Consider the following 72,089-nt stretch of genomic DNA (forward strand, 5'->3'; position numbering starts at 1 on the left):
GTATAGTTATGCTCTAATTGTTTTTTTAAGAGAAAAGTTTTATTTAAACAGGAATGGTGATATGTAGGAGGAGCTAAGTTGGGAGGAGTAAGGAGAGGAAGAGAAGGAGTAATGAGAGGAGGAGGAGAAGGAGAGGAGGAGCTAGATGACAGGAGAGAGAGGGGGAGCATGGAGGCAGATGTTCATGTGTCTCCGCCAGTCAAAGATAGTTGGTATATCTAGGATGGGTATTGGGTTACACTTCTGATTGTATGGGCATCTTGTTATTGAGCATTACCAAACTTATAAAGCCTTTGATTTACATTAAAAAATAGTATAAAAGCAAAATAGGAGAAGCAGGGTTGGGATATGGGTTTTCTAGGGAGGCGAAATGTGGAAAGGGGATGGCATCTGGAATGTAAATAAAATATCCAATAAAGGAGGTACAGAAACTGGAACCTGTAAAAAAAAAAAGAATGAGAACATCATGAGTTTTGCAGGCAAAAGAATGAAACTAGAAAATAATATCCTGAGATAGATAAGTCAGACTGCAAAGGACATGCATGGTGTGTAATCACTAATAAGTGGATATTAGCCTCAAAAGAACAGAATACCCAGGATATAATCCACAGAACTCAAGAAGGTTAACAAGTCGAAGGACTCAAGTGAGGATACCTCAATCCCACTTGGGAGAGAGAAGAAAGTAATCATGGGGAGCAAAGGGAGGGAGGGACCTGGGTGGGATAGTGGAGGTTGAAGGGAAAGGGAAAGGGGAAACATAATAAGGTATTGAGGTAGAGGAAGAGGAGTAAGTTCTGAGGACCAGCAAAATGAATGAAAACAGGTAGGAGGTGGGGAGACCTAGAAAGTATCAGAGATCTGGGAGGAGAGAGACTCTCAAGACTCAAAGGGAGGAACCTTAGATGAAATGCCCAGCTGTGGGGAACTTGTAGAGTCCACCTCCAGTAGAAAGATAGGGCATCAAGTGGAGGGATGGGGTTGTCATTCTACAGTCAAAAACTGACCCAGAATTATTCTCATCTAAAAGAACTCCAGGAACAAAAATGGAGAAGAGACTGAAGGAAAGAAGTTTCAGTGACCAAGCCAAATTAGGATCCACCTCAAGGGGAGGCTCCAAGGCCTGACACTATTACTGATGCTATGGTGTGCTTATAGACAGGAGCCTAGCATGGCTGCCCTCTGAAAGGTCCAACAAGTACATGACTGAGACAGACACAGATACTTACACCCAAGCAATGGACAGAAGCCAGGGACCCCTGTGGTTGAGTTAAGGAAATGCTGGAAGAAGTTGTGGGGGAGGGTGATCCCATAGGAAGACCAGCAGTTTCAACTCACCTGGACCTCTGAGGTCTCTCAGACACTGAGCCACTAACCAGGCAGCATACATTAGCTGGTAGTGACCCCCCCCCCACGCCCCACCTCTCACATATGCAGCAGAGGACTGCCTGTTCTCACCTCAGAGAGACTTGAGGCCCTAGGGAGTGGGAAGCCTGGCAGGGTGGGTGTGGGTGGAGACATTCTCTTGGAGACAGGGAGGAAGAATGGAATGAGAAACTGTTGGATGGTAGACCAGGAGGGGGATAACAACTAGACTATAAAAAATTAAAGATAATTAAAAATAAATATTTACCTTTCTTAATTCTTAGTTATTCTGTGGCCAGAAACCACTGGCTTCTGGGAAGTAACACCTGCTGTTAGGAATTAAGTAAGGGATTAAATAAAGAAGTGATTACTCTGGCTCTTTGTTCTTTTCTTATAGGTTATTCTCTGATTTAGCTAGAGACTCTGAGTTCATTAACCCCTTAGGAGCCAGAGAAAGCCACTCTCAGAGAGAAAAACTCACTCTGAAAAGAGGCTTAAATCTTTATTGCTGAGAGAAAAAAGAGGGGACTCTTTCCTATTGTACTTTTAAAAATACTTTCTCAAAATAAATATATGTCATTCCAAACATCTTTACATTCCAAAAGTTCATCATAAATCAAATAAGGAGGTACAGCAAAAATGTTTATATGTATTTCCAGTAAGATCCATTTCTAACTAAACATTCAATATCTATCTTCTAGCTTTATAAGATCATTAAAAAATTAAAGCAATAATTTTTAATTTTTTTATTTATTAGATATTTTATTTACACTTCAGATGCCATCCCCTTTCCCCATTCCTCCCCTTAGAAAACTTCTATCCCATGCCCCCTTTTCCTTTTTGCATTTATACATTTTTTTAAAAAAATGTTAATCATAGGCTTTATAAGTTTGGAATTGTTCAATCAGAGGTGTAACCCACTAACCAACCTAGATATAACAACTATCTTTGACTGGTGGAGATACATGAATATCAAAGCAATAATTTTTATGTCAGCACAGTTTTGTCAAAAGAAAAATTATCTGCCTTGTGACTCATTAGTTTTGAAGTTTTATATAGATACCTCAATGTTGCATAAAGTCCTACAGGACACTAACTGCAGGAGAAATAGTCTTCTTTAGGTAAGAATACAACAGTTGATTATACAATACTAAATGGCCAATACTGAAAACATGCATATAATAGAATTGTATAGACAGAGAAGGTTATATTTAGGAATGTATATATTTTTACACACACACACACACGCACAAACACACACACCATGTAACAACAATTATTAAAAAATGTATATGCATTTGAAAGAGAGCAAGGAGGAGTCTATGGGAGGATTTGAAGAACAGAAAGGGATGGGAGAAATGATGTAATAATATAATCTCAAAAAAAGAAGAAACTATTTTGCGATTCTGTCACACAGTCAACATAGTGACCATCCAGAAAACAAATGACAAAAAACGCTGAATAAAATGTGGGGGAAAGAAGCCATTGTATTCTGTTGGTATAAGGAATGTAACTTGGTACAGACTTAATAGAACTCAATATTTAGGTTTCAGAAAAAGATAAAAATAAAGCTATAATATAACCCAGCCCAACCACTGGGCATGTACCCAAAAGATTCACTCTTACTTCAAAGACATGCCTACTCTCATCATTGCAATATTTCAAATAGCTTGAAAATAAAATTGGCCAGATACACATCAACTGATGAATAGATAATAAAAATGTGGTGCATATAAGAAATATTTGTAGGGAAATATTTGTAGATGAAACTGGGAAATAGACTAGTTAACCTAGGCCCATAAAGATGAATGCCATCTTTTTTTAAATCATATATAGGTTTTAGCTTTGGATTTTTAGACTTGTACATTTAACTTGGAATATCTATAGAGGCCAGTAATCAAGAAATCAGCTTCTGGGATTGGGGACAGGCCTTAAAAAAAGGTAGAACTCATATGATAGAACATATATGTTGTGAAACTAAAGAAAGAAATTCTGCAAGTGGAAAGGTTTAAACTAGGATAAAATAGGGGCATGAATTAGAGAAAAGAATGTGTGTGTGTGTGTGTGTGTGTGTGCATGTGCGTGTGTGTGTGTGTGTGTGTATAAGGATCACTAAACAAAATTTAGGTTGTATGAAAAACTATGTGGAACTATATAACTCTGTAACCTAATACACATGGTTTTTCATAATAGTTTTATTAATTATTTAAGAGTTTTATAACACAAACCCCTAGCACACTCACTTCCTAGTCCTCCCAGGTCTGTCTCCCTACCCTTGTGACCTTCCCTCTGCAACAGAAGAAGAAGAGGAAGAGGATGAGGAAGAGGAAGAAAAGGAGGAGGGAGAGAAGGAGGAAGAGGAGGAAAATGAGGAGGAAGAGGAGGAAATGTGTCCAATTTGTGTTGCCTATACATTTACAGAGCATGGTCAAACTCCTGATGGCCAACACTAAAAGAAAACTTAATCCTTCCCCACCTGGACCCCCACCAGAATCCATCAGTTGTAGAGAGCTACACTTCAGTATTCTTAGCAGTGTTTCAGAGTTCTCTTAGATGGTTCCCACAAAAGTGTTTTCTCCCTATCCTCCCTCCCCTTTGCCTCTGAGATGATGCTCCTTACCCCCCCTCCCCGCCTACTTAAAGTTCACCCTGTCCCCTATATTCCCCTTCCCTGGGGCATCAAGTATCTACTGGATTAGGCACATTCTCTTTCACTGAGATGAGACAAGGTAGTCCTCTACTACCTATGTGCCAGGGGCTATGGACCAGCCCATGTATGCTCTTTGGTTGATGGCTTAGTCTCTGTGAATTCTGAGGGGTCTGAATTAGTTGATACTGTTTTTCTTCCTATGGAGTTGCAATCCCCTTCAGCTCCTTCAATCTTTCCCCTAAGTGTTTTCTATAGACACTTTTATGTTTTTTTCTAAACAAATAATTTTAAATAAAGGAATTTTAATGGAAATACCACATGTTTGCAGATGATGTTACCAGAAGCCATTGGATAAATGAACAAAAATCTCAGTTCTAACCATGGGATATTTCCTATGGTTGTTAATCATGAAGGCCATGATAGTCCCTGAACAATTCAGGCTATTGCCATTGTTCTTGGTCACCCACTAGAATGAGACAGTTAGACTTTCTTGCTGAAGAAACTACATCCTTGGCTGTAGGACACAGTGAAATCAAGTTGGAACTAAGTTGGAAGTTTCCACCTTTCATATTGTGCTGTTACAAGGCAGTAGAAGATGTGTGTTACAATACTGATCTGTTAGGCAAGATGGTTTTATTGGTACCTGTGTGAAGTGACTGTTATGAGGATAATCAGTAACTTAGTGGTTGGATTTGAGACCTGTTCTACAGGAGGAAATTTATATTTGGAACTTTAAAACTAATCAAGAGTTTGGAGAACCTATCTCTGTTGTTTTGCAAAATGGAAATGGTGTCAAACTGCTTTCTCAATGTTTGTGTTTATAGCTATAAATTAGTGCAATTGTCAGGAATAATGAATAAAATATTTTGTCTAATTTCCCATTCATAAAGTCTTAAACCAAATTACCTTAGAATTTTAACTTGAAGTCACTCTTAAGAACAGGAATCGGCAGAATGTTTAAGAACATCCCCTAAAGAAGAAAAGTTCTTTAGGCGCAGACTGTACATTTTGCATATGGAAGTTCCACAAAAGAAAAAGGTTTTAAAGCAGCTAATAATTTCCAAGGGTTTTTGGTATTTACTTTTCAATAAGAACATTCGTTTATGCCAGGCGTGAAATGTCCACAAAATGAAAGAACTTCAGTATATGAACAGGTGTTTGTCCACAGTGGGAACTGCCAAAAAAGCTATTAAGATTCAAGATTGTTTCTATTGGTTTACATGACCCTTCTAAGGAGACACAGTGTTATGTTGTCCATACAGGGCAGGAAAGGTGATGGCAGAGGTGAGAGTGCTGAGCAGCCGAATCTGCAGGGGAGGTCTATGAATTCAGTGATTAGTCACGTCTTGCTTAAACTGACCATTTAGAAATCCTTGTGATAAGCAGGCACTCACATGGTATAAAAAGCCATCTGAGGTTCTGCTGGAGCAGTACTGAAGGAACCATGGCCAAGCTCCTTCTTGTTACAGGTGAGTCTGTAGTCAGAGCCAGAGCTTTGGCCTTGCTGTGTGTACTTCCATCTTGGGATCTCATAACCAGGAAACAGTCAGTGCATGCCACCTCTGACATTTTTGTTTCTTTCTTCTCATTGAAAATGTTCTTTCTTCATATAACAAGTCTTTCTCTTGCTCTCTAAGCTCATGTCACTGGCATGTTATGGTGCTAAAAGTAAGTCTCCTTGTCTTTCAGTACCTGTCTTACTCTTTTCTGTCATTTCCAGCCATTCATTTTCCCTACTCATCTTCCTGCACCACCTGGCTTGAAATGATATTATGTTTATTTACTTCTCTGTAAATACAAAATAGTTCTTTTGGAGATAAAACAAGCAGGCAAGCAAGCAGGCAGGCAGGCAGGCAGGCAGGCAGGCAGGCAGGCAGGCAGGCAGGCAGGCAGGCAGGCAGGCAAGCAAGCAAACAAACAAAAAACCAGTAGCAATCTTCACAGAGATATGCAAGTTTTCTTTGTTCTTCTTTCTGCTGGATTATTTATTTTCCTTTATAATCCTGCTGAGATGATGGTGACATAATTGTCACTCTAGACATTCAATGAATGGTTGATTTAGTAGTTGTTTAGAGACAATTCATATCTAAAACATATAAGCTGCTCTAAATTTGCACTTTAGAAACTTTGTTATGCTTCAAAGTCTTTTTCAAAGGGATTCCAAAGCCTGGTATACAAAGATGCTGAGATAAGTGGCCTAATACTCTTGACAGTGATTCAAACTCATACTTGTACTCAAGTAGCACAAACAGGAGGTTCTCTAGGTCAATGGCAGCCTGAACTATAGAGGGAGATAATGTCTAAAGAAAGTTCTTGGTCGAAGCCAAGAAGGAGCATCTGGAGGCATATCTTCTGTAGCAAAATTTCTCTGAAGATGTTACCATTGTGTTCCTCTAGCTTTACTTTCTGCTTTAGAGGGTGCTTTCTCAGTTGAAGTACTGAGCTCATATCAGCTCTGGGAAATGAGGCACATTTGATCCTGTGGCCACTGAGTGCTGTGAATTTGGAGCAACTTCATTCAGCCCTGATTTACACATAGTAGACTTCACATTTACAAAAATTATGGTGCAGAATGTAAAAAAGGATAGCGACAATTTTTGGCCAAGTGGTAAAGTGTAGATCGAAGAATGTGTACTGAAAAGATCACCTCTTTACACAACTGCAAAGTTTCACTTGAGCTGTCCCAACACATGATATGCAGGGTGGACCCTGAAGCTCTAGAGTTATATTCTAGAAGATTCAGGCAACTGCTTCAGGATTAATATCTGTTTTCTCTTTCTAGGTCTGGCTCTTCTGCTGAATGCTCAGCTGGGTGAGTTACTGATTCCAGGTTCTACTTTTGACAAAACAATGAATTACCATAAAACTTAAATATCATAATTCAGTTAATACAACTATCTGATTAATATAATTAAGTAAAATACATTCCAGTATTATTATATTTGGAAAAAACATACTAGGAGATAAAACATATTAGAGAAAGAGATATGGGCTTGTCTTGTGCGGGAGTAGACTTTTTAGCTCAGCTGTTATTGCTAGTCTCTATAGCTTGACCACTTAAGAGTTTTAAATTCTCACCCACTACTTTTTATGAGACCTTTGAGCTTCATAAGCTATGGGCATTTTTGTTTCAAGATCCTCAAATGTATTTTTGCCATCTCTTGATTTATGTGAAACTCACAGTAGTCACCTACACTTGGAGATCAGGGCTCTGAGGCAGGGAGAGAAACAGGAGCAGAACCCAAACTATTTTCACAGTTCAGTACCAAATACACCAGGCCATCATAATTATTTTTGATCACTACAGGGTCTGCCTACAATCTGGTATGCTACTTCACTAACTGGGCCCAGTATCGGCCAGGCCTGGGGAGTTTCAAGCCTGATGACATTGACCCCTGCCTGTGTACTCACCTGATCTATGCCTTTGCTGGGATGAAGAACAATGAGATCACCACCATAGAATGGAATGATGTTACTCTCTATAAAGCTTTCAATGACTTGAAAAACAGGTAAAAGAAAGGGGTAAATAGATATCTAAGTTATATGTTTTGGACCAATAGTTACCACCACCATTGCTTCTGAAGATGTTATTCATAACCAACAGATTTGTGATATGTAACAAATCAGTGCTTTTCTTTCTTTTGTTCTTTCTTTCTTTTTTCTTTCTTTCTCTCTCTCTTTCCTTCTCTCTCTGTTTCCTTCATCTATCTATCTATCTATCTATCTATCTATCTATCTATCTATCATCTATCTATCTATCTATCTATCTATCTATCATCTATTTATCATCTACCTATCTATCAATCATAATTTTTACTTATTGTAAAATTAATTGTAAGAATATGTATAATGTGTTAAAATCATACTATTCTCTTTTCAAACCCTCTCATATGCTCCCTCTTTCTCTACCTATGCAACTTTCTGTTTTTGTTTTAAAGTTATTGAATATAATTTGTGTTGTTCATATATTTTTGGGTACATGGGTACCCACTGCGGTAAGGTTTAGTATGGTTTAACTACTAGGAGTCATACCCTTCAAGAAAATAGACTCTCCCAGTGGCTATTAATCGGCACTAATGGCTTCAGATAGGAATGGGACCTTTTGCCAACCTTCCCTCTCCATGATAATATTCTGTCTGCCCTGAGGTTGTGGATATGTTGGTGCATGCTCTTATAACTGCTGTGAATTCATATGCTCAACTTCTCTGTTGTGTCTAGCAAACACATTTCTTGTAGTCTACTGTCTCTGTTTCCTACAGTCTTCCTACCCTCTCTTCTGTGATTATTCTGTTTCATTTTTGGCCTGCTCCACATGATAAAACTTATATGTGGCATTATCACCAGGGCCAAGAACCTCTGCATAGACACTTCCTTGTTATTTTTTTTGTTGACACAACCACATGAAAGCATTGATGTTCTGAAATAAGTACAAAGTGGCATGGTTCATGTGAAAATTAGCAAATATTCTTCATACATTTTTATGATAAAACATTTTAGGTAAACTTCTAATGCTTTTCAAAATACTACACAGTGCTATGAATGATAGAGACAGTGTTTAAAGATGAGCTCTCTTGCCTTTTCTTCCTATTTCACTTATGTTTGTATTTGTGGAGCAACATCTCCTTAATCCTCCCTTCTACTTCTTAAACCTTGTAACTTCTATATGTTAGTTTATCTTCATTTTATTAAATTTTATTTTGTTATGTTTAGTTGTTATATCTTAGAAATGTGTTCTTTCCTAGTGAAAGATAGAAATAGAATATATACAAAGGGGTGGGGTGGGAAAAACTGGAAGGAGTAGAGGGAGGAGAAACTATAATTGGGATATTTGTATGAGAAAAGAATTTATTTTCAATGAAAGGAAAAAAAATCCTTCCATCTATTTTTGTGAGGTCAAATATTTTAGAATAATTTGCTTATAAATGATATGTTGTCATTCTATGCCTTGTTTACTTCAGATAGCACATTATCTTTCAGATTTAAACATGCTATATTTCATTCCATTTATGATTAAATAACATAATTCATTGCATATCATAGCCCATACATTTTTAATGGTTCATTCTTTGATGAACACTTGCAGTGAGTATGTATCTTGGTTAACCAAGAATAACACTACAGCAAATAAGGAAGTGCTTGTATCTGTCTGAATCATTGGTTTGCATCATTTGGACCTAACCTTATTAAGAATGTTGCTAGGCCTTACCATAGTTCTACTTTAAATTTGTTCAGAGATCTCCTCACTTGTGTATGATGTCTATAAACATTTACATTTACACCAACTGTTTTCTGCATTCTCTACATAATTGACAATACCCGTTTTTCACCCGTTTTGGAGAAGAAACACTATCAGTGCTGTTTAAGTTTGTATTTCTCTTATGTATAATTAATTATCTCCTTTTTATATACTTTTGAGGCATTAATATACTTTTGGAAAATGTATACTCAGGGCTGTGTTCATCTTAGAATTATGTTATTTTTTCCTTGTTATTGAACTGAGTTCTTGATATATTTGTGCCAACCCCTGTCTGCCTCTCATTTAAAGTATCCAGGCCCATTGTACACTGAGATGGGTTGGAGGGAGAGATGCTTATTCAGGCACAGGTCATGCTGTGCAGCATCTGAGTATTGACAGTAAACACATCTGGAAACAGCTTCAGAGAACTGGTTCATTTATTAGGGGGTGTGGTAAAGGGATATTCACGCCCCTGAGGAGGTGGCCAGGGTCTCTGGGGCAAGGGTTATGTGGCTCTGTATCATTGGCCAGGATGTTAGAAGAGGATTTATCTGCATACCCAGAGGTTGTAGGGTCTATGTGTGTGTAGGGGAACTTTATGAGGTCAGACAAAGAGTGAAACTCTCATTGCTCTAGCAACCTCCTACACTGTAGCATCAAGGGTCAAGGGCCTCCCCTCCCATTGGTGTCAGATAAGGCCATCCTCTGCTACATATGTATCTGGAGCCATGGTTCCCCCCATGTATACTCGTTGGATGGTGGTACAGTCCCTGGGAACTCAGGGTGGTCCAGTTAGCTGATATGGTTCTTCCTATCATGGGTTGCAATCCCATTCAGCTCTTTAAGTCCTTCCCCTAGTTCTTCTATTGGAGTCCCTTGGCTCAGTCCGGTGGTTGGCTGTGAGTATCTGCATCTGTATTGGTCAGGTGCTGGTAGAACCTCTCAGGGAACGGCCATATTAGGTTCCTGTCTGGAAGTGCTTCTTGGCATCAGCAATAGTGTGGGGGTTTAGTGTCTGAAGATGGGATGGATCTCTAAGCAGTCTCTGATTGGCCTTACCTTCAGTCTCTGTTCCATTTTTTTGTCCCTTTCTTTCCTTGAGATAGGAACATTTCTGGGTTAAAAATTTTGAGACTGAATGGGCGACCCCATATCTTAACTGAGGGCTGTACCTAACTACTAGAGGTGGTCTCTAAAGGTATATCCCCATTTGTTGGATATTTTGGCTAAAATCATCACTGTTGGGTCTTGGAAGCCTCTTGCTTCCTTGGAGTCTGGGACTTTTTAGTGGCCACCCCCAGTTTTCCATCCCCCACTGCTACATGTTTCTATTCAATTTTCTGACCCTCTGTACTTCTTTCCTGTCCTTTTCAATACCTGTTCTGGCCCATTTCTTTTTCTCTCCCCATGTAGCAGCATATTTTCCTGCAAGGTGGGAGTAGTAAGGAAAGGAAGAGGAGGAGCTGGGGGAGAGAGGACAAGAGAGAAAGGAACATGGCAGTGGTCATGCACGTGTCTCTAACAGTCAAAGGTAGCTGATATATCTAGGTTGGGTATTGTGTTATACCTCTAATTGTGTGGGCATCTTGTTATTGAGCATTAACAAATATATAAAGCTGTTGAATAATCTTTAAACATTAGAGTCTCATTTCTACTAGGTAGTGCGTGGATTGTGGGATGGTCTGGGCTTAGCCCAGCCTTGTGGAGACAGTGTGGAAGAGTGGCACAGCCATCTCCCATGCTGGCGTCTTGTGGGTAGCAAGGTCAGTGTCTCTGGCATGCCACCACTGCTCGTGGTCTCAGGCCTAGGCTAGTCGGGAACATGGCAGCTCTGTAACACAAGACAATTGGGTGCCGCCATTTTAAAATATCTCCTGCAACATCCTCCTTCTCTCCTTCCCAGGTCCTGACCTCCCTCAACCTCCTGTGATTATCCAGTTCACCCTTTATGTAGGATTGAAACATCTATACTTTGGATTTCCGTCTTAAACTCCATATGGTTTGTGGATTGAATTGTGGGTATTCTGAACTTTGGGGCTAATATAAAATTATCAGTGAGTACATACCGTGTGTGTTCTTTTGTGTCTGTGTTACCTAACTCAGCATGATATTTTCTAGTTCCATCCATTTGCCTAAGAATTTCATGAAGTCATTGTTTTTAATAGCTGAGTAGTACTCCATTGTGCAAATGTACCACATTTTCTGTATTCATTCCTCTGTTGAGGAACATCTGGATTGTTTCCAGCTTCTGACTATATAAATAAGGCTGCTATAAACAGTTTTCATTTGTATGAGTTCTCCGGTGAATTCTATGGTCACTTATGGTCACTTACTATCATATCACGTGCAAATAAAATATTTTGTGATTTATTTCTTTCCGATTTGTACATCTGTGATTTCCTTATATTGTCTCATTGGTCTATCTAAAATATCAAGTTTTATGTTTAATCTATATTGAGAAAATGGACAGCATTGTCTTGTTTCTGTTTTCAGTGGAATTGCTTTGAGTTTCTCTTCATTTAATTTTATGCTGGCTACACACTTAATGTACATTGCCTGATATGTCCCTTGTTTTCTTGTATCCATCCTTGACTTTTATCATGAAGGGGTCTGGGATATTGATCAAAGGCCTTTTCTGTATCAAATGAGATGTTCAAGTTTTTTTTTTAAACTTTCAGTTTGTTTATATGGTAGATTACATTTATTGATTTTTGAATATTGAACCATCCCTGCATCTTTAGGATGAATCTTACTTAATCATTGTGGATGATCTTTTTGCTATTCTTGAATTCAGTTTACAATTATTTTATTGAGTATTATTGAATGTATATTTTAAGGAAAACTGCCTTTAATTCTCTTTCTCTGTTGAGTGGTTTGTGTATCAGTGTGACTGTGGACCCATAAAAAGAATTTGGCAAAATTCTTTCTGTTTATACTTTGTGGAATAATTTGAGGAGTATTGATATTATCTCTTTTTTGAAATTCTCATAGAATTTGATGCTAAAACCATCTGGCCCTGGGCCTTTTTATAATTGGGAGATTTTTAATGAATGGCTCCTTTTTACTAGGAGTTATAGGTTTTAAAAAATTGTTTTCTCACTTTTATTTAACTTTAGTAAGTGGTACCTATTGAGGAAATTAGTCATTTCTTTTATATTTTCCATTGTGGTAGAGTATATGCTTTTAAACTCTGTCCTTATGATTCTCCGGATTTTTTCAGTGTTTGTTGTTATGTTTTTCTTTTCCTTGATGATTTTGTTAATTTTGTGTTTTAGTCCATTTGGATTAATTTGTTCATCGTATGATTTTCTCAAACAGCTAATTTTTTCTTTCACTGATTCTTTGCATTAATAACTTTCTATCTAATGGATTTCAGACCTAAGTTTATTGCTTTGGGCATTGCTCCTACTAGGTTTGATTACTTCTTTTTTGTTGTTTTTGTTTTAGAATTTTCTGGTGTGCTGTTAACCTGCTGGTATGAGATCTCTTCAACTTCCTCTTAACACTGCTTTCATTGTGTCCCATAAGTTTGTTTATGTAATATATTCATTTTCATTGAATTCTAGAAAATCTTTAATTTCCTTCATTATTTCTGTCTTGACCCAGTTTTCATTCAGTTTGAATTTGTAGGATTTTTGTTGTTTCTGTTGTTGAAATCAAGAGTTAGCTCCTGATAGTCTGATAGGATTCAGGAAGTTATTTAAATTTTCTTCTATCTGCTGAGACTTGTTTTGTGTTCCACTATGTTTTCAATTTTAAAGAAAACTATAAAAGTTACAGAATAGAAGATATATTATTTTGGATTTGAATGAAATGTTCTGTAAATATTTGTTAGGTTTAGTTGGTTTAACATTTGTTAGCTGCAATATTTTTCTGTTTAGTTTTGTCTTGATGACTTTTATTGGTGAGCATGTGATATTAAAGTCTCCCATTTTCTGTGAGAGGGTAATATGTGATTAGTACTGTGATAGTCTTTCCTTTGTAAATGTGAGTCCCTTTGCTTTTGGAACATAGATATTAAGAATTGAAAGATCATTTTGGTGGATCTTTCCTTTGATGAGTATAACGTGTCCTTCCCTATCTTCTTTGATTAAGTTTGAAGTTTATGTTAGATATTAGAATGACTATATCAGCTTGTTTCTTAGGGCCATTTGCTTGAAAAATATTTTTCCACTTCTTTACTCTGAGATAATAATGTCTATCTTTGATATTGAGGTACATTTTGCAGCAGAAGGATAGACCCTGTTTTTTCACACATTATGTTACTCTGTGTCTTTTTATTTGGGCATTGAATTCATTAATATTTGAGAGTTATAAATGACCAATGATTGCTAACTCTGGTTATTGTGTTGTTGTTATTGTTGTTGGAGGGTGTGTGTGTGTGCATGTGTGTGCATATGTATGTGTGTGTTTCCTTTCTTTTGGTTTTTCTGCTGTGAGATCTATTCCTTTTGTATTCATAGGTGTAGTTAACTTCCTAGGGTTGGGACTTTTCATCTAGCACATTTTGTAGGGCTGGATTTGTGGATAGATATTGTTTATTCTTTTTCTCTTTAATTAATTAATTGATATCTCTTTAATCAATCAATCAATCAATCAATCAATTAACTTTACATCCCAAACACAGCTTCCCCCTCCTCTCTTCCCAGTCTCTCCCTCCCTCTCACCTCCCTTCCTTCCACTCTCCTTTTCTCCATAGTGAAGGGGAAGCCTCCCATGGATAGCAACCCAATTTGGCATATTAAACTGCAGTAGGACTAGGTGCATTTCACCTATTGAGGCTGGACAAGGCAGCCTAGTTAAGTTAAAAAGATTTAAAGGCAGACAACAGAGTCAGAGACAGTTGCTGTTCCAATATACACTGTTTAAATTTGACATTATGGTAGAATATCTTATTTTCTCCATCTATGGCAATTGAGCATTTTTCTGGATATAGTAGTCTGGGCTGGCATATGTGGTTTCTCCCAGTCTGCAAGATGTGTGTTCAAGCTCTTCTGTCTTCTAGAATCTCCATTGAGAAATCAGATGTAATTCTAATAGTTCTGCTTTTATGTTATTTGGTCTTTTCTCCTTGCAGCTTTTAATATTTTTTTGTTTTGAATGTTTAGTGTTTTTTATTATTATGTGGTGGTGGTTGTGGCAATTATGACTTTCTTTTCTTATCCAATATATTTGGTGTTCAGCAGGCTTGTACCTTTATAGACATGTCTTTTTTTTTTTTTTTTTTTTTTTTTTTTTTTTTTTTTTTTTTTTTTTTTTTAGTTTAGGAGATTGTTCTTCTATGATTTTGTTAAAAATACTTTCTTGGTCTTTGAGCTGGAATTCTGTCTCTTCTTCTCCTTCCCCTTCCCCTTCCCCTTCCCCTTCCCCTTCCCCTTCCCCTTCCCCTTCTTCCCCTTCTTCTTCCCCTTCTTCTTCCCCTTCTTCTTCCCCTTCTTCTTCCCCTTCTTCTTCCCCTTCTTCTTCCCCTTCTTCTTCCCCTTCTTCTTCCCCTTCTTCTTCCCCTTCTTCTTCCCCTTCTTCTTCCCCTTCTTCTTCCCCTTCTTCTTCCCCTTCTTCTTCCCCTTCTTCTTCCCCTTCTTCTTCCCCTTCTTCTTCCCCTTCTTCTTCCCCTTCTTCTTCCCCTTCTTCTTCCCCTTCTTCTTCCCCTTCTTCTTCCCCTTCTTCTTCCCCTTCTTCTTCCCCTTCTTCTTCCCCTTCTTCTTCCCCTTCTTCTTCCCCTTCTTCTTCCCCTTCTTCTTCCCCTTCTTCTTCCCCTTCTTCTTCCCCTTCTTCTTCCCCTTCTTCTTCCCCTTCTTCTTCCCCTTCTCCTTCCCCTTCCCCTTCCCCTTCCCCTTCCCCTTCCCCTTCCCCTTCCCCTTCCTCTTCCCCTTCTTCTTCCCCTTCTTCTTCCCCTTCTTCTTCCCCTTCTTCTTCCCCTTCTTCTTCCCCTTCTTCTTCCCCTTCTTCTTCCCCTCCTTCCCCTTCCCCTTCTTCTTTTTTTCCATTTTTATTAGATATTTTATTTACACTTCAGATGCCATCACCTTTCTGCTTCCCCCCGTTAGAAAACCCCTGTCCCATGCCCCCTTTTCCTTTTTGCATTTATACATTTTTTAAAAAAATGTTAATCATAGGCTTTATAAGTTTGGTATTGTTCAATCAGAGGTGTAACCCACTACCCAACCTAGATATAACCACTATCTTTGACTGGTGGAGATACATGAACATCTGCCTCCCTGTCTCCCCCCTCTTTCTCTCTTTCATCACCTAGCTTCTCCTCTCCTTCTTCTCCTCCTCTTCTTACTCCTTCTCTTCCTCTCAGTACTCCTCCCACCTTAGCTCCTCCTACATATCACGCTTCCTGTTAAAATGAAACTTTTCTCTCAAAATACAATTAGAGCATAATTATGCCAATTTGTACCAGTGAGGTACAAGATAGTCCTAATACCCAGTCCATCATTTTATTGACTAACCAGCTCCTCTGTCGTCTATCCTGACTGAAACATTTAGTTCTGAACCTGGCTTTAGAATGAATGTCAGCTGACGACCATCCACTCAAATCTTTTCTCTCAAGGTAAATAGCCAGGATTGGCTATGAGGCTACAAGTTTTCAACCCCATCAGAAATCCAGAATGACTGAGTTATCTATAATTGTGGGAAGCACAAAGCATAGCTTCTAAAACTTAGCCAATTTATAGAGACCTCTGAACACCTGGATAGTCCCTCTACTTCAAAACGTTGGAGCATCTGTTCTTCTGCCTTCTGGCCCAGGATCATCTGACAGACCTAGTGATGCAGAATTATTAAGGGCTGATTACTCTGTCTAGGTAGATATAATCAGTCGACTATTCTGCAAGTGTGTCCTTTTCTGGACAGTAATTTGTCTGTAGAAGGAAAGAGGCAATTCTTGTCTAGTGGCTGTCTCACCACAACTGGAGTAACTCCAAAGATGCTCAATTTCTTCTTAGAATTCAATATAGGAAGCTGTCAGGATCTCTCTAATCAAAATGAATATTAATACAGAAATGTTTGTAGTGTCTCTACACAAAATGAATATTAATACAGAAATGTATTAATCTCTAATCTCTAATCAAAATGAATATTAATACAGAAATGTTTGTAGTGTCAATTCTGTGGATTTCTGATGTTTTGAAAACCAACTATCCATGTAAGGTAATCTGGACTGTTGCCTGTTAACTCCACTCAGCTATTTCTAAATAAAACATAGAAAACACCCTAACAATAAACTCCAAGCCATGAATTTGCTATAGTCCCTTAACTCACAGGCTGACCATCTCATATCCATTAAAAAAGTTAAAGAAGGACTGGGTCTAAGCCTTGTATTCGTAAATGTGTTATACTGATACAATGCCTATGAGAGCCACAATATTCATCTCACTCTTATATAAATAAGAAGCTCATACCAATGAAAACCTTAAAATTTGTAATCAAAGTAAATTGGTGCTGTTTAAGAATTTATATCTTCATCTTGATACTAGTTATACAGATTTCTACTAATAGGTTATGGCTATGCAATAAATCCTAGCTAATCCTCTCTATTTCCACAAAACCACTACTTTTCCCTAGAAAGACAGCCCAATATTAACCACCTCAGTCCCCAAGCCCAGGGAATAGGGGCACTGACTCTTCATTAGCTTCTTCAAGCTGATTATGGGTGTTGAGATATTAGAAGAGGAGTGGGGGAAGAGCAAATTGACAATCCTCTGATGCTGTGTCTTCACTGCCTCCAGATGGAATTCCCGGACCTCAGAGGTTTGAGCAGGTCTGCCCAGCTTGCTTGTTGAGTAGATACACCAAGGCTAATCATTCTGCAATATACAATTCTTAAAACAAGTTTTAGTATCAAGATAGTTTTTTTTTTTAAAAGAGGGCTGACATTTTATTAAGGATGTTGGTTCTAACCGCTTTTTTTTATTCCCCTCTTTTATTGGATACAATATTTACATTTCAAATTTTATCTTCTTACCGAATTCTCCCCACCACCCAGGAACCCATTGTCCCATCCCCCCTCCTCCTGCTTCTATGAGGGTGTTTACCCACCTACCCCCCAATCCCCCTCCCCACCCTCAGATTCCCCCCCACCACTCAGTGCTCAGCCTTCAAGGTACCAATGACCTCGTCTCCCACCTATGCCCAACAAGGCCATCCTCCCCTACATATACAGCTGGAGTCATGTGTCTCTCCATATGTGCACCTAGGCTGGTGGTTTAGACCCTGGGTAGCTCTGGCTGATTGGTATTGTTGCTTTCCTCATGGGGCCACCAGCCCTTAAGGCTCCTTCACTTTACTCTCTAACTCCTCCATTGGGAACCTTTGATCAGATTAATGGATAGCTGCAAGTATCTGTCTCTGGGTATGTCAGACTCTGGGGGACCTCTAAGGAGACAGCCTTATCAGGCTGCTGTCAGCTTTCCCTTCCTGACATCCATATCAGCATCTATTTTTGGTGACTGCACATGGAATGAACACCCAGGTGTAATGGTCTCCATACAACCTCTCCTTCAGATTCTGTCCCACACTTTGTCTCCATATTTGCTCCCTTGGGTATTTAGTTACTCCTTCTAAGAAAGACCTAGGCATCCTCACTTGTTCTTTCTTCTTCATGAGCTTCATGTCCTCTGGTAGTTGAATCTTTGTTGTTTCAAACTTTTGGGCTAATCTCTGCTTATCAGTGAGTAAATACCATGTGTGTTCTTTTGTGATTGGGTTACCTCACTCAGGATGATATTTTCTAGTTCCATTCATTTACCTAAGAATTTCTCGAATTCATTATTTTTAATAGCTGAGTAATATTCCATTGTGTAAATGTACCACATTTTTTGTATCCATTACTCTGTTGAAGGGCATCTGGGTTCTTTCCAGCTTCTGGCTATTATAAATAAGGCTGCTATGAACATATGCTATGAACATAGTGGAACATATGTCTTTGTTATATGTTGAGGCATTTTCTGGGTATATGGCCAGGAGTGGTATAGCTGGGTCCTCAGGTAGTGCTATGTCCAATTTTCTGAGGAACTGCCAGACTGACTTCCAGAGTGGTTGTACCAGCTTGCAACCCCACCAACAATGAAGGAATGTTCCTGTTTCTTCACATCCTCGCCAGCATCTACTATCACATGAGTTTTTGGTCTTAGCCATTCTGACTGGTGTGAGGTGGTATCTCAGTGTTGTTTTGATTTGCATTTCCCTGATGACTAAGGATGTTGAGCATTTCTTAAGGTGCTTCTCGGCCATTCGAGTTTCCTCAGGTGAGAATTCTTTGTTTAGCTCTGTACCCCATTTTTAATGGGGTTATTTTGTTGTTTGGCGTCTAATTTCTTGAGTTCTTTGTATATATTCGATATTAGCCCTCTATCAGATGTAGGGTTGGTAATGATCTTTTCCCAATCTATTGGTTGCGGTTTTGTCTTGTTGACAGTGTCCTTTGCCTTAAAGAAGCTTTGCAATTTGATGAGGTCCCATTTGTCGATTCTTGATCTTAGAGCATAAGCCATTGGTGTTCTTTTCAGGAACTTTTTCCCTGTGCCTGGGTATTCGAGGGTCTTCCCCAACTTCTCTTCTATTAGTTTCAGTGTATCTGGCTTTATGTGAAGGTCCTTTATTCACTTGGAGTTGATCTTTGTACAAGGGGATAAGAATGGATCAATTTGCATTCTTCTACATGTTGACCTCCAGTTGAGCCAGCACCACTTGTTGAAAATGCTGTCCATTTTCCACTGGATGGTTTTAGCTCCTTTGTCAAAGATCAAGTGACCATAGGTGTGCGGGTTCATTTCTGGGTCTTCAATTCTATTCCATTGATCATCCTGTCTGTCTCTGTACCAATCCCATGCAGTTTTTATCACTACTGCTCTGTAGTACAGTTTGAGGTCCAGAATGGTGATTCCCCCAGAAGTTCTTTTATTGTTGAGAATAGTTCTTGATATCCTAGGTTTTTTGTTATTCCAAATGAATTTGTAAATTGCTCTTTCTATCTCTATGAAGAATTGATTTGGAATTTTGATGGGGATTGCATTGAACCTGTAGATCGCTTTTGGTAGGATGGCCATTTTTACTAAGTTAATCCTGCCCATCCAGGAGCATGGGAGATCTTTCCATCTTCTGAGATCTTCTTATATTTCTTTCTTCAGAGACTTGAAGTTCTTGTCATACAGATCTTTCATTCTTTTGCTTAGATTCACTCCAAGATAATTTATTTTATTTGTGGCTATTGTGAACGGTGTCATTTCCCTAATTTCTTTCTCAGCCTGTTTATCCTTTGAATAGAGGAAGGCTACTGATTTGTTTGAGTTGATTTTATATCCAGCCATGTTGCTAAAGTTGTTTATCAGGTTTAGGAGTTCTCTGGTGGAAGTTTTAGGTTCACTTAAGTATACTATCATATCATCTGCAAATAGTGAAATTTTGACTTCTTCCTTTCCTATCTGTATCCCTTTTACTTCCTTTTGTTGTCTAATTGCTCTGGCTAGGACTTCCAGTACTCTATTGAATAGGTAAGGTGAGAGTGGGCAGCCTTGTCTAGTCCCTGATCATAGTGGGATTGCTTCAAGTTTCTCTCCATTTAGTTTGATGTTGGCTACTGGCTTGCTGTATATTGCTTTTACTATGTTTAAGTATGGGCCTTGAATTCTTAATTTTTCCAAGACTTTTAACATGAAGGGATGTTGAATTTTGTCCAAATGCTTTCTCAGTGTCTAATGAGATGACCATGTGGTTTTTTTCTTTGAGTTTATTTATGTAGTGGATTACATTGATGGATTTCCGAATATTGAACCATCCCTGCATTCCTGGGATAAAGCCTACTTGATCTTGATGAATAATTGTTTTGTTTTGTTGTGGGATTTGGTTTGTAAGAATTTTATTGAGTATTTTTGCATCAATATTCATAAGAGAGATTGCTCTGTAGTTCTCTTTCTTTGTTGGGTCTTTCTGTGATTTAGGTATGAGCGTAATGGTAGCTTCATAGAACGAATGGGTAGTGTTCTTTCTGTTTCTATTGGATGGAATAGCTTGAAGAGGATTGGTATTAGGTCTTCCTTGAAGGTCTGAAAGTATTCTGCACTGAAACCATCTGGCCCCAGACATTTTTTGGTGGGAAGATTTTTAATGACTGTGTCTATTTCTTTAGGAGTTATGTGACTGTTTAGATGGTTTATCTTCTCCTTGTTTAACTTTGGTACCTGGTATCTGTCTAGAAAATTGTTCATTTCATCCAGATTTTCCAATTTTGTTGAGAATAGGCCTTTGTAGTAGGATCTGATGATTTTTTAAAAATTTCCTCTGTTTCTGTTGTTATGTCTCCCTTTTCAGTTCTGGTTTTATTAATTTGAATACTGTCTCTGAGTCCTTTGGTTAGTCTGGCTAATGGTTTGTCTATCTTGTTGATTTTCTCAAAGAAGCAGCTCATGGTTTTGTTGATATTTTGTATAGTTCTTTTTGTTTCAATTTGGTTGATTTCAGCCCTGAGCTTGATTATTTCCTGCTGTCTACTCCTCTTGGGTATATTAGCTTCTTTTTGTTCTAATGCTTTCAGGTTTGCTGTCAAGTTGTTAATGTATGCTCTTTCCAATTTCTTTTTGTGAGTACTTAGAGCTATGATTTCTCCTCTTAGTATTGCTTTCAGTGAGTCCCACAAGTTTTGATATGATGTGTCCTCATTTTCATTTAAATCTAAAAAGTCTTTAATTTCTTTCTTTATTTCTTCCTTGACCAAGTTATCATTGAGTAGAGCATTGTTCTGTTTCCAAGTTTATGTGGGCTTTCTGTTGTTTTTGTCCATGTTAAAGACGAGTCTTAGTCCATGGTGGTCTGATAAGGTACTAGGGATTATTTCAATATTTTTGTATCTGTTGAGGCCTGTCTTGTGACCAATTACATGGTCTATTTTGGAGAAGGTACCATGAGGTGCTAAGAAGAAGGTATATTCTTTTGTTTTAGGATGAAATGTTCTATAGATGTCAGTTAAGTCCAATTGGTTCATCACGTCTGTTAGTTTCATTGTGTCTTGGTTTAGTTTCTGTTTCCATGATCTGTCCATAGCTGAGAGTGGGGTGTTGAAATCTCCCACTATTATTGTGTAGGGTGCAATGTATGCTTTAAGCTTTAGTAAAGTTTCTTTTATGTATGTGGGTGCCCTTGCATTTGGGGCATAGATGTTGAGAATTGCAAGTTCCTCTTGGTACATTTTTCCTTTGATGAATGTGAAGTGTCCTTCTTTATCTTTTTTGATTACTTTTGGTTGAAAAACTATTTTATTTGATATTAGAATCGCTACTCCCGATTGTTTCTTGGGACCATTTGTTGGAAGATTGTTTTCCAACCTTTTACTCTGAGGTCGTGTCTGTCTTTTCCACAATGGTGCGTTTCCTGAATGTAGCAAATGTTGGGTCCTGTTTACGTATCCAATCTGATAGTCTATGTCTTTTTATTGGAGAATTGAGTCCATTGATATTAAGAGATATTAAGAAAATAGCTTTTTGTATTTTGCATTTTCTTTGACAGTTGTGTCAATGTTTTCCATGGTATCTTCTGCACATGAGATTCTCTCTTTCATCTCTTGTATTCTGTTGGTGATACTTTTGTCTATGACTCCTGATCGTTTTTTTAGGTTTTCTATCTCCAGGGTATTCTCCCTTTGTTATTTCTTTATTGTTTCTACTTCCATTGTTAGATCTTGCATGGTTTTGTTTAATTCCTTTTCCCATTTGGTTGCATTTTCTTGCAATTCCTTAAGGGATTTTTGTGTTTCCTCTTTAAGGGTTTCTATCTGTCTACCATTGTTCTCTTTAAGTTCTTTGAGAGTGTTATTTATGTCTTTCTTAAAGTACTCTATCATCGTCATGAGAAGTGATTTTAATTCTGAATCCTGCCTTTCCGGTGTGATGGGTTGTTCAGGGCTTGCTCTGATGGGGGAACTGGGTTCTGATGATGCCACGTAAGTTTGGTTTCTGTTGCTTATGTTCTTGCTCTTGCCTTTTGCCATCTGGTTAACTCTAGTGCTGCCTGTACTTGCTGTCTCTGATTGAAGCCTCCCTTTCCAGTTATCTCGCTTGTGTCTGATCTCCTAGGGGTCCAGATGTCTCTGTGATCTTTTCCAGCTGCACTGATTACAGTGGTACCTCTAGGGTGCCTCAGGATATGGTGCCTCCAAGGTAGCAGTCCAGCTAGGTGTCTGCTGTTCTGGGTGCAGTGTCTCCTCTAGGATATCTCAGGATATGTTGTCTGATGCTCTGAGTTCAGTTGTTCCTCTGTGGCTCTGGGTTGAGTGGACCTTCCAGTATGTCTCAGGCGGAATCCAGGGTCCACACAACAGCAGACCTGGCAGAGGTCTGGTCCAGGCCTCAGATCCGGGAAAGGGCGGAAGGGGAGTGCTAGTCCGCAGGGCGGGTAGGGTGGGTATCTGCTGGAATCTGAGAGCTCACAGCACCCAGCTATGGGCTCAGGGCAGTATGTGGGTCTTCCTACCTAACACTGGCTGTGGGATCCGCGGAGCCTCCAGAATGTCTTGGGTGGGATCTGGGGTCCACACACCAGCAGATTGGGCAGAGGTCTCTCTCCTTCTGCTTCTTCTCCTTCTTCTTTTCCTTTTATTTTTAGATTTGCCCTTCTATTCTATCCTCAATTTCTTACATGTTTTGTGTCAGAAACATTTTAGATTTAACATTTTTTTCACCTATGTATTTACCTTTTCTAGTATATCTTCCATTCCTGAGATTTTCTCTTTGATGTCTTGTATTCTCTTCATGATGCTTGTTTCTGTTTGTTTTTTCTATTTTCAGAATTTCCTCAGTTTTTGTTTTCTTTATTGCTTCTATTTCCATTTTCTGATCTTGAACTGTTTTATTTGAGTTCTTCAACCGTTTGCTTGATTTTTTGAGTTTTCTTTAAGGGATATATTCATTTCCTCCATTTTTTTTTTGTTTGTCATTTCCTCAATTTCTTTAAGGGATTCATCCATTTCCTTTTAGGGATCTTTATCATTGTCATAAAGTTGGTTTTATGGTTGTTTTCTTGTGCTTTAGCTGTGCTAAAATATTCTGGGCTTGGCATAGCAGGCTAGCTTTGCTCTGGTGCGGACACATCATCCTGGCTGTTGCTGTTTGTGTTCTTACAATGCCTTGTAGGAATATGTTTTGGAGGTAATTCTAGCTCTAGGTGCTAATTTCTGAGTTTATCTTTGTTTGATGGGTGTTTTTTCCCCCTTAATTCATGCTTCCTCTCTGGTCTTCTGGTTGGAGTGGCCTGTGGTTGAATAGATGGCCTTTACTCAAGTTGGGGCCTGGAGTTCTTGTGGCAGGCATGGCCTCTGGTCCAGCCAGTGATCCTCAACAGATTTTAGAGGCAATATACGGTGATGTTGAGTGTGGTGGCATAACTAGGACTAGACTACAGGGCACTGAGTAAGGCTGTGGTGGGCAGACTATCTGTTGTTTGGGGGTTACTATTTCCTCTGGTACTTCAGGGTGTCTTCTTTGGAGTTGAGCGCTGACATATGATAACAAGGAGGACTGGTTGTTATGGGCCTGGTAAGCACTGAGAAAGTGGTGCAGTCCACACACAACCAGCCTACCTGAGATTCTGATGAGTGGCATAGCCTCTGGTGTGGCAGGAGGCTTACATCAGAGTTGTGGTCTAAGAATATGATGACATGTAGAGGAAAGGCAGTTGGGAGAAGGCTGGGCAGGCACTGAGGGAATGTAAGTGGTCTGTAGGTGGGCCATCTTCCCCAAGGTTCTAGATGCTGTTGTAGCTTCTGGTCCCAACTCAAAATCTTATGCCACCAAATAAAATTTCTAACTACAAGAGTGGGTTACACCGTATTTAATCACTGGCCAGAAGGGTCCCTAAACAACACCCTAAATCACAGGATATTGCTAATACTGTTGGTTATTTTCCACAATGTAATGGTAAGGGTCTATTTCTGAGTACATCATGATTTATGTCATCAAATATGGAGAACTCAAACTGGGGCCTAGCTAGAAGCTTCACCACTAGCACATAGTATTCATGATGCTGGAAAGTACTTTGAGGTATTCTGCATGCTACAAGAAGAGAAAGTTAACCATTAATATCACCCAGCTACAAACCATGTAATCTACATATTGTCTTTTCTCTATTGTCTTTATTCCTTTGCTGTGTAGAAGCTTTAATTTTATATAATTTCATTGTCCTTTTTGCACTTGCTATCTATGTTTTTTAGTGATACTCCAATTAACTTATATTAATTATTATATAGGATAAAATGTGATTATGTTTAAGCAACATGTAACATTTTATCTGAGGAAAGGACAATGAACTAATTATGTCTTTTAAGTTATATGTAGTACAAATATTGCTAGCAATAAACCCAACCAATTATACAATTCTGATTTCTATGCATATCCCTGACCTTATTTATGGTAATAATAAAGAGCTTTTGTAAAGAATGTTTCAGCAGTGGAAAAATAATAGCTCAAATAGCTTTTAAGTAAATAGTATCATATTAATCCTACTGTGAATAATTTGATAAAGGTCAATATCATAAACAGAAATGTTGTTTTAAATGGCAGGACCCATGGATTTGAAAATTTCTTTGTTTATCTTTTGCTTTATAGGAACAGCAAACTGAAAACACTCTTGGCAATTGGAGGCTGGAACTTTGGAACTGCTCCGTAAGTTCTCTCTAGAAAGCCACTCATTCATTTACTATCAAAAACAGTATACCCCAGCATAATTCATGTTCTTTTATATTTCAAAATTACAGCTGGATATTAAAGAGATCCATTAAATGAATATCTTTACTTAATAAGTTACCATGTCAGATCATCAATAATTATCAGAAAATTTTAGATTGACTACTCTGGCTTTCATATGGATAAATTTGGATGAATGTTTTGGGGCACCATCCTCTGAGCTTTAGCTGCCCACTTCAAAAAAGAATCTTAAAGTATATGAAGGCTATAAGATGAAGTGATGAAGACCCTGTATATCTTTGGTCTGTCTTCCCGAGAAAGGAAAATGAGACCAGTGTACAAAACAAGACTTATTTGAGTAAATATGAACTGGTGGCATATTTGAAGGCAGGATGCTCTGAACTAAGTTAGTTGGATATTCAAAACAACAAAAGCATTTTAGGAAAATGTTTGAATTAGGAGTTGGGAAGAATAGCAAAATAAAGTGAATGCTGAGATACTATGGTTGGTAAGAGTAATTAATGATTGCAAGGAGTGACCAGGACAGCCCTGGAACACACTTTAGTCCTCAGTCAGGTCCTGGTCAAGGACTGTGAGGCAGAAATTGAAGTTTAAACTATTTTTATTCCAGTATATTCAGAACACCAAGGCCTTACTCTGACCTTTTTGGTTTCCCTCAGTTTCACTGCTATGGTTTCCACTTCTCAGAACCGCAAGACCTTCATTACCTCAGTCATCAAATTCCTGCGTCAGTATGGGTTTGATGGACTGGACCTGGACTGGGAATACCCAGGCTCACGTGGGAGCCCTCCTGAGGACAAGTGTCTCTTCACTCTCCTGGTGAAGGTGAGGAAACCAGGAAAAGATGTTAACCCTATAGTACTGAAAGATCACTTTCTTTTTTTCAATAAGGACCAGGTACTTGCACAATAAAACCAAACATGACTTTAGAATTATGGAATCTTAGTATAAGAAAGTTTTTTAGATATCATGCAGTCCTTGAACAACCTATATGCTGCACACCACTCTACATGCTGGTTTTAGAACCACAGTTCACTTTACCTTGACATTTACTAAATGATATAGGTTCCTTAAGCATCACGACCTTCATTATATAGATAAATAATTAAGGCATAAGGGCATAAGTAATTTGGAAATCGCACGGGTAGTATCATAAATACCTCCCATGTCTGTCCAAGAAACAAAAACTGTCTACTGTTATTGAATAATCAATGCTCTGTGCCAGTTATTAGAGAAAAGTTAAAACCAAAAGTAAGACAGAGTTTTGATGTTAAAGATATACATCTGAGGTGGAGAACTGAAGCATAAGCAACTGTAGCACATTTTGATAAATTCTGTGATAAACTACACAGGATCCAAGGTCTACAGAATCCAGAAGCAAGTGCAGAGTCATAATTCTTCTCTTGGGCAAGGTCACAAGAAGCTTTCTAGGTAAAGTGAGGCTGGATCTTAGTATTGAGAGAACTTGGTGTTATCTAATTCAGTGCAGATGGAAATGACACAAAAGAAGACAGTTTCATGTAAGCAAGTATGGAGTGAGTTTTAAGCCTGTGAGAACATGCAGACAGCAAGAATCAGGTTACATGCACATTTTTACATTAAGTTAAAAATTAAACTTGCCTAAGGAAAATGTAAATCTTTGAAAGATTTGCACATTGATAAATATGACCAGACTTGTATACTTTGGAATATTTATTTTGGAATCAATTATGAATCATGAATTAGGAGTGCAAAGGCAGGATAGAGTAGGAAGTCAATGAAGTAAGTTATGCTGGAGGTGACCAAGGTTCCAATGGATCTAGCACTGATGGAAGTAGATAATATACATAGAGACATAAAGAGAACAAATAGCAGGAATTGGGTTTGACATAGAAAAAAATTCATCTTTTTCTAATTTTGAGAACTAATTTTATTATAGTGCTGCTGGTATAGACAGAAAGAATAATATAATCCTGGTTAATTTAGCTTTGGATATGAGTATCTACAATTACCACAATGAATTGAATGAATACCAACCTAGAAGGCATGGCAAAGAACACAACTGAACTTAACAGCAAGGGTATATGATTTCCAAGGACAAATAAATGAAGTAATAAACACGACATCTATGAGGTTTATCAAATTGGGCAAGAAATTGCCAGTAAATAAATTGACCCTTAACACCAGAGCAATAGGAAAATGTTTCTTGAGTACACTGGAAGGGACAGCAGATTGGACAGTAGTTAGAGCTGAATCCAGACAAGACAGTCCTCTGGTACATACGTGCCAGGGGCCTCGGACTGGCCAATGTAGACTCCTGATTGGTAGCTTAATCTCTGGAAGCTCCCTGGGGTCTAGGTTGGTCAAGACTGCTGCTCTTCCTATGGGGTTATTCTCCCTTTCAGCTTCTTCAAACTTTCCCCTAATTTAACAGTAGGGGTGCGTGACTTCAATCCAGCGATTGAGTGTAAGTATCTGCAGCTGTCTCAGTCAGCTGCTGGCACGGCCTCTCTGAGGACAGCAATGTGAGGTTCCTGTTTGTAAGCACATCATAGCATCAGTAGTAGTGCCAGGCCTTGGTGCCCTCCCCATGAGATGGATCACAAGTTGAGCCAGTCATTGGACCAAATTTCCTTCAGTCTCTTCTCATTTTTGTCCCTGTAGTTCATTCAGACAGGACTACTTCTGGGTCAGAAATTTTGACTGAGGGTTAGTAATCCCATCCCTCCACTTGAGGCCCTGTCTATCTGCAGAAGGTGGACTTTTTGAGTCCATCCCCCCAATGTTGGGCATTTTGGCTGAGGTCGCCCTCAATGAGTCCTGAGAGTCTCTCATCTCCTGGGTCTCTGGTACTTTCTAGAGGGTCCTGCCACCTCTCCCACCCCAAAGCTGCTTATTTCTACTCACTCTCTTGGCCCTCTGGGCTTTTCTCCTGTCCCCCATATCTGATCTTGTTTCCCTATTCCAACTCTCATTCAGGACCCTCCCTACCTCTGCCTCCCATGATTATTTCTTTCCACCTTCTAAGTGGGATTGAAGCCTCCTCACTTGGGCCTTTCTCCTTGTTACACTTCTTACAGTCTGTAGGTTATATCCTAGGCATTTTGAACTTTTTGGCTAGCGAGTACACACCATACATGGACTTTTGGGTCAGAGTCACCTCACTCATGACATTTTCTAGTTCCATGCATTTGCCTGCAAAATTCATGATGTCCTTGTTTTTAATAGCTGAATAGCATTCTATTGTGTAAATGAACCACATTCTCTGTATCCATTCTTCAGTTGAGGGACATCTGGATTTTTTCCAGCTTCTGGCTACTACAAATAAGGTTGCTATAAACATGGTGGAGGATATGTCCTTGTGGTATGGTGCAGCGTCTTTTGGGTATATGCCCAAGAGTGGTATAGCTGGGTCTTCAGGTAGAACTATTTCCAATTTTCTCAGGAACCTCCAGATTGGTTTCTAGAGTGGTTGTATCAGTTTGCAATCCCACCAGCAATGGAGGAGTGTTCCTCTTTTCCCACATTCTCACTAACATGTGCTGTCATCTGATTTTTTTGATCTTAGCCATTCTGATTGGTGTAAGGTGCAATCTCAGGGTCATTTTGATTTGCATTTCCCTGATGACTAAGGACTTTGAACATTTCTTTAAGTGCTTCTCAGCCATTTGAGATTTCTCTATCAGATGTGGGGTTAGTGAAGATTTTTTTCCTAATCTGTAGGTTGCCAATTTGTCTTATTGACTATATCCTTTGTCTCACAGAAGCTTTTCAGTTTCTTGAAGTCCCATTTATCAATGACTCTTGATCTTAGAGTGTGAGCCACTGAGTTCTGTTTATGAAATTTCCCCCTGTGCCAATGAGTTCAAGGCTCTTTCCAACTTAAATTCAGTGTATCTGATTTTATGTTGAGGTCCTTGATCCACTTGAACTTGAAGTATGAGCAAGGTGACAAATATGGATCTATTTTCATTTTTCTACATACTAACTGCCAGTTAGACCAGTACCATTTTCTTAAGATGCTTTCTTTTGTTCATTGTATATTTTTTGGCTTTTTTGGGTCAAAGATTAAGTGTCCATAAATGTGTGGTTTTATTTTGGAGTCTTCAGTTCTATTCCATCGATCAACCTGTCTGTCTCTGTACCAATCCCATGCAGTTTTTGTTATTACTATTGCTCTGTAGTATAGCTTGAGGTCAGGGATAGTGAATCACCCAGAAGTTCTTTTATTGTGAAGAATTTTTTTTTTGCTATCCCAGGATTTTTGTTTTTCCATAAGAAATTGACAATTACTCTTTCCATGTATTTGAAGAATTGTGTTGGAATTTTGATGGAGATTGCATTGAATTCATAGATCAATTTTGGTAAGACAGGCATTTTTACTATGTTAATCCTACCAATCTATGAACATGGGAGATCTCTTCATTTTCTGAGGTCTTCAATTTCTTTCTTATGAAACTTGAAGTTCTTGTCATACAGATTTTACACTTGTTTAGTTAGAGTTACCCAAAAATATTTTATATTATTTGTGACTATTGTGATGAGTGTTGTTCCCTAATTCTTTCTCAGCCCATTTATTATTTGTATAAAGGAAGGAAACTGAACTGATTTGTTTGAGGTAATTTTATATCTAGCCACTTTGCTGAAGTTGTTTTTCAGCTGTAGATGTTCTGTGGTCTTTCAACAAGCTGTCCATTGGTGAGAGTAGGGTGTTGAAGTCTTCTACTATCAATGTGTGTTGTGTGATGTTTTATTTAAGCTTTTTTTTTTTTTAATTTTGCCAGGAACTTTTTATTTTCTGGTGTTATTCTGTGTTTTTCCATTTGTTGTTCTGCGCCCCTTTTTGAGTCCCCTTCGCCCGCGAAAGAGACACGTGAGGCAGTGTTCGGGTAGTTACTACAATGAGGCTTTATTCTTGTATCAGCTGAAGTGGAAGACACCAAGCCCGGAAAAGGCACTGCTTATATGCACCCTAGAGTGGCGTGTTCACTTCTGATTGGCTGTTCACTCATCATCCCATATTACGCCCCGGGATGGGCAGTGGCTTGGCACGCTTTCGCCTCTTGCACCTGCACAGTTTAATTGTTTACTTGTGGGAGCACAGGATGCCCTCGCCATCTTGTAATGGAGAATGTTATCACTGCTCGCCGCGGCTCCTAACAATCTGTGTTTCTTTATTTAGTTGTTGCAGCAACATCACAAGATGAAGGTTAAGATTATCCCCATTGCACAGATGAGGAAACAGAGGTAGAAGCAGTTGAAGTGATCCACAGGGACTAGTCAGGAGTCACCTAGCAGAATTTCCTACACACTCAACCACTCTGGCTGTAGAAAATATAGTCTGGTCTAAAAAATCTATATTCTGAGCTATGCAGCACATTTATATACATAAAGATACTTAGCAAGTGCTAAGCAGGTTGTAGATTTTAGAATATGTTAAGTTCACTAAGTAGCTATAGTTTAATATAGACATTAGAATATGTAAAGTTCATTAAATAGCTAATACTTAGAGTTTGCTGGTGCAGCCTTATTGTAACCTTATCCTGTTTCCTCTTCAAGCTAAGGTATCACTTTCCTAATTTTTCAGGTCTAATTTTCTTTCTTTTTTTTTTTTTTTAAATTTAAGCTTCAATAATGTTTCTTTCATGAATGTAGATGCCCTTGCATTGGGAGAATAGATGTTCAGAATAGAGGCTTCATCTTGGTGGATTTTTGCTTTAATATTATGAAGTATCCTCCCCTATATTTTTTTGATTACTTTTTCTTGCAAGTCTGTTTTATTAGATATTAGAAGGGCTACTCCAGCTTATTTATTGCGTCAGTTTGCTTGAAAACTTTTTTTCAGCCCTTTACTCTGAGGTAATATCTACATTTGTTCCTGTGGTGTGTTTCTTGCATGCAGTAAAATGATGGGCTCTGTTTAGGCATACCCTCTTTTAGCTGGTATCTTCTTTATTGGGGAATTGAATCAATGGATATTGAGAGACATTAATGACCAATGATTGCTACTTTCTGTTAGTTTGATGGTGTGCAGCATGTGTATGTGTGTGTGTGTCCTTTTGGTTTTGCTCATGTGAAATTATTTATTTCTTGTGTTTTCATGGATGTAGTTACCCTCCTTTTGTTTGACTTTTCCTTGTAATATCCTTTGTAGTTCTGGATAAGTGAAAAGGTACTGCTTAAATTTGGTTTTGCTGTGGAATTTTTGATTTCTCCATTTAAGGTGATTGAAAATTTTGCTGGGTATTGTAGTCTGGTCTGGCATCCATGGTCTCTTAGGCTCTGCAAGACATCTGCCCAGGATCTTCTGGCTTAAAAGACTGGCTCTAAAGAGTCTCTGTTGAGAAGTCATATGTAATTCTGATAGGTCTGATTTATATGTTACTTGTTCTTTTTTCTTGCATCTTTTAATATTCTTTCTTTGTTCTGTTTGTTTAGCATTTTGATTATTATGTGGTGGGAAGATTTTCTATTTCAGTTCACTATACTTGTTGTTGTTCTGTAAGCTTCTTGTACATTTATAGGGATTTCTTTCTTTAGTTTAGGGAAATTTTCTCCTATCAGTTTGTTGAAGATATTTCCTGTAACTGTGAGCTGGTAATCTCCTCCTACTTCTGTTTTTATTATTCTTAGGTTTTGTCTTTCTATAGTGTCCCAAGTTTTCTAGATGTTTTTCATTATGAACTTCTTAGATTTTGCATTTTTAAAACCAGTGCATCAATTTTTTGTATTATTTGTGCCTGAGATTTTCTCCTTCATCTCTTATATTATATTGGTAATTACATTGTAGTTTTTGTTCCAAGATTCTCTCAGTTTGTGTTTTCTCTATTGCTTCTATTTATATTTTAAGGTCTTGAACAGTTTTATTCATTTCCTTTACCTGTTTGATTTCATTCTCCTGTATTTCTCTAAGGGATTTATTAATTCCCTCTTTAAAGAGCTCTATCCACTTTATAAAATTGGGTTTAAGGTCACTTTCTTTTGCTTTGGTGGTGCTAGGATATCTGGGGCTTGCTGTAGTATAATAGCTGATCTATGATGGTGCCATATTGTCCTTTCTATTATAGTTGATCATGTTCTTACACTGGAATTTAACCACCTTTTACTATCTCTTGGCTCAATGCTCTTGATTAAAGCAAGACTCCTTGGGGGAATGGAGGAAGGCAGAGGCTTGGACCTGACAGTGGACCTCAGGGAATATGCTGCATATCTCTGCTGACTATGCTCCAGGTAGACTTGGCAGGCAGGGCATTGGTGTGGTACAGTGTGACCTGGATGTTTCTGGGGCATCCTTGAGAAGGCAGGCAATGGATCTCAGGGAGAAGTGTGTGTCTCACCTCTGCTGTCTCTGGCCCTGGGTCAACCATGGCAACTCTTATAAAGAAAATGGTTAATTGGGGCTGTTTTACACTTTCGGATATTTAGTCCATTATTGTCCTGACAGGAAACATAGCAGCATGTGGGCAGACATGGGTGTTGGAGAAAACACTGAAATTTCTATGTCTTGATTCCTAGGCAGCAGAGAGAGCCTGGGTGCTATACTGAGCATAGCTTGAGCATAGGATATCTTAAAGCTCCCTTCTTTACAGTGACACACTTTATCCAACAAAGCTCCACCAACTCCACATAGGCCATATCTCCTAGTAGTGCCACTTTCTATGTGCAAAGCATTCAAACATCCAAGTCTATGGGGGTCATACCTATTAGAACCACCACATGCAGAATGTAGGTGAATTAACATCTGGCACTGAATTGGACTTGTCACCCAGCTATTCCCACCTTCTCATTGGATAATTCAGAAATTCATTGAGTGAAATGTCTGTGTTGCAAGGAGTATGGAAGCAACTTTCCAAATCTCTGAAAGCTATATAAGTGAAAGCTATATACTACAGAGAATGTATCTTCAAAATGATGTGATACAAGTGAGCTCTGACCTGTCTTCTGAGATCTTGGATTCCAAGACTCTGGTGTCAATTTCCTAACTCCTACACATACTACATAATTGTAATTTTTAATTACATCTATGCTATTAACTTTATTAAAATATGATAGATTGAAGTCAGACAAAATAGTTGAAAGTACTTTGGAGAAGAAAGACACTGTGAAAACATGAATTTATTATTATTTAAATAGGTGAAATTAACTTCAAGCATGCTTGCCTTATTTTGCAGGAAATGCGTGAAGCTTTTGAGAAGGAGGCTATTGAGAGCAACAAGCCCAGATTGATGGTTACTGCTGCTGTAGCTGCTGGCATTTCCAACATCCAGGCTGGCTATGAAATTCCTGAACTTTCTCTGTGAGTGGTGCCCTTATCCTAAACGTCTGTGAGAAGCTTTCAAGCATTGTACTTATTCTTGAGATGTCTTGTGCTCAGAGACTTTGTCTGCACACTTGTGAAAAAGGTATCTTTGCCTGCATAAATGTGAGAAACAGTTAACAGAAATGATTCTAAATCTTACTACCTCTCAGGTACCTGGATTACATCCATGTCATGACATATGACCTCCATGGCTCCTGGGACGGGTACACTGGGGAGAACAGTCCTCTTTACCAACTCCCTACTGAGACTGGCAGCAATGCCTACCTCAATGTGGTAAGACCCTACAAAACTGCACACTGGGGAAGAAGGTGTAAATCACATAGAAAATAAGGCTCCAGACTAACACAAGTTCAGAGGCTAATTTATTTAGGTAAATATCTTAAGCTTTTGGCCATTACTATAAGTTCATCAAAATTTTTTGAAAAATAAAGTACCAATAAATAAATTCACTCATTATGAACATCACATAATTTGTCTGGATCCTAACACAGGCTACTGGCTATTCAGGTCCTGTGTCTAACCTGCTGCTATTACAGGATTATGTAATGAATTACTGGAAGAAAAATGGAGCCCCAGCTGAGAAGCTCATTGTTGGATTCCCAGAGTATGGACACACCTTCACCCTGAGGAACCCCTCTGATACTGGAATTGGTGCTCCTACCTCTGGTGATGGCCCTGCTGGGCCCTATACCAGGCAGGCTGGGTTCTTGGCCTACTATGAGGTTAGTAGATTGGATGTATGGTGTTCTCTGAATTATGCAACCTAAGTTGTACATAAGTTGTTCAGCTTAGAAAAGAGTTTGGATGCTTCTATACATCTATACTGAATCCAAACAATATTCCTTCAAACAACAGACCATACCACTAAGGATATTTATATTAATAGAGAATGAAATAAAATAAGTAAATTTCTTACACTATTATAGATCCCAAAATTTTAGTACTAAAATATGGATAAAATGTAGAATTTGAGAAGTAACTCAATTTGAGGAATATAGCTCAGAGGTTTAGCATTGACATAGAATTGCCATAGCTCTGGACTCAAGTTCTAGCTCAGAAGGACAAAAAATTAGTATCATTCTGTACAATGTTTTTTCATGACAGATTTTTGCAGTTTTGGTTTGCTCATATGCACAATTTCTGCATTCAGGAAGTTGAAGGAGGATGATCCTACATTCACACACATGCACACACATTTTGCTTTTTAAGGTAGAGTATACACACACACACACACACACACACACACACACACACACACACACGAGACTAGAGCAAAGACTAAGGATGTGATATAGTGAGGGTGATAGAGCATGTACTTACCTAGTTCTGGGTCTCATCTCCATCACTGCAAACATGAAAATAACACAATTTTACCTTCTACAGACAAAACTGAAATATAAAATTCAGGTAATCCCAACTGAGGATATGAAAGGAAAGAAAATAATGTGTTTTCTCTTTCATGGGGTTAATTTTGAAGGGTTTGACTCTCTTAACATTTATAGATTTGCACATTTCTGAGAAATGGAGCCACTGAGGTCTGGAATGCCCCCCAAGAAGTGCCCTATGCCTATAAGGCTAATGAGTGGGTTGGCTATGACAATATCAAGAGTTTCAGTGTCAAGGTAAGGTCACCTCCTTGGATTTGCTGGCATAACAGACCCGAGGATCAGGAAATGAAATGAACCTTCTACCCTCTACTCTTAAACAGGCTCAGTGGCTTAAGCAGAATAATTTTGGAGGTGCTATGATCTGGGCCATTGACCTTGATGACTTCACTGGTTCTTTCTGTGACCAGGGAAAATTCCCTCTGACTTCTACTTTGAACAAAGCTCTTGGTATACCCACTGCAGGTAAATGACAGCATAAGTATGCAGTGTCTCTCTGTGTGTTCCTTATTCAATGTTTTGCTCAGGTTCCTGGAGAAAAATTAACAGAGAGCTTTGCCAGTACACTTATACATCCAGTCCATCACTTGGAATATCTCAACTTCATAACTGTTCCAATTTTTTTCCAAAGGTACTTATAGCCAGATACTAAAAATATCTGTTATTGCATATTAGGTCTTTCTTGAATGACTTAGATGGCAAAAGAGCAAACAAGATAATGCCAACATGTATTCACATTACACATTTTCTTAGTTTCTGCTATGTCTTACAGTCTCTTTAGTTGTGAGACTGCAGCTAATTTCATTCAGATTCTGCAATAATGCACATAGTTTTCTTTACTTCCACATGTTCACTGCTGTAGCAGGCCTACCTCTTGACTCTATCTACTTGTATGTTTCAGGTTGTACATCCCCTGACCTGCCTTCTGAGCCAGTGACAACTCCTCCAGGAAGTGGGAGTGGAGGTGGAAGTTCCGGAGGAAGCTCTGAAGGCAGTGGATTCTGTGCTGGCAAAGCAGATGGCCTCTACCCTGTGGCAGATGACAGAAATGCTTTCTGGAACTGCATCAATGGAATCACATACAAGCAGCACTGTCAGACAGGGCTTGTTTTTGATACCAGCTGTAAGTGTTGTAACTGGCCATGAACCTAGTGTTATTCTTCCCCAAATTTCTGCACTCCCCTTTACTCCTCACTAGCTAGCTTCCATTTAAAGTTATGCAATAAAATTGGTAACAAAAACATGGGTGTCCTTGATTTTTCATAGTTTGGTTAAAAACTTTTCTCCACTTAGAAATACCAGGTATGCATGGGTTGGAGAGAGAGAGAGAGAGAGAGAGAGAGAGAGAGAGAGAGAGAGAGAGAGAGAGAGAGAGAGAGAGAAATGGTGGAGCCAACCACCATACATTTTCTACCTGTGGAAGATATTAGATATTGGTGATGAATCAGTAACCTAGGGACCATCCTCAAGGACTCTGTAGTATTTGCAATGCTGCTGGGGTTGCTGAGGAATAAAATTCATGACTTTCTGTCAATTTTGCTGGTGATCTGAAACTGTTCTAGTAATACCAGAATTAGAAGCAGTTGCTAGATTTGTGCTATGGACTCTGCAGCATGAAGTACCTGCTTAGCAAAGAGGCTTACAAAAGTCTTTATTAGCAGTGTCAAACTGACTCCAAATGGATTAGCACCATTACAAAACTTCATCAGAGAAGCTTCTTTCTGTGGTAGATAATTGACATAAAGACCTGCAACTGGTCAAGGCACAAAGAATAAGAAACCTTGGAACACTTAGCCCTAAATGAGACATTTATATCACATGCTTTCTCCTTCTAAGGCTCAGGGATCATCTCAGAAGGGATTTTCAGAAGGCTATAAGACCCAGAGGCAGAGGATAAATACAAGGAAAGTGTTTTCTGGAGACTACACAGCAGTTGCAGATATGTATGAATTTACAACAGTTGTGACAGTATATATAAGAACTTCACAAAGTCAAGCCGGACAAATACCACCATTGAGAGGGAAGTTGGCATGAAGTCTCACCCCTAGCTGAGATACTCTTGATAATTGATACCTTTTGGGAGACAGAGGGTCAGTTTTCTTTAAACATGTCACACAACTCAAGAGTATATAAGCAGCACAAATGAGTCTCAGTGGGTTTGAAAACATGAGTACACAAAGTTTAGTGGTAAGGAAATGGGTGGATCTAGAAGGAGCTTGGGGAGGGAGTGAATATGATCAAAATAGAGTATAAAAATTCTCAAATAGATAATTAAAAAAGAGAGGAGAGTGTAGAAGAGAGCCCTCTCACTGACTGACAGTTGCAGTCCCTACTCCTGAACTGACATTCACTTGTCACAGTACCTTGCCCTCATTTGTATGTTGTGTTTTAATAAAATCACTATGAGATTTGTCATATTGAATATTCTTAATTATGTAGTTCAGTTTATTGATACTGTTCAAACATCACTACCATTCTTTTTCACCTTAAAGAACTTAAACTTCATATAAAAACCAAACCAAAACCAAATCAATAACCCCTGCCCCAGTAATTCTGCTGCATTCCTTTCATAACACAACCTCAGTAACCACCAGTTCGTTCTCTTATGTAATTTTGACTGCCCTAAAAAGTCTAATATTGACTAAACCTTACAGTGTTTGCCATTTTGTGATCTACTTTGATCATTTAGCATAATGTTTCATCCATGTTTGAGACATTTAAAGTATTCTTTTCTAAACCTAAAGAACATTTCAGTCTAAGCACACAATACAGAATATTTATGGGTTCACGCATGATAGACACTTATTGCTTCCATGTTTTAGTTATTGTAGGCAATACTGCTATGAACACAAGAGATCAAATATTTCTTTAACAAACTTTATTAATTTCTTCAATTTTAATATTTTCTAGTTACCATCTGATTTTTTATAGCCACCCTACTGGGGATGAAGGAATAACCTATTGTAGTTCTGGTAGGCAATTTCTTATTTATTAGTGATGAGCATCTTTTAATTTGTTTATGGTCATTCCTATGTCTTTTTTGGGTAAATATCTATTCAAGCCCTTTGCTTGGTTTGGAGCTGAGTTGTTTTCTTTTATTAGTATTTATTTATGTAACAAAGTATTTTATTTATCATTTCACAATTTCATACATGTATATAATATATTATGATCTTACTGATCCAAATCACTTTCTTACTTCCCTTCCATATCCTCTGAATCCCACCTATTCTCTAGTAGTTGAGATTTGTTTCTTTGTTTTAAATATATTCTATATATTCTGGACATTAATTCTTTCCCAGATAAGCTGATTTAAACAAATTTCTCATATTATCTGGATTGCATTTCTGCTTTGCTGACCATTATTTTTGATACAAAACCTTTTAACATTGTTATAAAATTCAACTTGTATATTTTTCCTTTTTCCATGCCTTTTTATAATATCTAAGAAAAAGGGCCAACCTTGTCTCTAATTTTAGTAAGATTGCTTCAAGTTTCTCTAAATTTAATTTGATGTTGACTACTAGTTTGTTGTATATTGCTTTTATTATGTTTCGGTATAGACATTGAATTCCTGAACTCTCCAATACTTTTAACATGAAGGGGTGTTGTATTTTGTTAAATGCTTTTTCAGCATCTAATGAGATGATTATGTGGTTTTTTCTTTGAGTTTGTTTATATAGTGGACTACATTAATGATTTCCCACATTTTTAACCATCCCTGTATCTATGGGATCAATCCTACTTGATCATGGTGAATGACCATTTTGGTGTGTTCTTTGATTCAGTTTGTGAGGATTTTATTGGGTATTTTTGCATCGATATTCATAAAGGGACATTTGTCTGAAGTTCTCTTTCTAAGTTGGGTCTTTGTGTGGTTTAGGTATGAGTGTAATTGTGGCATCATAGAACAAATTGAGTAGTGTTCCTTCTGTTTCTATTTTGTGGAATAGTTTGAAGAGAATTCATATTAGGTCTTCTTGGATGGTCTGACAGAATTCTGCACTAAAAACATCTGGTCCTGGGCTTTTTTTGGTGGGTAGACTTTTGACTGTGGCTATTTCTTTAGGGGTTATGGGATTGTTTAGATGGTTTATCTGCTCCTGACTTAACTTTGGTACTTCGTATCTGTCTAGAAAATTGTCCATTTCATCCAGATTTTCCAGTTTTGTTGGGTATAGGCTTTTGTAGTAGGATCTGATGATTGTTTTAATTTCCTTAGTTTCTGTTGTTATGTCTCCCTTTTCAGTTCTGATTTTATTAATTTGGATAGTGTCTTTGTGCCTTCTGGTTACTCCGGCTCAGGGTTTATGTATCTTGTTGATTTTCTCAAAGAACCAGCTCCTGGTTTTTTTTGATACTTTGTATAGTTCTTTTTGTTTCTATTTGGTTGATTTCAGCCCTGAGTTTGACTATTTCCTGCTGTCTACTCCTGTTAGGTGTATTTGCTTTTTTTTGTTTTAGAGCTTTCAGGTGTGCTGTGAAGTTGCTACTGTATGCTCTTTCCAGTTTCTTTTTCTAGGCACTCACAGATATCAGTTTTCTTCTTAGCACTGCTTTCACTGTGTCTCATAAATTTTGGTATGATGTACTCTCATTTTCATTAAATTCTAAAAAGTCTTTAATTTCCTTCTTCTTTTCTTACTTCCCTAAATTATCATTGAATAGAGCATTGTTCAGTTTCCACATGAATGTGGGATTTCCATTGTTTTTGTCATTATTTAAGATCAGTCTTATTCCATGGTGATCTGATAGGATTCATGGGATTCTTTCAATCTTTTTGTATCTGATGAGGCCCCCAATTATATGGTCTCTTTTGAACAATGTGCCATGAAGTGCCAAGAAGAAGGTATATCCTTTTGTTTTAGGATGAAATGATCTATAGATATCTGTTAAATCTATTTGGATCATAACTTCTGTTAGTTTCTGTGTGTGTCTGTTTAGTTTCTGTTTCTATGATCTGTCTAATGCTGAGAGTGGGTTGTTGAAGTCTCCTACTATTATTGTGTGAGGTGCAATGTGTGCTTTGAGCTTTAGCAAAGTTTATTTTATGAATGTGGGTGCCCTTGCATTTGAAGCATAGATATTCAGAATTGAGAGTTCATCTTGGTAGATTTTTCCTTTGATAAGTATGAAGTGTCCTTCTTTAACTTTTTTTGATAACATTTTGTTAAAAGTCGATTCTATTCAATATTGGAATGGCTACTTAGGCTTGTTTCTTGGGACCATTTGCTTGGAAAATTGTTTTCCAGACTTTTACTCTGAAGTAGTGTCTGTCTTTGTCACTGAAGTATGTTTCTTGCATGCAGCAAAATTCTGTGTCTTGTTTACCTGCCCAGTCTGTTAGTCTATGTCTTTTTATTGGGAATTGAGACCATTGATGTTAAGGAAAAGTGATTGTTGCTTTCTGTTATTTTTGTTATTAGAGGTGGAATTATGTTTGTTTGGCTATCTTCTTTTAGGTTTGTTGGAAGATTACTTTCTTGCTTTTTCTAGGTTGTAGTTTCCCTCCTTGTGTTGGAATTTTCCATCTATTAAACCTTGTAGGGCCAGATTTGTGGAAAGATATTGTATAATTTGATTTTGTCTGGAATATCTTGGTTTCTCTATCTATGGAAATTGAGAGTTTTTCTGGATATAGTAGTCTGGGCTGGCATTTGTGTTCTCTTAGGGTCTAGATGATATCACTCTAGGATCTTCTGGCTTTTATAGTCTCTGGTGAGAAGTCTGGTGTAATTCTTCTAGGTCTGCCTTTATATGTTACTTTGCCTTTTTCCCTTACTGCTTTTTAATATTCTTTCTTTGTTTTGTACATTTGATATTTTGAGGATTATTTGACAGGAGGACTTTCTTTTCTGGTCTAGTCTATTTGGAGTTCTGTAGGTTTCTTGTATGTTCATAGGCATCTCTTTCTTTAGGTTAGGGAAGTTTTTTCTATAATTTTATTGAAGATTTTACTAGCCCTTTAAGTTGGGAATCTTCACTCTCATCTATACCTATTATTTCTAGGTTTGGTCTTCTCATTGTGTCCTGGATTTCCTGGATGTTTTGGGTTAGGAGCTTTTTGCTTTTTGCATTTTGCATTTTCTTTGTCAGTTGTGTCAGTGTTTTCCATGGTCTTCTGCATATGAGATTCTCTCTTCTATCTCTTGTATTCTGTTGGTGATACTTGCATCTATGACTCCTGATCTCTTTTCTAGGTTTTCTGTTTCCAGGGTAGTCTCCCTTTGGGATTTCTTTACTGTGTCTACTTCCATTTTTAGATCCTGGAATGATTTTCTTTAATTACTTTACCTCTTTAGTTGTGTTTTCTTGTAAGTCTTTAAGGGATTTTTGTGTTTTCTCTTTAAGGGCTTCTACCTGTTTACCTGTGTTCTCCTGTATTTCTCTAAGGGAGTTATTTATGTCCTTCTTAAAATCCTGTATCATTGTCATGAGAAGTAATTTTAAATCTGGATCTTGCTTTTTTGGTATGATGGGGTACCCAAGGCTTGTTGTGGTGGGAGAACTGGATTCTGATGTTGCCAGGTAACCTTGGTTTCTGTTGCTTATGTTTTTGTGCTTGCCTTTTGCTATCTGGTTATCTCTAGTGCTATTTGCTCTCACTGTCTCTGACTGGAGCCTGTCTCTCCTGTTTTCTTGGTTTTGTCAGAACTTCAGAGAGTCCAGCTTTCTCTGTGATCCTGTGACCCTGAGATCCTGAGATTCTGGGTGTAAGATCTCCTGGGACTCAGGCTGCCTCTGGGATCCTGAAATTCTATGATCTTTGGTATTTTAGAACTCCTGAGAGTACAGCTTCCTCTCAGTGTTGTGGGATTGGGTACAGACCTATGATCCTGGACCTGTTAGATCTCTTGGGAATCCAGCTTCCTCAACTGCTCTTGAGTGCAGCAGATCTTATAGGATGGGTCAGGATATGGTGTCTTCTCAGTCACAGACAACTAGGAGTCTGCTGCTATGAGTGCAGTGGATCCTCTAGGATGGGTCAGGACATGGTGTCTTCTCAGGTGAAGACCAGCTAGGAGTCTGCCCCAGCAGAAAGGACCAGGCAGAGAGGGCAGAAGGTGATTGTTATGTGGGAGGGCAGGGTTTTGGCAGGTGATGGTTCCTGAGTGAGCCCGGTGAGGGTTCTTACCAGTTTCTCTGAGGGCAGTGGTTTCTCTAGAATGGGTCTGGATATGGTGTCTTCAAGAAAGCAGACCAGCTAGGAGTATGCCCCAGAAGAAAGGACCAGGTGGAGGGGTTGGAAGGGGAGTGGTATTTGGGAGGGTTGGGTTTTGGTGGGTTATAGGTCCTGTGTGAGCCAGGCTCCCAGCTGCAGCTTTGGGGCTTTGGGTTCTTACCCACTCCTCTGAGTGCAGTGGATCCTTTAGGGTGGGTCAGGATATTGTGCCTTCAAGGGAGCAGACCAGTAATGAGTCTGCTCCAGCAGAATGGACCAGGCAGAAGGAAGATTTGGTCTTTTCACTGTGTTCTGGACATCCTCGATGTTTTGGGTTAGGAGCTTTTTGCATTTTGCATCTTCTTTGACTGATGTGTCAATGTTTTCTATGGTATCTTCTACACCTGACATTGTCTCTTCTATCTCTTGTATTCTGTTGGTGATGCAGGGATCTATGACTCCTGACCTCTTCCCTAGGTTTTCTATCTCCAAGGTTGTCTCTCTTTGTGATTTCTTTATCATTTCTATTTCCTATTTTAGATCCTGGATCATTTTGTTCAATTCCTTCACCTGTTTGGTTGTATTTTCCTGTATTTCTTTCAGTGAGTTATTTATGTCCTTCTTACATTCCTCTAGCATCATCATGAGATGTAATTTTAGATCATAATCTTGCCTTTCAAGTATGTTGAAGTATCAAGGGCCTGCTGTGGTGGGAGAACTGGGTTTTGATGATATCAAGTAGCCTTGGTTTCTGTTGCTTATGTTTTTGTGATTGCCTCTCACCATCCAGTAATCTATGGTGTTAGCTGGCCTTGCTGTCTCTGTTTGGAGCTTGTTTCTCTTGTGAGCCCATGAGCCTGGTTATGTTGGCATTCCTTGGGATTAAGCTTTTTCTGGGAGGTATTGAGTTGAACAGTGTTGTAGCACATGGTCAGCTTCAGGGCTCAGAGGGAAACTAGAAGAATCGTGTCCCCAGCTGTTCTAAGGTTTCTAGGTTCACTGGGCCCTGGGCAGGTCCCACTTTGGCCAGCTATTGGGGCAGTAGTGGTGTTCTCACCTGTGAGCTCGGGTGTGTCAACACTCCTGAGTGACAAACTTTCTCTGGGCAGAATTGGGGTGTGGAGATATGTGGCACAGGATCAGTTCCCAGGCACAGATTGAAACTGGAAGTAATTTGTTTGTTTATTTTAAACTCCAGATTTTATTTTCCTCCCGGTCTACATCTCATACCTCCTCCCCAATCCCCTGTCTTCATGATGATGTCACCACCATCCAACCCCACCCAACCAGACCTCTAAACTCCCTGAGGCCTCCAGTCTCTTGCGGGTTAGGTACATCTTCTCTGACAAAGCCCAGACCAGGCAGTCCTCTGTGTTGGGAGCATCATATCAGCTGATGTATGCTGCCTGGTTGGTGTTTCAATATCTGAGAAATTTTGGGGGTCCAGGTTAATTGAGAATGCTGGTCCTCCTACAGGCTCTCCCTCTTCCTCAACTTCTTCAAGCTTTTCCCTAATTCAACCACAGGGGTCAGCAGCTTCTGTCTATTGGTTGGGTGCAAATATCTGCATCTGACTCAGCTGCTTGTTGGGTCTTTTGAAGGGCAGTCATGGTAAGCCCCCTTTTGTGAGCTTTTCACAGCCTCAGTACTAGTGTCAGGTTTTGGGGCCTCCCTTTGAGCTGGATCCCACTTTGGACTTGTTGCTGGGCCTTCTTATCCTCAGGCTCCTGTCTGTTTCCATCCCTGCAGTTCTTTCAGACAGAAAATATTATGGGTCAGAATTTTGACTGTGGGATGATAAACCCTTCCCTCACTTGATGCCCTGTCTTTCTGCTGTAGGTAGACTCTACAAGTTCCCTCTCCTTAATGTAAGGCATTTGGTCTAAGGTCCTTCTCTTTGAGTCCTGAGAGTCTCTTCCCTCCCACATCTCTGCTACATTCTGGAGGGTCCCCCCAACCTCCTACCTCCTGAAGTTGCATGTTTTCATTCTTTCTGCTAGCCCTCAGGGATTTCAGTCCTTTTCCCCCACCCAGTAACAGATCATGTTCCCCTCTCAACCCTTCCATCCTCTTTCCCTCCCATGTCCTTCCCTCCCCCTTGTGATTGATTTCTTCCCCCTCCCAAGTGGGACTGAGGCATCCTCACTTGGGCCCTTCAGGTTGTTGAACTTTTTGAGTTCTGTGGACTGTACCTTGGATATTAGGCACTTTTGTGTTTTGATTAGTATCCAATTATTAGTGAGTACATACCATACATGTCCTTTTGGGTCTGAGTTACCTCACTCAGGATGATACTTTCTAGTTCCATCCATTTGCCTGCAAAACTCACAATGTCCTCCTCGTTCTTCATAGCTGAGTAGTATTCCATTGTGTAAATGAACCACATTTTCTGTATTTATTCTTCTTTCGTGGGACATCGGGGTTGTTTCCATAATCTTGCTATCACAAATAAGGCCACTGTTAGGACCAACATCCTTAATAAAATGTCAGCCCTCTTAAAAAAACTATCTTGATACTAAAATTTGTTTTGAGAATTGTATATTGCAGAATGATCAGCCTTGGTGTATCTACTCAACAAGCAAGCTGGGCAGACCTGCTCAAACCTCTGAGGTCCGGGAATTCCATCTGGAGGCAGTGAAGACACAGCATCAGAGGCTTGTCAATTTGCTCTCCCCTCCACGCCTCTTCTGGTATCTCAACGCCCATAATCAGCTTGAAGAAGCTAATGAAGAGTCAGCGCCCCTATTCCCTGGGCTTGGGGACTAAGGTGGTAAATGTTGGGCTGTCTTTCTAGGGAAAAGTAGTGGTTTTGTGGGAATAGAGAGGATTAGCTAGGATTTATTGCATAGCCATAACCCATTAGTAGAAATCTGTATAATTAGTATCAAGATGAAGATATGAATTCTTAAATGGCACCAATTTACTTTGATTACAAATTTTAAGGTTTTCATTGGCATGAGCTTCTTAGTGATATAAGAGTGAGATGAATATTGTTACTCTCATAGGCATTGTACTAGTATAACACATTTAGGAATACAAGGCTTAGACCCAATACTTCTTTAACTTTTTAAACTGATTTGAGATGGTCAGCCTGTGAGCTAAGGGACTATAGCAAATTCATGGCTTGGAGTTTATTATAAGGGTGTTTTTTATGTTTTATTTAGAAATAGCTGAGTGGAGTTAACAGGCAACAGTCCAGATTACCTTACATGGATAGTTGGTTTTCAAAACATCAGAAATTCATAGAATTGACATGACAAACATTTCTGTATTAATGTTCATTTTTATTAGAAACCTGTCTGCTTCTGACAGCTTCCTGTCTTGGATTCTAAGAAGAAATTGAGCATCCTTGGAATTACTCCAGTTGTGGTGAGACAGCCACTAGGCAAGAATTGCCTCTTTCCTTCTACAGACAAATTACTGTCCAGAAAAGGACACACTTGCAGAATATTTGACTGATTATATCTGCCTAGACAGAGTAATCAGCCCTTAATTAAAATTCTGCAGCACTAGGTCTGTCAGATGATCCTGGGCCAGAAGGCAGAAGAACAGATGCTCCAACGTTTTGAAGTAGAGGGACTGTCCAGGTGTTCAGAGGTCTCTATAAATTGGCTAAGTTTTAGAAGCTATGCTTTGTGCTTCCCACAATTATAGTCAACTCAGTCATTCTGGATTTCTGACGGGGTTGAAACTTATAGCCTCATAGCCAATCCTGGCTATTTACCTTGAGAGAAAAGATTTGAGTGGATGGTCGTCAGCTGACATTCATTCTAAAGCCAGGTTCAGAACTAAAAGTTTCAGTCAGGATAGACGACAGAGGAGCTGGTTAGTCAACAAAATGATGGACTGGGTATTAGGACTATCTTGTACCTCACGGGTACAAATTGGCATAATTATGCTCTAATTGTATTTTGAGAGAAAAGTTTCATTTTAACAGGAAGGGTGATATGTAGGAGGAGCTAAGGTGGGAGGAGTACTGAGAGGAAGAGATGGAGTAAGAAGAGGAGGAGAAGGAGAGTAGAAGCTAGGTGATGAAAGAGAGAAAGAGGGGGGAGACAGGGAGGCAGATGGTTATGTATCTCCACCAGTCAAAGATAGTGGTTATATCTAGGTTGGGTAGTGGGTTACACCTCTGATTGAACAATACCAAACTTATAAAGCCTATGATTAACATTTTTAAAAAAATGTATAAATGCAAAAAGAAAAAGGGGGCATGGGACAGGGGTTTTTTAAGGGGGGGAATGGGGAAAGGGATGGCATCTGAAGTGTAAGTAAAATATCTAATAAAAAAAGACATTACAAATTCATGAATAAACAGATGTAGAATGTTATAAAAAAAAAGCCTCCAGTAAACAGTGAGATCTCAACTAACAGCAGTCAATATCAGTACAGTTAACATCTGTATTAATGGCATACAGAAACAGTAAAAAGAATGTATTGAGGTGTCTTTCACACACTATAAAATTAGAAATTTCCAGGGAGGCATCTTTCTATAACTCACGCTAACTTTGAACTTAGAATCTTCCTGACCCAGTCTTTTCAGTGTTAGGATTACAAGCCTGTGCCAGCACACCCAGTTTAGTTTTCTTTAAAAATATGTTTTTAAGGCTAGGCATTGAAGTGGATATTTCTGGTTTTGTTAGAGACTCCTTTGTGTTTTTCTGGAAACTGGTGAAATGACATGTGATGTTTTTCTAGAGTAGAGCTTGAGAAGACACATAATGTTTGAAATGAGTATAAGTGTAACCCAACAGTCAGTAGATGATGCTCTGGCTTTGGTTCATCTTGCAACTCTTTGCTGGTCTTCGTTGGGCTTCTCTGAAGCTGGCCTTCACTGACATCACTCCTGCATTGGTTCATTTCTTTCTTGACTTTGGAGAGAGAAATGCATCAAAGAACATCTGGTGGTATTCCAGGTGCTTCTTGCTGCTTCTCATCAGTTGATCAGCTAGCAGACCCTCGAGGTTTCTTCTGGATGGATCCAGTGCTACTGATGTGCCTTTGATGTTTGCTGAGTGGACTGGACTGCTGACTATGAAGATTGGAATCACCCCAATGAACTATTTCTAAACAGATTCATAACCTTGTTTTCTATTAACCTTTCTTTTCCCCTACCTCTGGTGGGTGGCGGGCTAGAAGAAAGGTTGAAGCTTTTAGGAACCATCATTAAAGTAGGTTTTGAAAAAAAAGAAATTATTATTTTTTCATTTTCTGTTCATGAATTTTCTTATTCATAACATTTTTCAAGAATTTTAAGGAACTTTAAATGTATAACTGTCTGTTTTAATTATTAAGAGTGATGAGTTACATCAGTAATAACTTAAAAGTAGCCAGGCATGTTGGCACCTGCCTTTAATCTCAGCATTCCAGAGTCAGAGTCAGGGGGATCTTTGAATTCAAGGCCAGTCTAATTTACAAAGTGAGTTTCAGGTCAGTGCTACACAGAGAAACCCTGTCTCTAAAAAATAACAAATAAACAAATGAACAAACTTGAAAAAAAACAAATAAGGCCACTATGAACATAGTGAAACTCTTGCCTCTGTGGCATGGTGTGGCATCTTTTGGGTATATTCCCAAGAGAGGTATTTCTGGGTCTTCAGGTAAATTTATTTCCAATTTTCTCAGGAACTCCAGATTGATTTCCAGAGTGGTTGTACCAGTTAGTAATCTTGTCAGCAGTGGAGGAATGCTTCTCTTTCTCCACTTCCTTGCCAACATGTGCTGTTGCCTGAGGTTTTGATCTTACTATTCTGATTGGTATAAGGTGGCATCTCAGGGTTGTTTTGATTTGCATTTCTCTGATCACTAAGGATTTTGAATATTTATTTAGGTGTTCCTCAGACATTTGAGGTTCCTCTGTGGTGAATTCTCAGTTTAGTTCTATACCCATTTTTTTGATTGGGTTGTTTGTCTTTTTGGTAGTTAGCTTCTTGAGTTCCTTATATATTTTGTATATTAGTCCTCTATCAGATGTGGGGTTAGTGAAGATTTGTTTCCCAATCTGTAGGTTGCCAATTTGTCTTATTGACTATGTTCTTTGCCTTACAGAAGCTTTCCAGTTTCCATTTATCAGTTCTTGATCTTAGAGCCTGAGCCATTGGAGTTCTGTTTAGGAACCCATGTGCCAGTGAGTTCAAGGCTCTTTCCCACTTTCTCTTCTATTAGATTCAGTGTATCTGATTTTATGTCAAGGTCCTTGATTCATTTGGTCTTGAGCTTTGTGCAAGGTGACAAATATGGTTCTATTTTCATTTTTCTACATTCATACAGCCAGTTAGACAAGCACCATTTACTGAAAATGCTTTTTTCCCCATTGTATATGTTTGGCTTCTTTGTCAAAGTGCCCATAAGTGTGTGGTTTTCTTCCTGGCTCTTCTATTCTATTCTGTTGATCAAATTTCTGTCTCTGTACCAATGCCATGCAGTTTTTATTACTATTTCTCTGTAGTAAAGCTTGAGGTCAGGGATGGTGATACCCCCAGCCATTCTTTTATTGTTAAGAATTGTTTTCACTATTCTGTTTTTTTTGCCTTTCCAGATGAATTTGAGAATTTGGTCTTTCCATGTCTTTGAAGAATTGTGTTGGGATTTTGATGGAGATTGCACTGAATCTGTAGATTTCCTTTGGTAGGATGACCATTTTTACTATGTTAATTCTACCAGTCCATGAGCATGGGAGATATCTCCATTTTCTGAGATCTTCTTTGATTTCTTTCTTCAGAGACTCGAAGTTGTCATGCAGATCTTTCACGTATTTGGTTAGAGTTACCCCAAGATATTTTGTGTTATTTGTGGCTATTGTAAAGGGAGTTGTTTCTGTAATTTCTTTCTCAACTTGTTTATCATCTGTATATATTGCGCACTGCTCTGCCCCATGTTAGGCGCCAAAAATGTTGCAGCCCGAGCTGCCCCACTTTGGGGGTCAAAATGTTGGGGACCGCTCTATCAATGTTGGAACCCACACTACTGCCAAAAGTCTTGGGGTTAAGTTGTTAGAGCCCGCACTGTCCCAAGATGCTCCGGTACCTGGGTCAGAGTTCTGCAAGAGAGAGAGTGAGGATGGATGTGAAGAATGAAGACCAGACAGAGTGTGATTCAATCCCGTTTATTCTTCAGTCTCTCTTCTTCTGTCCAAGTCCCTACTTCCTAATACCAAGTCCCAAGTTTCTAGTTCTTAGTTGCTAGTCTCTTTTCCAGTTCCAAGTTACCTGCCTCAAGTCTCAAGTCTCAAGTCTCAAGTCTCAAGTACTCTTCCAAGTACAAGTGTCTAATCCAAGTGTCTAATTCCTAGTTGCCTGTCTCGAGTCTCAAGTGCCTACTACTACTTCTGTCTGCCTCTCACCTTTTATATGTCTCACTTCTATGCCATGCCTTTAAGTCATGCCTTTAAGTCATGCCCTTAGGTCTTATCTCTAAATCACACCTTTAAGTCTCACACACCCAAGGGAAAATCCTGGGTATCTAAAACAAGATGTTATCAGAGTGTGGTCAGCAGTTGTAGGCTATTGTAAACAAGTCTCTTGTCCTGGTATATGACTCAAGATGGCTGCAAGGACGATAGCTGCCTTCTGTAGGCTCCCCACATGTATAAAGGAAGGCTAATGATTTATTTGAGTTAATTTTATATTTGTCCACTTTGCTGAAGTTGTTTTCCAGCTGGAGAACTCTGGTAGAGTTTTTAGGGTTGCTTATGTATACTATCATATCATCTGCAAATAGTGATATCTTTATTTCTTGTTTGCCAGTTTATATCTCTTTGATCTCTTTTTGTTGTCTTATTGTTCTAGCTATCACTTTGAGTAGTATCTTGAATAGATATGGGAAGAGTGGGCATCCTTGTCTTAGCCCCGATTTTAGTGGGATTGCTTCAAGTATATTTCTATTTAATTTGTTATTGGCTGTTGGTTTGCTGTATATTGCTCTTATTATGTTTAGGTATGGGCCTTGAATTACTCATCTCTCCAATACTTTTAATATGAAAAAGGGTGTCATATTTTGTCAAATGCCTTTTCTGCATCTAAGGAGATGATCATGTAATATTTTTCTTTGAGGTTGTTTATATAGTGGATTATGTTAATGGATTTTTGTATTTTGAATCAACCTTGCATCCTTGGGGTGATGCCTATTTGATCATGGTGAATGATCGTTTTGATATTTACATATGTATTTATTTTGTGTTGGGCTGATTTTATTTTTACAGATTGGATAACAATTAACTTCAAAGTCATTAAAATGAGCAATTTTCCCATTATAATCAAATTATCATTCATCATATGAAAATATTTTTCATTATTATTATTATATTTTTATTTTTTTTACTGTCTAGTCATTACCCCCATCCTGGTCCACTCTCCCTCTGTCTCCCATCTTGTTCCTCCTGTTCTTTCTTTCCAAGAGATTGACCTCCCAACCCCTTCACCCTTTCACCCAACCCCCCACTCCCTGGGGCTTTAAGTCTCTCCAGGATTAGCTGCTTCTCCTCTGACTGAGTCCAGACCAGGCAACCCTCTGCTGTATATGTGTCAGGAGCCTTGTACCATCTAATGTATGGTGCCTGGTTGGTGGCTCAGTGTCTGAGAGATCTCAGGGGTCCATGTTAATTGAGACTGCTGGTCTTCCTATGGGGTTGCCCTCCTCCTCAATTTCTTCCAGCCTTTCCCTAATTCAGCAGGGGTCCTCAACTATAGTCCATTGGTTGAGTGTAAGTATCAGCATCTGTCTCAGTCAGTTGCTTGTTGGACCTCTTGGGGGACAGTCATGGTAGGCTCTTGTCTGTAAGTACACTATAGCATCAGTAATAATGCAGATCTTGGAGCCTCTCCTTGAGATAGATCCCAAGTTGGGCTGGTCACTGGGCCTTCTTTCCCTCAGTTTGTTCTCCATATTTTGTCTCTGCAGTTCTTTTAGACAGAAACAATTCTTTTCAGTGTTTTTGACTGTGGGATGGCAACCCCATCCTTACACTTCATGCCTTGTCTTTCTACTGGAAGTGGACTCTACAAGTTCCCTCTCTCCACTGTTGGGCATTTCATTTAAGGTCCCTCCCTTTTAGTCTTGAGAGTTTCTTACATCCCAGGTCTCTGGAATATTCTAGAGGGTCCACCACTTCTCACTCCCTGAGCTAGCATATCTCCATTCTTTCAGTTGTCCCTCAGGGATTCTTTCCTGTGCCCCCAATACCTGATCATGTTCTCCTTTTCCCCTCCCCCATCTCCTCTCCCACTTGAGTTTCAGCAAATGAGGGGCTAGGCCAGCTCTCCAGCTCTCAGGACCTTAGGGACAGCTCTCCTTCTTGCTGTAGTGGGTTAGGGGCAAGGTGTACATGGGGGCAATCAGGCTTTTTATATTTTTATCAGAAACAGAATAAAATGGCAATTGCCAGGATCAATACAGTTGTAGTTGTCAGGATACAATGAATTTTGAAAGATATACAGGGCACACAAGACTAATATCTAAGACCAATTGTCTTGTCAACTTTTTATCCTTCTTTGACTGCCTTGAACATAGAGGAAAACACTAAGTACCCTGATGCTTTACTGCCTGAGGTAGTGCATTGGTCTCTCAGGAACTGAAAGGCACAGAGTGCCCTAAAAGCCATGGACTCTAATCTGAAAAAGCCATGGGTCATGCTTCTCAAGGTAACTAGCCCAAGACGACTTCATAGTTCTCTGCAACTAATAGTTTTAAACTGTCTCCCAAATAATAAAGTTGAGGACCAGACAGACTTGTTGAAGAATTCTACCAGAACTTTAAAAACTAATATTAATATTATTGAAATTGTTTTGTAAAATAAAAGGGAAGGAAGGTTTCCAAACTATAATATGGAAGTAAAGAGCCAGTATTACTCTTATTCCAAAATCAGATGGAGACATAATAAAAAATAATTGCAGAGGAATCTTGATGAACACAGATAAAATTTTTCTCAGTAAAGTCTTGGCAAACTGAAATCAATATAACATCAAATAGTTCATTCAAGATGGTAATGAAGGCATGTTATACCAATTTATGATATCATTAATTAAGATAGTGGCAAAGTTAAATAGATTCTATTTGCCAATGGTGAGCATAATTTTATGGTAAGGAGTATCCACCTCCATCAGGGAAGAAATGACTGTGGAATCCATACATCTCACAGATTAAATGTGGATAGTTAAATCTTTTCCTTCAAAAAGACACTTAAACTCCTAATAGCAATTAAGTGACCTCTGATAAGAGGAATTGAGGACCTAGGAGTTAGACAGATCCTGTGGTGGGCAGAGATGGAGAGGGGTCATTATTAGGTAATGATGGTGAACTTATGATAGTTGGCTTCTTTCTCATCTTCCTAAGCTGAGACAAAAGCCTGGCAAAGGCCTGCTAGGCTTTTGTTCTCCAAACTTTAGGACCCTCTTTGCTGATGTACCTGTCTCAGACTTCAAGGATGGTCAGGACATATTTACACAGCGGTTGTGAGCCATTCATCAGTCTTGTCTCTGTTCAAACTGAACAACCAAAAACCAGGGGAAGAAAATACTTTAAACACTTAAGAAAAACCAGGCTCTGACTCCCACTTTGCAAAGAGTCTGTTTTCTTGGTGCTCTGTTCCTGTCTTACTGTCTCTCTCTGGCTCTTTCCATGTGTGTGTACACATATGCATACATTTTCTCACATCTAATAAAAGACTTTCTTCAGAAGCTTGAACAAAAGGATCATTCATCATGAACAATTTATTAAGAAATGAAAATGTAATATAAATGCAGAAAATTATTATAGATCACATTTTATTAAGAAAAGAGTTCAAGAAAAGAAAAGTCTATTTATACACTTCTAAACCTTGTATTACAAAATTAATTACACAGATGAAGGATCAAGACGCCACTGGTCCACTTGTAGCAGAAGCAGGTGGCATTAAAGGTAAGGGTAAGCTGAAAGAGATAGTTAGTGTGTTAGAGAACATTCCTTAGACCTTGACACAAGTGCATTGGGTTTTGTAATTGGCCCCATAGTCTACGTCTCACACAGTTCAGTCTCCTAGTCTGTTGTGCCATTCCTCCACTTTGTTGAGCATCTTCTCTCTCATCTTTCAAGCACAGAAAAATGCTTTATCTTTCTTTGATAGTGCATATGCATTGAGGCTTCTCACTGACATTAATGCAGAAGGAATTTTGCTATTTTGTATTTTGCATTTATTATAACCATACAATAAAACTTGGCTATTACATTAGGCTATTCTTTAAGTTGTATAACTGGAATATATATATATATATATATATATATATATATATATATATATTAGATGTTCAACAAATTGATTGTGAAATAAATGAATAGATATAACAAAGAAGAGTCCTTTTTGTTTTTCATAACACAAATCAGGTCCTTTTGGCTGGGGCAGACACCTAGCTGGCCTGCTCCCGTGAAGACACCATATCTTGAGCCATCCTAGAGGAATCACTGGACACAGAGCATCAAAGGAACCACTGCACTCAGAGCTGAAGGATTTCAGGATCCCAGAGGCAGCCTGAGTCCCAGGAGTTCTTCCACCCAGGAGCTCAGGATCACAGGATCACGGAGAGAGCTAGACTCTGAGGAGTTCTGACACAAGCAAGATAACTGGAAAACTAGACTCCAGTCAGAGACAGTGAGTACAGGTAGCACTAGAGCTAACCACAGGACGAAAGGCAAGCACAAGAACATAAGCAACAGAAACCAAAGTTACTTGGCATCACCAGAACCCAGTTCTCCCAACATAGCAAGCTGTGGACACCCAACCACACTGAAAAAGCAGGATTTAGATTTAAAATTACTTCTCATGATGATGATAGAGGACTTTAGTAAGGACATAAATAACTCCCTTAAAGAAGTATAGGAGAAAACAGGTAAACAAGAAGAAGCCCTTAAAGAGAAATCACAAAGATCCCTTAAAGAATTGCAAGAAAACACAAACAAACAGGTGAAGGAATTAAACAAAACCATCCAGAATCTAAAACATGGAAGTAGAAACAATAAAGAAATCACAAATGGAGACTACCCTGGAGATAGAAAACCTAGAAAAGTGATCAGGAGTCATAGACACAAGTATCACCAACAGAATACAAGAGATAGAAGAGAGAATCTCATTTGCAGAAGATACCATGGAAAACATTGACACAACTATCAAAGAAAATGCAAAATGCAAAAAGTTCTTAACACAAAACATCAGGAAATCCAGGAAACAATGAGAAGACCAAACCTAGAAATAATAGGTATAGATGAGAGTGAAGATTCCCAACTTAAAGGGCCAGTAAATATCTTCAACAAAATTATAGAAAAAACTTCCCTAATCTAAAGAAAGAGATGCCTATGAACATACAAGAAACCTACAGAACTCCAAATAGACTAGACCAGAAAAGAAATTTCTCCTGTCACATAATCCTCAAAACATCAAATGTACAAAACAAAGAAAGAATATTAAAAGCAGTAAGGGGAAAAGGTCAAGTAACATATAAAGGTAGTCCCATAAAAATTCATCAGACTTCTCACCAGAGACTATAAAAGCCAGAAGATCCTGGAGTGATATCATCTAGACCCTAAGAGAACACAAATGCCAGCCCAGACTACTATACCCAGAAAAACTCTCAATTACTATAAATGAAGAAACCAAGATATTCAATGACAAAACCAAATTTATACAATATCTTCCCACAAATCCAGCCATTCAAAAATTAACTGATGGAAAACTTCAACACAAAAAGGCAAAGTACAACCTAGAAAAAGCAAGAAAGTAATCTTCCAACAACCCTAAAAGAAGATAGCTACACAAATATAATTCAGCCTTTAATAACAAAAATAACAGGAAGTAACAATCACTTTTCCTTAATATCAATGGTCTCAATTCCTCAATAAAAAGATATTGACTATCAGACTGGATACATAAACAGGACCCCAAATTTTGCTGCATACAGGAAACACACCTCTGTGACAAAGACAGACACTACCTCAGAGTAAAAGGATGGAAAACAATCTTCCAAGCAAATCATCCCAAGAAATAAGCTGGAGTAGTGATTCTAATATCAAATAAAATCGATTTTCAACCAAAAGTAATAAAAAAAAAATAAGGAAGGACACTTCATACTCATCAAAGGAAAAATGTAGCAAGATGAACTCTCAATTCTGAACATCTATGCCCCAAATGCAAGGGCACCCACATACATAAAAGAAACTTTACTAAAGCTCAAAGCATACATTGCACCTCACACAATAATAGTGGGGGACTTCAACATCCCACTCTCAGCAATGGACAGATCATGGAAACAGATACTAAACCGAGACACAATAAACTAACAGAAGTTATGAACCAAATGGATTTAACTTATATCTCTAGAACATTTCATCCTAAAACAAAAGATTATACCTTTTTCTCAGCACCTAATGGTACCTTCTCCAAAATAGACCATATAATTGGTCACAAAACAGGCCTCAACAGATACAAAAAGATTGAAATAATCTCAAGCATGCTATCAGATCACCACGGACTAAGGCTGGTCTTTAATAATGAGAAAAACAATGGGAAGTCCACATACACATGAAAACTGAACAGTGCTCTACTCAATGATGACTTGGTCAAGGAAGAAATAAAGAAATTAAAACTTTTCAGAATTTAATGAAAATGAGTGTACATTATACCAAAATTTATGAGACACAATGAAAGCAGTGCTAAGTAGAAAACTCATAGCTCTACCGTGCCTACAAAAAGAAACTGGAAAGAGCATATACTAGCAACTTCACAGCACACCTGAAAGCTCTAGAACAAAAAGAAGCACTCACACTCAAGAGGAGTAGATGGCAGGAAATAATCAACCTCAGGGCTGAAATCAAGTAGAAACAAAAAGAACTATACAAAGTATCAACAAAACCAGAAGCTTGTTCTTTGAGAAAATAAACAAGATAGATAAACCCTGAGCCAGACTAACCAGAGGGCACAGAAACACTATCCAAATTAATAAAATCAGAACTGAAAACGGAGACATAACAACAGAAAGTGAGGAAATTAAAAAAAAATCATCAGATCCTACTACAAAAGCCGATACTCAACAAAACTGGAAAGTCTGGATGAAATGGACAGTTTTCTAGAGAGACACCAAGTACCAAAGTTAAATCAGGAGCAGTCTAAACAGTCTTATCTAAACAGCCCAATCTAAATAGCCCTATCACCGCTTAAGAAATAGAAGCAGTCATTAAAAGTCTTCCCACAAAAAAGCCCAGAACCAGATTTTTTAGTGCAGAATCTATCAGACCTTCTAAGAAGACCTAATACCAATTCTCTTCAAACTATTCCATAAAATAGAAACAGAAGGAACAATACCCAATTCGTTCTATGAAGCCACAATTACACTAATAGCTAAACCACACAAAGACAGAAATAAGAAAGAAAACTTTGGACCAATCTCTTTCATGAATATCTATGCAAAAATACTCAATAAAATTCTTGCAAAGTGAATCCAAAACCGCATCAAAACAATTATCCATCATGATCAAGTAGGCTTTATGCCAGGAATGCAGGGATGGTTCAATATTAAAAAATCCATCAATGTAATCCACTATTTAAACAAACTCAAAGAAAAAAAACCACATGGTCATCTCACTAGATGCTGAGAAGCATTTGACAAAATTCAACATCCCTTCATGGTAAAAGACTTGGAAAAATCAGGAATTCAAGGCCCATACCTAAACATAATAAAAGCAATATACAGCAAGCCAGTAGCCAACATCAAACTGAATGGAGAGAAACTTGAAGCAATTCCACTAAAATCAGGAATAGACAAGGCTGCTCATGCTCTCCCTACCTTTACAATATAGTACTGGAAGTTCTTGCCAGCACAATTAGACAACAAAAGAAAGTCAAAGGGATACAAAGGAAAGAAAGAAGTCAAAATTTCACTATTTGCAGATGATATGATAGTATACTTAAGTGACCCTAAAACTTCCACCAGAGAACTCCTAAACCTGATAAACAACTTTAGCAACGTGGCTGGATATAAAATCAACTCAAAGAAATCAGTAGTCTTTCTCTACTCGAAGGATAAACAAGTTGAGAAAGAAATTAGGGAAATGATATTCTTTACAATAGTCACAAATAATATAAAATACCTTGGTGTGAATCTAAGCAAGCAAGTTAAAGATCTGTATGACAAGAACTTTAAGTCACAAAAGAAAGAAATCAAAGAAGATCTCAGAAATTGATAGATCTCCCATGGTCATGGATTGGCAGGATTAATACAGTAAAAATGGCCATCTTGCAACAGCCATCTACAGATTCAATGAAATCCTCATCAAAATTCCAAATCAATTCTTCATAGAGATAGAAAGAGCAATTTATAAATTCATTTGGAATAATAAAAACCCAGGGTAACAAGAACTATTCTCAACAATAAAAGAACTTCTAGGGGAATCACCGACCCTGACCTCAAACTGTATTACAGAGTAATAGTGATAAAAACTGCCTGGTATTGGTACAGAGACAGGCAGGAAGATCAATGGAATAGAATTGAAGACCCAGAAATAAACCCACATATCCATGGTCACTTGATCTTTGACAAAGGAGCTAAAACCATCCAGTGGAAAAAGGACTGCATTTTCAACAGATGGTGCTGGTTGAACTGGAGGTCAGCAGGTAGAAGAATGCAAATCGATCCATTCTTATCCCCTTGTACAAAACTCAAGTCCAAGTGGATAAAGGACCTTCACATTAAACCAGATACACAGAAACTAATAGAAGAGAAGGTGGTGAAGATCCTTGAATACTTAGGCACAGGGGAAAAGTTCCTGAATAGAACCTCAATGGCATATACTCTAAGACCAAGAATTGACAAATGGGACCTCATAAAATTGCAAAGCTTCTGTAAGGCAAAGGACACTGTCAATAGGACAAAATGGCAATGAACAGATGGGAAATATCTTTATCAATCCTGCATCTCATAGAGGGATAATATCCAATATATACAAAGAACCCAAGAAATTAGACTCCAGACAACCAAATAACACTATTAAAAATGGGGTACAGAGCTAAAAAAATTCTTAACTGTGAAAACTTCAACAGCCTAGAAGCTCCTAAAGAAGAGTTCTATATCCTTAGTCATCAGAGAAATGCAAATCCAAACAACCTTGAGATTCCACCTCACACCTGTCAGAATGGCTAAGATCAAAAAGTCAGGTGATAGCAGATGCTGGTGAGGATGTGGAGAAAGAGGAACACTCCTCCATTGTTGGTGGGATTGCAAATTGGTACAACCACTCTGGAAAGCAGTCTGGCAGTTCCTCAGAAAATTGGATATAGTATTACCTGAAGACCCAGTTATTTTACTCCTGGGCATATACCCAAATTATGCTCCAAATACAGAACAAAGACACATGCTCCACTATGTTCATAGCAGCCTTATTTATAATAGCCAGAAGCTGGACAGAACCCAGATGTCCTTCAACAGAGGAATGAATACAGAAATTGTGGCACATTTACACATTGGAATATTACTCATATATTAAAAACGATGAATTCAAGAAAATTTTAGGTAAATAGATGGAACAAAAAATATCCTCCTGAGTGAGGTAACCCAATCACAAAAGAACACACATGGTATGCACTCACTGATAATTGAATATTAGCCTAAAATCTCACAATATCCAAGATACAACTCACAGACCACCTGAAGCTCATGAAGAAGGAAGACCAAAGTGTGGGTGCGTTGGTCCTTCTTAGAAGGAGTAACAAAATACTCAAAATACTCATGAGAGCAAATATGGAGACAAACAATGGGACAGAAACTGAAGGAGGGGCTATTAGGAGACTCCTCCACCTGGGTATCCATCCCTTGTGCAGTTGCAAAAGACAGATGTGGATGCCAGGAAGTACATGCTGATAGGAGCCGGTTATAGCTGTCTTTTTTTTGGTTTTTCGAGACAGGGTTTCTCTGTATAGCCCTGGTTGTTCTGGAACTCAATCTGTAGACCAGGCTGGCCTCAAACTCAGAAATCTGCCTGCCTCTGCCTCCCAAGTGCTGGGATTAAAGGCATGCGCCACCACTGCCCGGCCTATAGCTGTCTTCTTAGAGTTCTGCCAGAGCCTGAAATATACAGAGATGGATGCTCATAGCAAACCTTTGAACTGATCATGGGCTTTCCAATGGAGGACTGAGAGAGAAAACTGAAGGAGGTGAAAGGGTTTGTGGCCCTATGGGGAGAGCAACAATAACAACCATCCAAATCTCCCAGGGTCTAAACCACCAGCCTGGGAGCACATAGGGAGGGACCCATGGTTCCAGCTGTATTTGTAGGGGACAATGGCATTGTTGGGCATAGGTGGGAGAGAAAGTCCTTTGTCCAGTGAAGGCTGGATGCCCCAGTGTGGAGAAACTCATCGGTGGGAAGGTTGGAGTGGAAGGGTGGGTGGGGGCACACCCTCATAGAAGCAGGAAGAGGGGTGATAGGATAGGTGGTTCCTGGGTGGGAAGGGGGTTGAATGGGGAAAGGGAATCACATCTGAATTGTAAAAAAATATCCAATAAAAAAAGAAAAAATGGTATAGAAACCATAACACAGATCAATCTTTGGTAAATACAAGTGGAGAAGTTGTATTATTTGAATATGGACTTTCTGACATCCAGGCAGACTTTGAAATCTCTCCCAAGTCCAATTTGTTGTGTCACTTGTGATAAATTTACTTCCTTCACTTAATCTGTTACTGTGGGGACTTAAGGAATTTTCTCTAGTTATAGATATTGTCTACAAACTAAACCAATGGCCAAGGCTCTAATATTTGGCTTCAGACAATCAGTTGACCATAGTAATTAAGGATTAATCCAATTAGCAATATTCTATAAGTTTATCTTATGTCTCCAGAGTTACAAATGAGAAGTGACTCACCGGTGACAATGGGATGTAGAAGAGTCTGTTATTCTAGACAAACATTATATTGTTTTGTCAGCATAAGGAATATACTGAATAGTCCGTACACTTGAGTAATAGCATTCTTCAGAAATGTGAAGATGTAAGAGGATATCATGAAGAGGTAGGGGGAGTAGCAAGTACAGGGAAGGAGGGGTTTAGGGCAAGTACAGGGGAGTTGTTTAAAATGTTTTAAAATGGTTGTGGCTCTATTAGAAAATACCTTTGACTCCCTTAGGATTTTAATTGTGCATCCAGTTTGGGTTAACCATTTGCATTGTGGGAAAATTTCTTAAATAATGAAACACCTTTCAGTCAGGTAACAGTGTTTGCAGATTTTTGTGATCTTACGGACAACAGCTTCCCTGAGAACAACTAAAGCTCCACAGTAGAGATGTTATTTTGACCCACGGCTGCAAAAACATGAGTGTGAGTACTAAGACCCAGGGACTTGCACAATGAAGTGAAGAAATTTAGTAGCATTTGGGTTGTTAAGTCAGTGAAGCCAGAGAAAGCTACCTTTTCTCTTCTTCAACATTCCCAAATATCTCTTAGTTAGAAGATCAAGATTGCTTTGTTTAAGGCTGCAAACTGCTAGGGCCAGTGATATGGCAGCAATTCCACGGTTTCTTGAGGTTTCTGAGACTGTAGTGTGTCCATATTCTGTGAATAAAATATGCACAATTTTTAGTTTTTACCAATTTCCTTATGATAATTTTTGACATAAATTTGAAATAGGTTAGCAACATATATGTCTCACACATAGCTTATGATTTAGTAATCATTATTTAAGCTTCTTTTGATGTTGTGACTGTTTCATCCAGTACTTTCAGAATACTAAAAGTCATTATTAGAAGATGATTTAAATTTTACATTATTTTCATTTTAAAAGAATATGAAACATTTATTAAAGAAATCATTATAGAAATGTTTGTAGTCATTCCCCACCTTATATCTTCATATTCCAAGTAGGATGCTAGAAACAATGAATGACAAACTCCTTAGAAAAAAATTTCTTATTAATTGATTAATTAATTAAATTAATTTACATCCCAACTAGATTCCCTTCCTTCCTTTCCACCTACCTCCCCATTTCTTCTCTTTCCCCACTCTGCCATATCCACTCCTCTTTTGTTTCTCTTCAGAAAACAACAGCCTACCAACATGTATCAACCAAACATGACACATCAAATTGCAATAAGACTAGGCACCTCCTCTCCTGTTAAGTATATACAAGGCAACTCAGTGTAAGTAAAGTGTCCCAAATGCAGGAAACAGAGTCAGAGACACCTCCTGTCCATCTTGTCTTATTTGTTCAGTTATTTTATTGGTTTCTTATATCTCTACCTCCCTTCTAACCATATTCCACCCTCATTCCTTCTAACCCCCAAACACTAGGAAGGAGAGAAAGAAAAAGGAGAAAGGGGGTATAGACCTCTTTATGCTACTTTTTGATGACTAGCAACATTTGTACTTAGGGGCAAGTCTAATCTTTGTCATCAGAATATCCAGCAATTTGGCAATCTATCATTCTAACAATTCAGCAAGTCAGCAATAGCAAACCATCTACCCAGTAAATGTAATAATAACAAAAGCAGCAGCAGCAGCAGCAGCAGCAGAAATCAACAGGGATTTGCAGGGGCAGAAGCAAAAGAAGCAGCCACTGCCACAGGCCCTATTGGGGCTTTCACATTTATACCTTCTCCAGAGCCACTAGAATTAAACTATTCACAGTTGGCAAAATTCATACTCCTTCTAGTTCATGAGCAAGTCACAATCACCTGCTGTGAAGCAGCCTCTTATCCCACACATGGGATTAAAACAAAAAATATTCTCATAATATAACTGAATTATCTTAAGAAACCAAAATCCTCACTACATTTCCCTCTTTTAGTCCCAAACTTTTTTTTCTCTAATATTAATAAACTACATGCAACCAGAACAATTATGAGAACTATCAATTAAGAATTATATTTATGATGTTTAGCTCATATGTATTTGGGAACCTTAGCAAAAGTCCTTCACTATTTATCCTATCCTGATGAGTCCAAAGTTTTCTCTCTGAATCATTTTTGAATTATAACTTGAATTTTTCAACTTAAAAACATCTTTCTAGACCCTAAAACATTTTCTTAAATCCTAAGCAATTTAGTCTTTGATCTTCACTAAGGAAAACTCTAAGAGTATAACTATATAACTATATAACTATATAGACTTCAATACCATTGGAAACCTGAGAAGGATTAAATATTACCTGAGAAAATAGGAAGTACAGAGCAACTTCCAAAACTATACAAATGACAAAGACTGTTAACTGGCTGAATAGTCACCCCAAGTTTCTCTGTAATGTTGGGGCATCCCATCTTTGGCCTACAGGACCAGTATATCTGACAGACTTTTTTTGTAGAGCAGGAATTTTTCCACTGGCCTACTTTACCTCTGTCTTGTTGGGAAGTTAGTTTTTTCCAGTATCTTGCTTGCCCACAGTTGACAACCTGCTGTCAGACGTTTAGGCGGGTGCAGGTTTTTATAATCCACTGGCCAGCTTTGCCATGTTTGAAGAGAATTTCATGTGGATACTCTTTGGTGCCCATCATCTTTTTTGAAGTAGATTAGTGATGCTGCCAGGATCATATGAGTCTCTCTTACAGAAAAGCCTTTTACTATTAAAACATCTTAAATGCCACAATCTGTAAATCACTGAAGTGTTTGAAGACCACCTATCTCAGTATATCTAAAAGGACAAATGTTGCTTGCTTCTAGCTATTTACTTTCTGTTTAATTTTGAAAACATATACAAGATGCTAAATAAAGGTTATTTCTGTAACTAACTATACTAGTTCCTAACAAGACTAGAAGTAAAATTATTTATGTGTATAACTACTAACTTGCATTTCTAATTACTCTAAACAGATTGCAATATTAGCTTTTTACAAGACTAGAACTTGTCATTACATTTACAAATGAGTTGCATGTGTACAATACTTTAAGCAAGAGCTGAACAAAATAACATTAACTTTCTTTTTTTACTGGATATTTTATTTACATTTTAGATGTTATCCCGTTTCTCCATTTCCCCTCTCTAGAAAACCCCTATCCAATAACCCCTTCTCCTTTTTGCATATATATATATATATTACCCAACCTAGATATATCAACTATATTTGACTGGTGGAGACGCGTGAACATCCTCCTCATGTCCCCCCCCTTGTCACCTAGCTTCTCCTTCTCTCATTACTCCTCCTCTTCCTCTTCTTACTCCTCCCACCTTAGCTCCTCCTACTTATCACCCTTCCTGTTAAAATAAAACTTTTCTCTCAAAATACAATTAGAGTATAACTATACCAATTTGTGTCAGTAAGGTACAAGATAGATCTGATATCCAGTCCATCATTTTTGTTGACTAAGCAGAACCTCTGTCATCTCTCCTAATTAAAAGACTTAGTTCTGAACCTGGGCTTTTTCTTGGCTTTAGAATGGATGTCAGCTGAAAACCACCCTCTCAAACCTTTTCTCTCAAAATGAATAGCTGGGATTGGCTATGAGACTATAAGTCTTCAACCCTGTCAGAAATCCAGAATGACTGAGTTAACTGAGATTATGGGAAGCACAAAGCATAGCTTTTAAAACTTAGCCAATTTATAGAGACCGCTGAACACCTGAACAGTCCCTATACTACAAAACATTGGAGCATCCGATCTTTAGCCTTCTGGCCCAGAATCATCTGACAGGCCTAGTGATGCACAATGATTAAGGGCTGATTACTCTGTCTAGGCAGATATAATCAGTCAACTATTCCACAAGTGTGTCCTTTTCTGGACAGTAATTTGTCTGTAGATGGAAAGAGGCAATTCTTGCCTAGTGGCTGTCTCACCACAACTGGAGTAACTCCAAAGATGCTCAATTTCTTCTTAGAATCCAAGACAGGAAGCTGTCAGGAGCAGACAGGTCTCTAATAAAAATAAACATTAATACAGAAATGTTTGTAAAGTCAATTCTGTGGACTTCTGACGTTTTGAAATCCAACTATCCATGTAAGGCAATCTGAACTGCTGTCTGTTCACTCCTCTCAGCTATTTCTAAATAAAATATAGAAAACACCCTAACAATAAACTCAGAGCCATGAATTTGCTATAGGCCCTTAACTCACAGGCTAGCCATCTCAAATCAGTTAGAAAAGTTAAAGAAGGACTGGGTCTAAGCCTTGTATTCCTAAATGTGTTATATAGGCACAATGCATATGATAGTAACAATATTAATCTCACTTTTATATCAATAAGCAGCTCATACCAATGAAAACCTTAAATTTGAAATCAAAGTAAATTTTGTACCATTTAAGAAATTATAACTTCATCTTAATAACAATTATACATATTTCTACCAATAGCTTATGGCTATGCAGTAAATTCTAGTTAATCCTCCCTGTTCCAACAAATCCACTACTTTTTCCTAGAAAGACAGCCTAATATTAATCACCTCAGTCCCCACGCCCAGGGAATAGTGGCACTGACTCTTCATTAACTTCTTCAAGCTGAATATAGGCGTTGAGATATTAGAAGAGGGGCATGGGGAAGAGTAAATTGATAAGCCTCTGACACTGTGTCTTCACTGCATTCAGGTGGAATTCCAGGCATCAGAGGTTTGAGCAGGTCTACTCAGCTTGCTTGATGAGTAGATACACCAAGGGTGTGTACTCTGCAATATACGATTCTCAAAACAAATTTTAGTATCAAGATAATTTTTTGTTTGAATTCTGAAATCTAGTCTTCTGGCAGCCTGTCTCTGTCATGTCTAATCCATTTAATTCTGGGAGTTTCTATGAGGATGTGCTCCCACCATCCTCCCATTCCTGCCTCCCTGCTCTCAAATTCTCTAACACTAGGGAATCTAAACTTTCAGGTACGAAGGTTGTCCACTTCCACTGATGCCTGGCAAGGCCACCCTCAATTACCTATACAGGTGGAGTCATGAGTCCCTCCCTTTGTGTTCTCGGGCTAGAGATTTTAGAATGGCTATTCCAGGTTGTTTCTTAGGACCATTTGCTTGAAAAATTGTTTTCCAGCCTTTTACTCTAAGGTAGAGTCTGTCTTTGTCACTGAGGTGGGTTTCCTGTAGGCAGTAAAATGCTGGGTCCTGCTTACATATCCAGTCAATTAGCCTATGTCTTTTAATTGGGGAATTGAGTCCATTGATGTTAAGAGATATTAAGGAACAGTGATTTTTGCTTCTTGTTATTTTTGTTATTAGAGGTGAAATTATCTTTGTGTGGCTATCTTCTTTTGGATTTGTTGGAAGAGAATTTCTTTCTTGCTCTTTCTAGGGTATAATTTTCCTCCTTGTATTGGAGCTTTCCCGCTATTATCCTTTGTAATGCTAGGTATATGTAAAGATATTGTGTAAATTTGTTTTTGTCGTGGAATATCTTGGTTTCTCCATCTGTGGTAATTGAGAATTTTGCTGGGTATAGTAGCCTGGGGTGGCATTTGTGTTCTCTTAGGGTCTGTATGACATCTGTCTAGCATCTTCTAGCTTTTATAGTATCTGGTGAGATGTCTGGTGTAATTCTGATAGGTCTGCCTTTATATGTTACTTGGCCTTTTTCTCTTACTGAGTGAGGACAGAGGGAGGGAAGGCGCAGAGAGTAAGGGATTGCTGAGAAAATCTAGGGGGAATTTATGTCAGAGCAAAGCAGGATAAAGTCTGTAGATTCAGTGAAAAGCCTGCACAGAAGTTTTTCAGCCATCATACTATGGAGATGAACTTCATTGCAAAGTCAGTGGGTGGCACTGGAGGACTTTCATTGTAGTTACTTAATACCTGATTTGCATCCTCTAAACATTATTGGTGTTGTACTGTGAGTGTTGGCTTTAGTAGACCAGAGAAACAATGACAATTGTGTAGTCAGTAAGTGATGAGGCTGGGAGAAATATTGGAAAGTTGACTCAATAGCATTCTGTGAAATTCAGTGAGTTTTGTCATAAAGAAGAAAAACAAAATCAAAAACAAAATCCAAAAAAGTAGGATTATTGCAAGCTCTGGCTAAAAAAATTAGGAGAAAAATAAGACAACAGAACTCACATCATAAATATTTTCTAATTAACCTGTACTGCAGTCAATCCATACATACATCAGTCAACCAATACATGCATAAACTAATTTAATTTTTATACTCCATGATATAGATAAGGCAAAGTTTGTTTCTTTGCATTTTATTACATTTATTTACCTACTTATGTGCATTATGTAGATGTGGCATGTTATGTATGGAGAGATCAGAAGACAGCTGAGGGAGGTCAGTTTCCTTCTCTGAGTTGGCACCAAGCATCCTTATCCACTATGCCATCTCACTGGCCCTAAGGCAGCAAATCAAAATAAAAAGTAGATTTTGGCACAAGCCTATAATCATAGCAATGAGAGCAAAGTGGGACACTATCCTTTTATGTATACAATAAGACCTTGTCTTGAAAACACACACACACATACACACTAACAACAACAACAACAACAACAACAACAACAACAACAACAAAAACAATACTAACAATAAAAATTAGATGAGCTTTAAGTTAAAAAGTTAAAAAAGTAGAGGAACACACAGAGGGTAAGACATTTGCAAGCACTGAATTCAAATGTAGGAGCCAAGGTAACTGACTGAATGATCACTAGTATTATTGACAACTGAACAGATGAGATGCTTCCAAATGTTTATTGTGTTTGGTGTATTGATAATATGCAACTTCTAAAAGGATAACTAATGGGATCCACAATGTACAAGGAAAGAAGTGACTCTACGTTCAACATTTTTTCTATACATTCTCCCATGCATAAACTAGAATGAAAATTAAAAAAATAATTCTTGGTGAAAAAGAGAGGAGAAACAAAATAGTAATCTGAGGTGGATGGAGACAGGGAACTGGGTGGGAGAGGGGATGAGGAGGTGAGTGAGATGGGGGTCAGATGTGGGGAGGGAGGGTGGCAGAGATCTGGGAGTGAGAATGGAAATCAGACCAATGCATCTCTGAGACAAGCAGGAGACCTAGGATCAGGGAGGGTCTTGGGAGTCTATGAGGGTGATCCTAGCTGAGATTTCTACCAGCAGGGTACACAGAACCTAAAGTAGCCATATTCTGTATCCAGGTAGGACTTCCAGTGGAGTTAGAGGAACACCAAACTACCCCCAAACCCAAATTTGTTCTACCTACTAGATGCTAAGGTACAAAGATGGAGCAGAGACTGAGGGAACAGCCAATTAATGACTGCCCCAACCTGAGAGCCATCCCACATGAGAGATCCAACCCCTAACACTATTAATCATACTTTATGCTATGTTTGCAGACAAGAACCTAGCATAACTCTCTTCTGTCTTTTGAAAGGTTTCATCTACCATTTGATGGAGGTAGACACAGAGACCCACAGACAAACATTAGGTGGAGCTCTGGGAGTCTTGTGGAAGAGTCAGAGGAGTCAAGGACACCACAAGAATACCTAAAGAGTCAACTAAACAGCTCATAGGGCTAACAGAGACTGAATCACCAACCAAAGAACATGAACTGGCTGTACTGAGGTCTCATCCAGACTTGCAGCAGATGTGCAGCTCAGTCTTCATGTGGATCTTCTAATAATTGGAACACAGACTGTCTGTGACTCTGCTGCCTGCCATTGGATCTACTTCCTCTACCTAGACTTTGTGGTTGGGCCACAGGGCAGAGTGATACCTGAGGTGTGTGTGTGTGTGTGTGTGGGGTGACTTTTCTTTCTCTGAGAAAAAGGCAGCAGTAATGAGGTGAAGGATTTTTAAGGGTAGAACTGGGACGATAGAAAGAAGTGAGGCTATGATAGAAATGTAATACATAAAAGTGAATACATAAAAAGATGAAAGAAACTATTTCAGCAAGTGGCAGGATATAAAATTAACTCAACTAAATCAGTAGCCTTTATACAAATGGCAAACAGGCTGAGAAAGAAATTAGGGAAACAATTCCCTTAACAATAGCCAAAAATAATATAAAATATTTTGGGTTAACTCTAATCAAACAAGTGAAAGATCTATATGGGGACCACACCTCTGTCCGGTCTGCTGTTGTGTGGACCCCGGATTATGCCCAAGACATTCTGGAGGCTCCACAGACCCCACAGCCAGCCTATGTAGGAAGACCCACATACTGCCCTAAGCCCATAGCTGGGTGCTGTGAGCACTCAGTTCAGATTCCAGCAGATACCCCACTCCTCGCCCTTGTGGACTAGCACTCCTCTTCAGCCCCTCTCCCGGATCTGAGGCCTGGACCAGACCTCTGCCAGGTCTGCTGTTGTGTGGACCCCGGATTTCACCTGAGACATACTGGAAGGTCCACTCAACCCAGAGCCACAGAGGAACAACTGAACTCAGAGAGTCAGACAACATATCCTGAGATATCCTAGAGGAGACACTGCACCCAGAACAGCAGACACCTAGCTGGACTGCTACCTTGGAGGCACCATATCCTGAGGCATCCTAGAGATACCACTATAATCAGTGCAGCTGGAAAAGATCACAGAGACTTCTGGACCCCTAGGAGACCAGACACAAGCGAGATAACTGGAAAGGGAGGCTTCAATCAGAGACAGCAAGTACACTAGAGTTAACCAGATGGCAAAAGGCAAGCGCAAGAACGTAAGCAACAGAAACCAAAGTTACATGGCATCTTCAGAACCCAGTTCCCCCATCAGAGCAAGCCCTGAACAACCCATCACACCAGAAAAAGCAGGATTCAGAATTAAAATCACTTCTCATGACAATGATAGAGGACTTTAAGAAAGACATAAATAACAATCTCAAAGAACTTAAGGAGAACACTGGGAGACAGATAGAAACCCTTAAAGAAGAAACACAAAAATCCCTTAAGGAATTGCAAGAAAATGCAACCAAACGGGAGAAAGAATTAAACAAAACCATGCAGGATCTAAAAATGGAAGTAGAAACAATAAAGAAATCACAAAGGGACAATACCCTGGAGATAGAAAACCTAAAAAAAAGATCAGGAGTCATAGACACAAGTAAAACCAACAGAATACAAGAGATGGAAGAGAGAATCTCATGTGCAGAAGATACCATGGAAAACATTGACACAACTGTCAAAGAAAATGCAATATACAAAAAGCTACTAACCCAAAATATACAAGAAATCCAAGAGACAATGAGAAGGCCAAACCTAAGGATAATAGGTATAGATGAGGGGGAAGACTCCCAACTTAAAGGACCAGTAAATATCCTCAACAAAATTATAGAGAAAAACTTCCCTAACCTAAAGAAAGAGATGTCCATAAATATACAAGAAGCCTACAGAACTCCAAATAGTTTAGACCAGAAAAGAAATACTTCCCACCACATAATAGTCAAAACATCAAATGTACAAAACAAAGAAAAAATACTAAAAGCAGTAAGGGAAAAAGGCAAAGTAACATATAAAGGCAGACCTATAAGAATTGCACCAGACTTCTCACCAGAGACCATAAAAGCCAGAAGATCCTGGACTGATATCATACAGACGCTAAAAGAACATAAATGCCAGCCCAGACTACTATACCCAGCAAAACTGTCAATCATTATTGATGGAGAAACCAAAATATTCCATGACAAATCCAAATTTACACAGTATCTCACCACAAATCCAGCACTTCAAAGGATAATTGGTGGAAAACTCCAACACAAGGAGGGAAACTACAACCTAGAAAAAGCAAGAAAGTAATCTTCCAACAACCCTAAAAGAAGGTAGCTAAACAAACATATCTCCACTGCCAATAACAAAAATAACAGGAAACAACACTCATTTTCCTTAATATCTCTTAATATCAATGGACTCAATTCTCCAATAAAAAGACATAGACTATCAGACTGGATACATAAACACGACCCAACATTTTGCTGCATTCAGGAAATGCACCTTTGTGAAAAAGACAGACACTACCTCAGAGTAAAAGGTTGGAAAACAATCTTCCAAGCAAATGGTCCCAAGAAACAAGCTGGAGTAGCGATTCTAATATCAAATAAAATCAGTTTTCAACCAGAATAATCAAAAAAGATAAAGAAGGACACTTCATATTCATCAAAGGAAAAATGTACCAAGAGGAACTTGCAATTCTCAATATCTATGCCCCAAATGCAAAGGCACCCACATACATAAAAGAAACTTTACTAAAGCTTAAAGCATACATTGCACCCTACACAATAATAGTGGGAGATTTCAACACCCGACTCTCAGCTATGGACAGATCATGGAAACAGAAACTAAATCGAGACACAATGAAACTAACAGAAGTTATGAACCAATTGGACTTAACTGACATATATAGAACATTTCATCCTAAAACAAAAGAATATACTTTCTTCTCAGCACCCCATGGTACCTTCTCGAAAATAGACCATATAATTGGTCACAAAACAGGCCTCAACAGATACAAAAAGATTGAAATAATCCCTAGTAACTTATCAGACCACCATGGACTAAGACTCATCTTTGACATGGACAAAAACAACAGAAATCCCACATACACTTGGAAACTGAACAATGCTCTACTCAATGATAACTTGGTCAAGGAAGAAATAAAGAAAGAAATAAAAGACTTCTTAGATTTAAATGAAAATGAGGACACATCATATCAAAACTTGTGGGACTCACTGAAAGCAGTACTAAGAGGAAAAATCATAGCTCTAAGTGCTCACAAAAAGAAATTGGAAAGAGCATACATTAACAACCTGACAACAAACCTGAAAGAGTTAGAACAAAAAGAAGCTAATATACCCAAGAGGAGTAGACGGCAGGAAATAATCAAACTCAGGGCTGAAATCAACCAAGTTGAAACAAAAAGAACTATACAAAATATCAACAAAACCAGGAGCTGGTTCTTTGAGAAAAAACCAGATAGACAAACCCTTAGCCAGACTAACCAAATGGCACAGAGACAGTACTCAAATTAATAAAATCAGAACTGAAAAGGGAGACATAACAACAGAAACAGAGGAAATTTAAAAAAAAATCATCAGATCCTACTACAAAGACCTATACTCAACAAAATTAGAAAATCTGGATGAAATGGACAATTTTCTAGACAGATACAAGGTACCAAAGTTAAAGGAGGAGCAGGGAGGAGCAGATAAACCATCTAAACAGTCACATAACTCCTAAAGAAATAGACACAGTCATTAAAAATCTTCCCACCAAAAAATGTCCGGGGCCAGATGGTTTCAGTGCAGAATTCTTTCAGACCTTCAAGGAAGACCTAATACCAATCCTCTTCAAGCTATTCCATCCAATAGAAACAGAAAGAACACTACCCAATTTGCTCTATGAAGCTACCATTACGCCCATACCTAAACCACAGAAAGACCCAACAAAGCAAGAGAATTACAGAGCAATCTCTCTTATGAATATTGATGCAAAAATACTCAATAAAATTCTCGCAAACCAAATCCAACAACACATCAAAACAATTATCCATCAAGATCAAGTAGGCTTTATCCCAGGAATGCAGGGATGGTTCAATATTTGGAAATCCATTAATGTAATCCACTACATAAATAAACTCAAAGAAAAAAAACCACATAGTCATCTCACTAGACCCTGAGAAAGCATTTGACAAAATTCAACATCCCTTCATGCTAAAAGTCTTGGAAAGATCAGGAATTCAAGGCCTAAACATAGTAAAAGCAATATACGGCAAGCCAGTAGCCAACATCAAACTAAATGGAGAGAAACTTGAAGCAATCCCACTAAGATCAGGGACTAGGCAAGGCTGCCCACTCTTACCTTACCTATTCAGTATAGTACTGGAAGTTCTAGCTGGAGCAATTAGACAACAAAAGGAAGTCAAAGGGATACAGATAGGAAAGGAAGAAGTCAAAATCTCACTATTTGCAGATGATATGATAGTATACTTAAGTGACCCTAAAACTTCCACCAGAGAACTCCTATACCTGATAAACAACTTTAGCAATGTGGCTGGATATAAAATCAACTCAAACAAATCAGTAGCCTTCCACTTTTCAAAGGATAAACAGGCTGAGAAAGAAATTAGGGAAATGACACCCTTCACAATAACCACAAATAAAATAAAACATCTTGGAGTGAATCTAACCAAGCAAGTGAAAGATCTGTATGACAAGAACTTCAAGTCTCTGAAGGAAGAAATAAAATAAGATCTCAGAAGATAAAAAGATCTCCCATGCTCCTGGATTGGCAAGATTAATTTAGTAAAAATGGCCATCTTGCCAAAAACAATCTATAGATTCAATGCAATCCCCATCAAAATTCCAAATCAAGTCTTCATAGAGATAGAAAGAGCAATTTATAAATTCATTTGGAATAACAAAAAACCTAGGATAGTGAGAACTATTCTCAACAATAAAAGAACTTCTGGGGGAATCAG

At 38.5% G+C, this 72,089-nt stretch overlaps 1 protein-coding gene across 1 annotated transcript; it reads left to right on the forward strand.

Annotated features, from left to right (window-relative positions):
• Positions 1-5,411: 5,411 nt before the first annotated feature.
• LOC117706989 (acidic mammalian chitinase) lies at positions 5,412-35,862 on the forward strand. Its single transcript, XM_034500236.2, has 11 exons — positions 5,412-5,481; positions 6,795-6,824; positions 7,320-7,521; positions 24,845-24,901; positions 25,603-25,768; positions 33,094-33,218; positions 33,392-33,515; positions 33,779-33,964; positions 34,745-34,864; positions 34,951-35,092; positions 35,529-35,862. The coding sequence occupies exons 1-11, from the start codon at positions 5,457-5,459 to the stop codon at positions 35,771-35,773; spliced, it is 1,422 nt and encodes a 473-aa protein (XP_034356127.1). The 5' UTR covers positions 5,412-5,456; the 3' UTR covers positions 35,774-35,862.
• Positions 35,863-72,089: the final 36,227 nt, after the last annotated feature.

This window comes from Arvicanthis niloticus, chromosome 4, assembly GCF_011762505.2.
Source record: "Arvicanthis niloticus isolate mArvNil1 chromosome 4, mArvNil1.pat.X, whole genome shotgun sequence".
In the NCBI taxonomy this organism is placed as follows: Eukaryota; Metazoa; Chordata; class Mammalia; order Rodentia; family Muridae; genus Arvicanthis; species Arvicanthis niloticus.

Bases quoted from the DNA above. Each gene is read 5' to 3' on its own strand.
- LOC117706989 (XM_034500236.2), top strand. From the start codon at position 5,457: ATGGCCAAGCTCCTTCTTGTTACAG. The intron at 5,482-6,794 runs GTGAGTCTGTAG...TTCTCTTTCTAG, and splicing joins CAAGCTCCTTCTTGTTACAG to GTCTGGCTCTTCTGCTGAAT. The intron at 35,093-35,528 runs GTAAATGACAGC...TGTATGTTTCAG, and splicing joins TCTTGGTATACCCACTGCAG to GTTGTACATCCCCTGACCTG.